This window comes from Tenrec ecaudatus, chromosome 2, assembly GCF_050624435.1.
Source record: "Tenrec ecaudatus isolate mTenEca1 chromosome 2, mTenEca1.hap1, whole genome shotgun sequence".
NCBI classification, from domain to species: Eukaryota; Metazoa; Chordata; class Mammalia; order Afrosoricida; family Tenrecidae; genus Tenrec; species Tenrec ecaudatus.
This window is the reverse complement of record NC_134531.1, coordinates 26556798-26628886: the sequence shown is the minus strand read 5'-3', so window position 1 is coordinate 26628886 and position 72089 is coordinate 26556798. Positions and strand designations below refer to the sequence as shown.

The window sequence follows — 72089 nt, the reverse complement described above, 5'->3', positions numbered from 1 at the left end:
AGCCCATTCAATGGTATCTAATAATAATATAAATATATTATATTTAATGATATTTCATTATAATTCAAATTTTTCATGTCATGTTTATGAACAAATGTTTGTTGTTAAACACACTACCCATATGTATATTTGATATTTTTATGTTATTTTATTGACAGAATAGCAATCTTTATTTACAATAACATTATATAATCTTATATTCTACTATATAAATGGGATAGAAAGAAAACATTGTTTAAACACCAAGCTCTTCAAGAAAAGTGATAGTAGCATGGTTAGTATCTCTACATAATCTCTATACTAATAAACTAAAGAAGTGTGGTAAAAAAAGGTCAATATGTTTCCCAACACCTATTTGTTTAAAACGTAACACCACCTCAGTGGAAAGTGCATGCAAATGATTCCATTAAGATTAATCTAGATTGAAAAGAGAGTATGCTTAAGAAGCTAATGAAAATTGAAGTGTTTCTTTAATTGTATACATAATTTACTTAGCCATTGGTTTAAAAATGATGCACTAATGTTTTCATTAAGATTCAAGTTTATAAGCAATTCAACACCACCAGATTTGTCTTAAAATCTAAGTGAAAATTATCACCATGAGAAAATTCGGTCGGATCATTCTATAGAGAGCCCCAGTAGCATACTGATCTGCACCTCAGGTTGCCAACCAACGTGCCTGCAGTTCCAGTGCACCAGCCTCACTGCTGGAGAAACACGAGGCTTTCTGTTCCTGTGGCGAGTCTGGGAAGCACACAGGGCCAGTTCTACCCTGTTCCCTGAGGTCATTATGAGTCAGAATTTATTCAATAGCAATTAATGATATATAAGTGATATTTCAATTTTGATAATGAATTAAAAATGATCACATATTGAATAAAATGGGGATTTAATTTTACTGGAATATATTTTCCTAAAGTGTAATAATGAGGAAATATTAAGTGATAGCTTACTAACTAAAAGTTTGGCATTTGGACCTACCAGTAATCCCACAGGAGAGGAGACACTCTTTTTCTTTAAAACTTTACCCCCAAAATGACAGTCTTTTCGAGATGCTATGGTGGGTGGAAATCCACTTTGTCCTATCAGGTCTCTATGGATCACAATCAACTTTATTGGCAGCAGTTGTTATCATACACCATCTGATGAAAGCTTTGTAAGTGCAAACAACTAATTTGAAATATACCTAAGGTGCTATGGGACCAAAGTGAGGGTGGGTAACTCCAAGGGTGGTAGCAGAGTTTATTCGCAAACTTGCGTAAGAGCCAAGTGCCAGTGAAGGAGGCCCCTGATCAGTTTAAACCTTCCTACAACCAAATGGAGGCAGGGTTTATTTGTTTTTTTAGGGATTTGGCGAACGGAACCCTGGTGGCATAGTGCTTATGTACGGGGCTGCACACCACAATGTCAGCAGTTTGAAACCACCAGCCACTCTATGAGAATATGACGTTTTCTACTCCCTTAAAGAGTTATAGTCTTAGAACTCAAAGGGGGCATTCTACACTGCCTATAAGATCACGAGGAGTTATAATTGGCATGCTGGCATTGTGTTTAGTTTTTGAGCTAGTGAATATGTGGTCCCATGCCAGACCTCACAATGGGAAGGCCGCCTCATCCATATTTAAATAACGATGCTTTAGCAAGCAGGAGTATGTTACCAAAAAGCAAGACTATCCATAACATAGTTTCCATACCTATTTGTTCTAGCGGCTTTAAAAAAATAAATAAACAGTTATTCAATGACCCCCCAGGCAACTAAAAAGTTTTGTCCTTTGGCCCATACCCAAGATAAAGTATAGCTCTCTGCTTACACAGCCCTACTGAATTATCTTAGTAAGTAGAGGAGGCAGTAGCTCCCACTTGGGAAAACACTGAATGAAGCTTTGCACTGCCTGTTTCCTTCAGTCCATCCCTTGTGGGGCAGGACCTTATATTTTTCTCTTCTCCTGTTCTGCCATAAATTTCTGAGAGAACAGAAACCCTGGAAAACCCTTTGCGTGGTCCACTTGCCTTTTGAGGAAGAACTGCCTTCTCAAAGTAGAGTCAAGTGTAATGACAATGCAGTGTTAAGGGCTTCTGGAGTGGTCTTCTCATGCGGAGTTTACTCCAGCTTCAAGCGGCACAGCTACAAACATCAAATAGAAATTGGAACTTGCAATACACAAACAAAGCTCTGGGAAATGACAGACTAACAAATTAGATTTTTCAAGAACCTGTGAAACAACGATAGTATTCGCTCATCTATGCCAAGAGAATTATAGGATATCTACCTGGCCGTCTGATTGAAAAAAATCCTATTTGTACTCATTCCAGTGAACTATTACCAAGCTAATGTGGAAAATATAAAACAGTATCCTTAAAATCACATGTTATTGAAATTTGCTGAGGATTAATTCAATAATGTGTAGCAATGTGTTGAAAGGGCACTATCAGAAATTCAAGCCTTGTTCAGGAGAAGATGTGAACATAAGGCATATTATTATACTTTTCAGGTTGATCTTGGCTGAAAATAAAATATTCCCTAAAGATATTTACTTTTGCTTTATTCGCTACACAAAGGAACTCAATATGTGGATTATAGAAAATTACTTAAAGTATGTTCAAAACTGGGGGCCAGAACACTTCATTGTGCTCATATGAAGCCTGTAAATGGAGCAAGGGATGGCCATGTGAGCATAACAAGGGAACACTGGTTGGTTTCGCATTAGGACTGGTGTATGTTTGGGTTGCATCTTTCCACCACACTTATTCGATCTTTACGTTGAACAAACACTCAGAGAAGTTAGACTAAATGAAAAAGGACAGAGCTTGAGGTTTCAAAGAGGCAACACCCAGATGCAGACTATACAGTGAGCGAATGATTAAATGTGATTCTCTAGCCAAACTCTCTTACTCCTACCAAAGGGTTTTTCCCAGCCTTAGTCTGGGAAAAAAGTAAGGAGGATACTGATAGGATTCATCTGTGAGTAATTTTTAACAGGATTTCCTGAAGTGTTATCCTGCTGTGTATAAAATGGGACCTCTGAGAGGTAGAAGGATCTCATTATTAACAAGAGCCAAGAGAGGAGTGTGTGCTCTGGGCGAGAGGTAATTGTGCAGTGAGCATCCTGGATTCATAAGACAGCTAGCTATACAGTAGAAAGAACAGCAGGGGAAACAGGAGCACTCAGGGCGCAGGACAGAGTGATGGAGTCACAAATTATGGAGTAAGTACAGATGAGAACTTTTGTGCAGAAGGCTGGCTTTCAGAGTAGGGTGCCTTTGGGCACTACTAGGGGAAGATGAACTCGCTGATCCGAGGAAGTGGAGCTGAGTACCTCCAGGCTAAGGTTTACTGGAGTTGGGTGCCTCTGAGCACTTAATCAGTAAATTGGGTTTGAAGACCGTGTTAGTCTGGGTAGACTAGAGAAACAAATCCAGGGAGACTTACATGTGTATAAGAAAGAGCTTTAGATACAAGAGCAATTGAATATTGAGATACATCTCAACCCAGTCCAGATCAAGTCCCTAAGTCTGATATTAGCCCATACATCCGATACCTATCTATAAAGTTCTTTTCAGATTCACACACACATGCAATGACACCAAATGCAGGAAGATCACAGGCCAGAAGGTGGAAGGTCTTGAGAATCCAGCAGCTGTATAAGCATGTCAGCACTGGCGGGGGGTCTCCACATGGCTTCTCCATCTCCCAGAGTTATGGTTGCATCAGAATATGTCCATGTGGTTTATCCTCAGGGATGCCTCTCAGGGAGAGTCGATAGAGAGTGTGTCTCCAGACTCCAAGGAGGAATACCAGAGTTTCCAGAATCCTCAGGAGAAGGCCATGCCCACACAGAGGCCACATTGGCTATAACCTGATTGACAGGCTAGACTCTACCTCTTCGCTCTTAATCCTCTCAAATTGACAACAGTTTATGTAACTACCACAAAGATTTACTCATGATGGTGAATGTCCCAGGTTGAGGTTTATAACAAAATGTATGCCTTTTGGGTATCTATTAGCAGATGACTGAACTTTGTAACCTGTCCAGATAAACAACTGACTCTTGAGCATTTCTCTCTAGCATTAAAAGTTGCTAAATTCCCTGATACAAATCAAAAGCTACCCACTGCTATTGAGTCAATACTGACTTATATTGACCCTGTAGGGCAGGGTAGAACTGTCCCTGTGAGTGTCTGAGATTGTAATTGTTAATGGGAGAAAAAAAGCCCCATGTTTCTCCATCGAATTAGCTGGTGAGGTCAGACAGCTGACCTTGCAGATCACATCCAACTAGTAACCGCTAGGCCACCAGGGCTCCTAACTACCTTACCAAACTCTATTAATCATGGATTTTGTCTGTGAATTCCGTGTGGCCACTGCAATGGATATTAGAACATGGAGACAAAGCCTAGGACACGGATTGAGTCAGCCCACGGATATCAAGGTTTCCTGTTGAAGGAAAGGAGAACATGAAACACTCGCTGATAAAACAAGACTGTGGCCTTCAGTGCGGATTGTAGCGCAATGTAATGAAACCAAAAATGCTCACAACTGGGCCAGTAGACAACATCATGACGAATGCAGAAAGGTCTATAGTTGTCAAGGATTTCATTTTGCTTGAAATCAAAATCAATATTTATGCATGCGTATCGTCTCAATCTGTAAACTGAGCAAATAAGTAGAGAAGCTGGATTATAAGAAGAAGAATGTGACATTCCTATGGGAAGAAAGCTGATACGCAACCTGAGATATGAAATAACACAACCTTGCTTGCTGAAAGTGAGAAGACTTGAAGCATTTGCAGATAAAGATTAAGGATTGTCACTTTCAGTACAAATTTCAGTACTCAAATTAAAGCAGATCAAAAGCTTCACAACTAGGCCAGTAGGTAACAGCATGATAAATAGAGGGGGTGGGGGTGGGATTAAGCTGTCAAGGGCTCTGCCTTGCTTGAGTCCACAGGAAATTCTCATGGAAGCAGCAGTCCAGGGATATAAAAGTGTGTTGCATTAGATAACCCTGCTGTACAGACCTATAGAGTATGGCAAAGCAGGGATATTCTATTAGGATTAAAGTGTATCCGAACCCAAGCCATGTATGTTCAGTTGCCTCATATCCATGTGAACGTTGAACATTGTATAAAGAAGACCAAAGAAGAACCAGTGCTTTGAATTGTGGTGCTGGAGAAGAATATTGAAAGTACCATGGACGCTGAAAGAGAACCATCGATCTTGGAAGAAGTGCAGCCAGAGCGCACCTTAGAGTCCAGAAGAGGGAGACTTTGTCTTACCAACTTTGAATATGTTGCAGGAAGAGATCAGTCCCTGGAGAAGGACATCATGTTGGGTACAGTAGAGGGGCAGTAAAAAAGAAGGCCTACTGACATAGTGGTTGAAACTTGGTTCAGGCAGAGGAAAGCTTGTAAGGACGGTGCAGTGTTTCATTCTGTTGTGCCTAAGGTGGTTAGGGGTTGGAGCTCATAATATAGCACCTAATAACAACACATATGCCTCGTTATCTCCTAATAACAACAATATGTGACTGTGAATTTGTATACTCTATAAGGAAGATCAACAAGCTCCATTAAGTGTAGTGGACTACAAATAGAGTAACTCGGTTGCTACCCACAATGTCAGGAGTTTCAACCCACCAGTTGCTCTGTAGGAGAGAAGCGAGGCTTTCTATTTCTATTAAATATTAAAATCAAAAAAACCCATCTACTCCTTCCTATGGTGATGCTATTAGCGAAAATTTTGTTTTAATGAAAAGCTTTCGCTTTTGGTGCTGTTTGCTTTGTTTGAGTTTGGTTTGGTTTTGCTTTGGATAAGGGAACTCAAAGGAGATTTAATACAATTGAATTGTGTTTTTGATGAAAAGTATTTGGAGTATGGATTATGATAAGGGTTGTTTGAGCCCCAATAAAATGATTTTTGACAAAAGAAGAAAAGTAATTGAAAGCATCATGGACTGAGAAGAAGAAACGCATCTATAGTGACAAAAAATACAGCGAGAATGATCCCTAGAATAAAGAATGAGAAGACTTCATCTTTCATACTTTATATGTTAAGAGAAGAGGCCAGTCCCTGGGGAAGGACATCATGTTTGTTAAAGCAGAGGGTTCAGGATAAAGAGGAAGACCATCAAGGTGAATGGTGGGCACTGTGGGTGCCGCCATGGTTTCATTTTAACAGCAGATGCGAGGGTGGTGCGGCCTCTCAGTATGTTGCTCTGCGGTCTACACAGGGTTTCTGCTAGCAGAAATTGACCCCGGGGCACTAACAACACTCATCACGTAGCTGCTGACTCAAAATTGTGATGCTAACAGAACTATTTTATTATTGAAATTTGCACCTTAACTTGGAATTCACCAATTTTTGTGATTCACTCACCAATATATGTTCTAATATGGTAAATAGTTATATACTGTAGATATACATATGTTGCATGTAATATGTAATTTTTAGAAACAGTAACAGAAATTCACACATTTATTTTTCCAATCCATAACTTACAAGTGTTGCATACAATATCTTATGTGATTTCTGAAGTAATTTGATAGAGCTATTATAATATTTCCTCTTTAGGTGTGTAAAATAATATTGAAATAGCCAATTAACTTGTGTGGCAAGTTATTGTATGACCAGCAAGTCCTGGTGAACATATAATACTATTTCATAATGAAATTTTTTTGCTGATTTAAAATAAATGTAACACTGAAGGAATTGGGTTTTGCTTCTGATTTTATTTAGCTGACTTAAAAAATTATTTTATTATTAGTGTTTTACTGAGGGATAATCATATTAAGTACATTATTGGCTTAGCAGGCACTATGTTTTTGCCTTCAGTTAGTTATGTCTTATTAACAGTATTAGTAAAGATACAATAACATATTCATATTTACTTATTATAGCATATAAATTATGTTCAAGACTTGTATTACTTACAGTTAAGCTAGCTCTATTTGATGGTTTCTTTCAGCATAACAGAACAGAATATTTCCCGGTCCCTCTTCTTGCTAGCATAAGTATCTTTGAATATTTTTGCAGATGTTGTATCAATGAATGTCATTGATTGGTTCTCATATTTTGTTGACTCTATGTTTTAAAAATAGATCATGATCTTTGCTTATGATTTCACATTCCTGAAGATGTGCTCAAAATAAACATCTTACCTAACATCCTATCAAGGAATATTCTGGTTTTATTTCTTATGACTGTTTGGTTGTTGTTATTTTGCTTTGTTTTGTTTTGGTAAAGCAGAGAGTCAATGAAAAAGAGAAAAATCCTTGACAAGGTGGATTGACTCAGTGGCTGCAACAGTGGCTTAAACTATGAAACCAATTGTGAAAACAGTGCAGAACCAGGCAGTGCTTCATTGTGTTGACCATCGTGTCCTTATAAGTTGAAGGCTGTGCAAAACCACCTACCAACAACAGCAACGATCTCACATTGTAGCTTTATAATAAGAAGTTTCCTTGGTAATTCATTTTACTTTAATACTAAAAATTTAATTCACAAATATATCAGAATCACTAAAAAATAAACATAAAAGACTAACATACAATGGCTACCACACAGAGTAAATGCATAAATAGTTGACATTATCCCAGGAAAGCCTTAAAACAAGCATAGTCAATAAAATACAAAAACCAAAACCAAACTCACTGCGCTGGAATTCATGATTCATAGCAGCCCCACAGCATAGAGTAGCATGGCTCCTGTGCGTTTCCAAGACTGTAACTCTTTATTAAGTAGAAAGCCTCATATTTCTCCCAAAAATCAGCTGGGTGGTTTCAAGCTGCTGACTTTGCAGTAAGTGGCCTAATACGTAGCCATTTTGCCAGCAGGGCTCCCAATAGAATACAGTTTATTTTCCAATAAATTTAGATATTTGAATGAAGTGTTTGGATACACATAAATGTCTTGTTTTTGGTAGGCTCCATTCATCTATTTTGTCCTATAATGTGTGCATCTCCTTTGTTATATTTAATAGTATGTTGGTGACCTACAATTATCTCTTATGTGTGTGCCTGTTTTCCCAAATATGATTCCTATAGCTCTGAGATTTACATTTAGGTCTTTGCCCCATCTTGAATTGTGTTTGTCTATGGACAGTAGCACAATCTACAAAGAATAAATCTGTAAAATCTATTGAACTCTACAAGACCTCAATGAGAAAGATGAATGATCTAATTTAAAAATCGACAAAGGACATGCACAGAGCATTAACCAAAGATGGCATTCAAATGGCCATCAAGCATTTGAAGAAAGGCTCACTACCATTAGCCATCCAAGAGACACAAATGGTGAGCTACTACCTTACACTACCACCAACAGTCAGATTCAATAAATCAGAAAACAGCAATGCTGGAAAGCATATGAAGAGACTGGGACCCATGTGTGTTGCTGGTAGGAGTGTAAATACATGCAACCCCTGTGGAAAGTGATAGAGTGCCACTTCAAACAACTCGGGATAGAAATTCCATTAGGATCTAACACTCCTTCTGCTGAGTATCTACCCTAAAGAAGTAAGAGGTATAGCATGAACAAACAAAGGCCCACCCATGTTCATTGAAGCACTGCTCATAATAGCAGGAAGAAAACAAGCTGAACTACCCGTGAGCATGATAACAGATAAGGAAGCTTTGGTACATACACACAATGCAATGCTATCCAGCAATAAAAACAATGATGAAATCATGAAGAACCGCATAGCATTCATGGACCTGGAGAACATTACACTGTGTAAAATTAGTCAATCCTTAAAGGACAAATATTGTTTAAGACTACTGGCATAAAGGGTAAAAAATTAAATATTTTCATGCCAAAGGAACAAACGTTGTAGGTTCCCAAAGAGAGAAGTCAGAAGAGGGAGATGAAACTGGATCTCTCCCAGACAGTTGGGCATCTAACTGTCTTCCAAATTCCCTGGGATGGATGAGTAAGTGGCTCTACCCAGTGCTTCTTCTGCTTCTTGAAATATGTCCATTTGTTGGTGTTCTGTGAATTCCAGGAGGTTTGTTTTTAGCTAATGCTTTCAGTGCAGCTTGAACGTCTGCCTTTAGCACCTTTGGTTCATGTTCCTATACTGTCTCCTAAAATGGTTGGTGTTGACTAGTTCTTTTTGCTACAGTGACTGTATTCTTCTCATCCTTTTCGATGCTTCCTGCATCGTCAAGAGTTTGCCCATCGAATCGTTCAATATTTCAATTCAAAGCTTGAATTTTCCGTCAGTTCTTTCAGGTTGTTTTGCCGAGTGTGTTCTTCCGTTTTGGTTTTCTAATCTAGGTCTTTGACTTTTTAACTGCCCTTTGACATTTTCTTTTCACGTCTTTGATTTTGTTATTTCTTTTATTCAATTAACTACTCTACCTTTGAGAGCAAGTTTCAGAGTCTCTTCTGATATCCACTTTGATCTTCCCTGTAATTTTAATGCCTTTTTCTTTCTCCTTCAATAAGGAAAGCAAATCCGGGTTTCTGTCAGGGTTCAATGCATCATACCTATTCTTGAGATGTTCTAGAAATTCAGATGGGATATATTCAAAGTCATATTTGGGCTCGCATAGACTTTTTTTTATTTTCTTCAGCTTTATTCTGTACTTACATATGAGCAATTATTGTTCTGTTCTACAGTCAGCCACGGCCTGGCTTTAGCTGTTGATATTGAGCCTCTCCGTCTTCTCTTCACACAAATATAATCAGTTTGATTTCTGTGTATTTCATCTAGATTTTAAAAGGTCAAACATCTACTTCAGAGCTTTGGCTCTTGGGGAAGTCTTTCTCTCTCTCTCTGTCTTGCTTTCAGTAGGTTCTCTACACTGAGACAATAAATCCAAAAGATGTGCTCTGCTCCTGATTTATTTTTCATGGAGGGAGTAGACTTCTTTTGCTCTCTGCTAGCTGCTCTCTTTCTCTTATAAGATACAGTGAGATGAAAACCACATGCCAGGGATATCAAACCAAATTCACTGCCATGTGCTCAATGCTGACTCATGGGGACCCCGCTGTGGCTTTCTGAGGCTGTAACGAACTGTTTATGGGTGTAGAAAGCCCCATCTTTCTCCACTGGAGCTGCAGGTTGGTTTGAACTGCTGCCAGTGCAGATCACAGCTGAAGGTGTAACCACTTCACCACCGTGGCTCCTTTAAAATAAACTAAAACAATTTGATAATTTCATTAATTATTTAAAACATTTTGAGCACATTAATGAAACTGTGAGGAATTATTATACTATAGTTCTAAACATTACAGAAGTCATTTTGATTTATTGTCATGTCATATTAAAAGAATTTACAGAAAGAAAATAGACCATAAAATCCAGTCATTCCAGGGACATGTCCCTTATATGATATCAGGGTGTGATCTGAATAAGGAAGCTGTATCAACTGTACTCTCATGTATAGTATTAGGAGTGACCACAAATTAAAAATGTGGTCTGAGTGCATCATTACATAACTGGCTAATCCCTGGCAAATGCAGTCAAGTTGACACATATTTTGAAGGGGCATGATTTAATCCTTGGCAATACCAAATTCGGCTTCATTCCACTTCTATTTCTATCAACTAGAGTTTTCTAATGAACCATTAACTTTAATAATAATCTGTAATAACTTTTTCACTCTTTAGTGTTACTAAAATGTGTATTTTTAAAATGGTGGGCATACCTCTCTGCAGAAATCCCCCTATCCCATTTAATAGAAAATATGTGTTGCTGGCTAAGTACAGGTGGAACCAGTTTCTATGTTCCTTTACTGTTGATGCTAATTAATCCTCACAAGTCCACATGAAGAGCGGCAAAGCAATTATCATATAATAGACAAGGGAACTGAGATTTTAGAAAGTACATAACTAGGCTCTGGTCACTAAATTTAAGCTGCAATATTCTCATGCTAAAGCCTTCTCTGAACCACTGTGGTCTACTCATTCAAATGGCCCCAAACAAAGTCACAATCAATGCATATATGAGCGCTTGTTCACTCTCATACATTGCTCATTCAGCTTAATTTTGCTTCACAGCTGTGCTTTTTGAAATTGTATCTTCAATCTTTAATGCAATCCCAGAATTTCTAAAACTCCTAGTTCAGTAAACTTTTATTTTTATAGCTATGACTTTAATGTATTTCAGCAAAGTTCATACATATTGGCAAAGATGCAAGTGAAACCCACGTTCTCTGGTACAATGTCACGACTTTGTTTATCATCTGCATTATTTCCTACTGTATAATGGGACATACTATATTATCTTTAGTCAATTCATTTTTATTTTGTTGTGGTGAAGTAATAATGAAAAAATAATATAAAAGTCAGTGGGAGCTTAATGTCATACAATTTTGTAATATTTTGTAGAGTATACATGCATTTCACAAATGCACATTGAATTTAGAGTGTATTAAGCTGCATGAGCATAGAAATATACTCTCTCCCTATAGAGTTTACAAAATGGTTGTAAGAAGAAAGGAGAAAGGAAATAAAAATTCATATAATTAATGTTACTATATGTTGGACAATCATACATGATACAGAGAAGAGGAAATGAGAACAAATATGGAGCAAAATAAGTGAAATTTAAAGTTATCAGTAGTGAAACTGAGAGTTAAAATTTATATAAAATTTTGAAAGATTTTGTAGCATTAATTGCCTGGAGGAAAGTGTTTCAACCAAAGAAAATGACTAAGGTAAAAATATAAGAAAATACTATTACTGGTATATTCAAGGATCTATAAGGAGATTAAAATTTTTGGAATTGATTAAGTAAAATGAAGAACAATGGAGGGTACTGCGAGACAAGTTATCAAGTGACAGGATTATGTCCTTTTTTCTGTCCATATTTAAGTGAGTGTGTGTGTGTGAATTTCATATATATATATACACGCACAGAGACAGAGAGAAAAATATAATCTAATTTATATATTTTAAACACCATTACAGTCCTGGTATGTTGAGAGTAGACTTCAGAACATAAACATAGACTCAAAAAGAACTCTGAGCAAGTTACATATATATATAATAGGAAGGTAGTTAGTAGTGTCAAATACTGCTAACAGGATATGTAAAAAACACTAGGTTGACATGAGAAAATTCAAGAATGGTTTCATGTCATTTGTAAGACAGAAATTTTGTTCCATAATCCTCTTTCCTCCCTATCATGTAAAGTTCTGGCTTAGTCTAAATAGTGTCTGCTCATGTTTGTTTTTTTTTTCAGGAGTTGTTCTTTTAGAATATTACTAGCTGTAAATATACTAGATGAGAAGAATAAGTTAATATCAATTTGAATTTTTAAAATATCTGATATAAAAAATGCTATGAAGCTTTTTAGTATTCATGTAACCAGTAACAATATTTCCCTTCATTATTTAGATTCTTTCAAAACATTTTATTTGATTTGATCTAAAATAAATAACAAATTTTTAGTTACCATATAAACTCAAAGATAAGCTGACATAAAAATTTCAAATAAAAATTTTATTTTGAAAGTTTGAAATTTTATTTATTTTGAAATGTTTGGTATGAAAATTTGTGGTAGACTTATGCTCGATTATATGTAATATATTAAAAAACAACCTAGGTTTAGTAAATGAAAGTAGTAACAGAAATATTTACAAATTTAGGGAAGCAATTAATAGAATGAAAATCTGATACGTATTGGTTTTATTCATAATAGAAGGAAGTGATTGAAAGAATTCATATTGGTTTTTCTGTAGAATAGCATTACTGTATTTGAAAATAGAAAAGTACTAGATTAATTGGAACAGAATGTGAAATTAAGAAGCTAAATTACATTTTTTAGATATATTAGGTAGATAGTTTAGGGACAGGGGTTTGTCCCTACCATGCCTGCAAAGGCCACCATAGAAGATGTTGGAATGGAAGGAGGCAACAATTAGACACCTATGAAGACCCCAAACTGAGCATGCTCATACTCAAGCCCCCAGCAAGCCAGGTTAAAGGTACACCTGGGTGGGCCAAACTGGACCCAGGCTCATGACATCACCAAGGTGGCCAACCAATGGGGTAAACCAATACCATCAACCATGCCTACCCCAGCCAGAGGGTGGGCTAGAAAAAGGCAGTGACCATGCTCTAGATACTCTCTTACCTTGCTCCTGGTCAGAGGCAGGTAGAGGAGGAGGGTATTCCTACGGGCCAATCAGGGCCCAGAGCCTCTGGCCCCACATGTTCTTAGACTCTAGGGTTCTTGGGTTTCTGGACTCCAGGGATACCCCCCAGTTCCACATGTGTGGTTGCTCTTTTCCACATGATTGTTTGTGCCCAGTTGTGAAGCCTTTTGAGACTATAAAACCTGTAACTTGTCCTGTCCTTCATAAAAACCCACTTGGATTACAAAACAGGCTTCAGCACTAATTATTTCATCATACAAAGTAAAGAACTGAGGTATTGCCTACTCTAGAAGCCAATAGATACTTATCAGAAAGTAGGGCATTTAAACATAAACAAAATGAGAAAATATATGATTGAAAATTTTTCTGTTTTGCCATGAATTAAATAATTGGGATTGATTTAGAAGTATTTAGTCTTAAAACTTTTAAGAAAAAAAATTCATTTAAAATATTTTCATATTAATATATCCTAGAATAAATTGTTTTCTCCTGAAGTTTAAGTCCTGAAGTAATTCCAATTTAAGTACTAGAAAAAAAAACTACAGAATATTTTAAAAGGTGACAAAGGAATCATTATTTATATGAAAAGCATAAAATACAGTTAAAAGAAAAGAAAATGCAAATCATGGAAGAAAAAGTTTAACCAATTTTTAAGGTTGAAATATGTGTACCCTCAGCATTTGGAAGGTACAAAATGAAATATATGAACGCTGTTAATATATAATAATTCATGAATAAAAGAAGTTATGAAAGTAAGATAGAAGAAACGGGCTCTATGTTTTTCCTTTCATTCAGATTAAAAATAAATCCTTCCTCCACATGGTTACAAAAACTATTTTTTTTAGGGAAGAGCGCGAACGCAGTCCCTCACTACCACAAATTATGCAGTCGAGTTTCCCACATTTGGGGAAATCGCGGGGGTCAGCACATCCGGAGTGCAATGGGTCAGCCTCGCCCTGGAAAAATCACCTTTATGATCATGGTATCTCCCCTGCCAGGTAAGTATACAAAAACTATTTTTTACAAAGCAGTTAAAATAGAAATATCAACATCGCCCATGTAGAAGCCATGTAAAAGGGACAGTATTCTTTTTATTTTTTAATCATTTTATTGGGGGCTCATACAACTCATCACAATCCATACATCAATTGAATCAGGCATGTTTGTACATATGTTGCCCTTATTCTCTTCTAGACATTTACTTTCTATTGAGTCCTCAGTACCAGCTCTTGTTTTATTCCAACCCCCTCCCCCCTCCCCAGCTTCATAACCCTCCAATAGATTGTACATATGTAAAAAAATTAATCCTCAAAAGTAGAGGTATTGGCCCATGTACATATATTTATACAGCAATACACTGAGGTAGGGGATGGACTTTGGGCCTCTGCTCATACCCTCCCTCAATACAAGAACACTTTGTTCTAAGCAATGGGCAATCTGAGGTGTTCACCCTCCCAACACAATTGCTGAAGACAAAACGGGTGCATGAGCAAATATGGTGTAGAAGGTGGGTGGTGCCAAACTATTAAAAAATAAAGCATCTGGGTTATTAAAGGCTGGAAGTTAAATAAGCAGCCATTCAGCAGTAAAGCAACAAGTCACATAGAAGAAGCACACCACCAGTACGATCATGGGGAGTCACAGGGGCCGAGTAACAGGCATCGGCAGACGTATAACACACAACACTTATTGAGAACTTAGGGGCTGGAGTGGAGATCCAAAGCCCATCTGTAGACAGTGGAACAATCTCCTCACAGAGGGGCCACAGGGAAGAGATGAGATGAGCAAAGCATTGATGAGACACACTATATTCTTCCGGTTCCTTGGGGCTTCCTCACCCACACTATCATGACCCCAGTCCTGCTTCCCAGTCCAGACTAGATCTGAACATGGATACAGGTACAAAAAGGGATGGGAGCTCACAACACACAGAATCCAGGAGTGGGAATGTGATGCCGGAAAGGTAGGGGGAAGAGTGGGAGAGGAAAGAAGAAAGGGGGAACCGATCACAATGATCAACACATAACCATACACCCCTCTACAGTGGGAAGAACAGCAGAAAACGTGGGGGAAGGGAGACAGCAGTTGGTGTGAGAGGTACAGTATTCTTGGAAGTATCTTAGTTGACAAAATGAAAATAATCCATATTTGAGATAGTTTTAAACCCTTAATTTTGGTTTTAAGAGTTTATCCTCATTTCAGCATCACTTTGCAAATAATGAATCCTAAGTAATTATTATTAAGGAAATTAACTTATTCACATGTTTTAACAGAAAATTTTTAATAATATATGTATGTACTGTTTCTTGAAAGCAACCCCCCCATCCCAGTCCCACCCCTATTCCCGCTGTGTTGGTTTCTTAATGTCCTACTGCAACCCAGAGCTGTCAGCAGACTACTAAAGGAGTATTCACTCAGTGAACCTTGGATACATTTATCTCTGCATCTACCAACCTATATGCACCCTTGCACCCTCACTCCCTCACCCGTCTTCATCCTGCTCACAGCTGCTCTCGTCAGAAGAAGCCTGACTTGAACTTCACTGGACTTACCTACCTCTACAGCTCTGTAAGCAATTTCCCCCTATTACTCTCGTTTGTGGTGTGTGTGTGTGAGATAGAGGCCTTTCATTTTTATAAAAGGCTGCAAAGCAGGAAAAATGTAGCCTTTCCTGGTTTATACAACAGAACTAATACTGCTAACGGCCTGATAATAAAATTTGCCCACTGCTTTCCACAGTAAAGTGTCATATTCATAGATGTTCTAAGATAACTCTTAAGTTCCATGGAGAATATATAAAAACTTACAAACTCCCAAATTCATACTGAATAGCAATTTAATTTAAGACATTTCTCTCTATAGAGAAATGGGAAATTCATATCTGCCTTGTGTATTGCCAGGAAAATAGACATGACGTTGATGGAGAATGGTAGTGATGTCTGATCGTCAAGATGAGCCTGAAGGCTGCAGGGTGAGCATGATCACACTTTGCCTTTCTGTTACTCTCCGGGTGGAGAGTGAGAGGAACTGACCGAGGAATGCTACACACAGTTCCCCGTGTAACAGTGCGTGGTCCTTGTTCCAGAGTCAAAGACACGAGTCTCTAATGAAACCAGAATCGGTGTGCTGCTCGTCTGCCGCGGCACGGATGTTGCCACGAACCTTTGAAGGAGATTTCACAGAATCAGGTTGCAAATGGCAGTTCTTGCCATCGGGATGTTTGGGAAAGAGCCAAGGATGTGAACTTTCTCATCAGCCAGGACAATCAGTGTGGGGGTCACGTTCTCCATGGTGAATTGGGTTTTCCCTCCTTGGCCAGAGATCCATCAGATTGTTCTCCAGAGGTGCTCTCTTAACACCTGTAACTTCAAAGGACTCCAGGAAGAGGTCCACAGGCCTGAAATCCCAGAATACAGGCTTTCACAAAGTCAGCGGCTTTTACTAGGGCACCAAGCGTCCATGGTTTCTTTACAAGTCCTGATTGCCACGTACCTGATTTCAAGTGAACCTGTAACTGAAGTCCCAAATGCCCAACAACACAAGTGAATTTCTTCATCCAGCTCTCGTTCAATGGTGTGTATCTGTTGGCTGGGGCTTGGATGTTCCTTATTACTTCTTTTCTACCCAGGAGCCATCCCCTGAGAGGGCTGGGAAGACCAACCTTTCCCCAGGCCAGGCCAGGCCAGGCCAGGCTTCCTCTATGTCCAGATTGCCCTCCCCAGTCACTCATAGTTGCTCAGCCTCCATTTCTCCGCCCGTGGCCTTCCTTGCAGGCGGCTGGAGGGAAAAGGTCTTTGGCCCTGGTGCTCTGTGCCTCCATCTCGCCTTCCATCCTTGTTGGTTTCCAGTATGGCTGGTGCTTCCGCCTGTAACAGGTGAAACTCATTCTATATACAAGTACAATTCAACCCAAAGCCACTCTGTAGGCAACTGGACCTCCCCTTATGTCAGGGTAGCAGGGAGGAGACCAGCCAGTCCAGGTGCTGTGTAGCGAGGATGAAACACACAACTTTCCTCTAGTTCTTTAATGCTTCTTTCCCCCCACCTCCACGTCCACCCCCACTATCATGATCCCAATCCTACCTTACAAATCTGGCTGGACCAGAGGATGGGCACTGGTACAGATAGGAACTGGAAACACAGGGTATCCAGGGTGGATGATCCCTTTAAGAACAGTGGTGAGAGTGGCCATACCAGGAGGGAGAGTGAGGGTGGGTTGGAAAGGGGAAACCGATTACAAGGATCTACATGTGACCTCCTCCCTGGGGGATGGACAACAGAAAAGTGGGTGATGGGAAACATCGGACAGGGCAAGATATGACAAAATAATTTATAAATTATCAAGGGTTCATCATGAAAGAGGGTAGAGAGGGGAAGGAGGGGCAAAATGAGGAGCTGATGCCAAGGGCTTAAGTGGAGAGCAAATGTTTTGAAAATGATGAGGGCAATGACTGTACAAATATGCTTTACACAGTTGATGTATGTATGGGTTGTTATAAGAGTTTTATGAGCCCCAAATTAAATGATTAAAACACACACACACGTACAGCTTGATGGAATCTCAGGGCTCAGTGTCTCCGTCTTCGGATGATATATGCCCATCCCAAGTTTTAGAGTCCCATTTCTTCCATATCAGTGCTGTCATTTTAATATCAGTCACTTTTGTAGGTTGAGAATTAAGTTGGTGCTGCAATGCAGCTGTTACGTTCCTGGATTGGGGTTACCTTGGGTCTTTGTTTCATGGCACTGACAGGATTCATGTAGCAGAAGCGTTTTGTAATACAAGTGAGTTTTTATGCAAGAAAGGGAACATTTCAGGTATTTCTGTCTCATTTGGGTACACACTATTTCTAGAAAGTGTGCCAGGCTGTGTGGAAGCCCCGCTGGGGTTACAACTGGGCAAGAACAACCACGTGCACAGAATACAGTAATGGGGAGCATGAAACCACCTTGTGTTGAATTGGGAATCTCCAGAGGTTAAGAAGGGGTGTGGGTGGAGCATGCCCATATGCGAGGGACTCCCAGCCTTAGCTTACAGCATGCACCAGAGGAAAATAGGATGGCAGCTGGCCAAGAGCATGTTGGCCAGGCGTAGGTCTGCAGAGGGCCCTGATGGGGTCACGCAGATGTGTGTCCATGCACAGGTGGGAGAAATTTCACCCCTACCCCACCCCTGGCAGCTGAACAGGAGCAGAATAAATGAGGCCCATTGTGAGCCAAGAAGGCTGCCAGGACTGCACGCCTGGCTCTTATTCTCTCTGAGGACATTGGTCATTGTTACTGACTGCGTTAAAGCACACCAGTGTGATGTCATGGGCCTCAGTTGTGGCTAGGTTTGGTTTCAGATGCGCTTAGTGAATCCTAGTCTGCGCATGCTCGGTTCTGGATTTTCCCATAGGTGTCCAATTAGTGTGCCCGATCTCCCTGGAACCCCTCTATTATGGCCCTGTGCAGGCATTGGGGAGCCAACCCCCTTTGTCCCTAATCGAGTGACCTAATGCAGCTACTTGTATGAAAATACTCTGGACTTGGTTTTCAGCAATGCCAGCTCTCTTACTAGAAGAGATGAGGCTTTCTTTCATGGCACATGTTGAAGCTTTGTAGTCACTTATTATGCAGTTTATTGTGACTTTTGAAGACCTTGTAAGGCAATGGTTTCACATGGGGCTGTGATCCACAAGGTCAGCAGTTCAAAGCCACCAGCACTCTGCAAGAGAAAGAAGGTGCTCACATAGTGAGTTACAATTTCTGAAACTCAAAGGAAAGTTTCTACCCTGTGCTGACCAGGTTGCTCTGAGTCAGTATCGGCTCAATGGCAGTGAATTTCTCTGTTTTTCAGTCTGTAGCTCTGAGATTTTCTGTTTTTGTCACTCATTTATCTTAAGATTCACCAACCTACCAGTTTCCCTAAGTGAGGGAGACTTGAAAATTCTCTGGTGAAGATCAAATATTACAACCTTCAGTATGATTTACAACTCAGTGTAAAGAAAACAAAACTCTTCACAACTGACCCAAAATTACTGCATCACAAAATAGAGGAGGAAAGTTGGAAATTGCTAAGGATTTTGCTTTCCTTGGATCCATAATCGGTGCTATGGAAGCTACAGTCAAGAATTCAAGCCATCCAGACTCCGGATAGGGCAAGATATGACAAAACAACGATGTATAAATTACCAAGGGCATATGAGGGAGGGGGGAATGGGGAGGGAGGGGGGAAAAAAAGAGGACCTGATGCAAGGGGCTTAAGTGGAGAGCAAATGCCTTGAGAATGATTGGGGCAGGGAATGTATGGATGTGCTTTATACAATTGATGTATGTATATGTATGGATTATGGTAAGAGTTATATGAGTCCCTAATAAAATGTAAAAGAAGAAAAGAGAAAAAATGGTTAGGGCAAAGACTGTACAGATGTGCTTTATACAATTGATGTATGTATATGTATGAACTGTGAAAAGAATTGTATGCGCCCCAATAAATTGTTAAAATAAAAAAAAATAAATAAAAAGAAACATAAAATAAAAAGAATTCAAGCCATCCATTGAATTGGGTAAACCTAGTGCACAAGACCCCCTTTGAAGCGTTGAAAAGCAAGGATGTTACTCCTAGGCCTAAGGTGGACCTGATCCAAGCTGTGATATTTTCAATTGCCTCATGACACATGAAAACTGGACACAGAATAAGGAAGACTTGATGTATTTGAATGATGATGTTTGTGAAAAGTATTGAAAGCATCATGATTGCCAAAAAACAAACAAATTCGTCTTTTAAGAAATACAGGCAGAATGATCCGTAGAGAAGAAGACTTCATCTCCTGCACGTTATACACATGGTCAGGAGAGGCCTGTCCCTGGAGAAGCAAATCACGCTTGCTGATGTATGGAAACAGTGACAATAAAGAAGGCACTTGGAAAACAGTGGCTGCAACAATGGCCTTAAACATAAGAACAATTGTGTGGCTGCCTAAGAACTGGGCAGTGGGTTGTTGTGTTGCTCATAGGAGAGCTACGAGTCAAAGGCGCTGCTCATTAGCATCTAGGAACAACACCACCACACTGATAAAGGCAACAATTGGGCTGAATCTCAAAACAGATATGTTGCGCAAAAGAAACCCATCAAAAATGTTTGAAAGATCAAGATTACTTTTAATCTCCAGAATATAAATGCTGATGACTAGAGTAAATTTTTGAACAATTCTCTGGGGGAAAATGTCCCTACATTGGATTACGGAGGAGATGGAAGAAAGATTACACGGGTACTGGGGAGCTTTTGAGGGTGATTAATACGTTTACTTCGAGATAGACAGATCTGCTACAAGGAGGAAGGGAAGCAATGGAAGGAATTCTTATCACAATGAGTGGGGAAGACATTTTTCTATCAATGACTTCTTAGCATAAAAAGAGGTGGAGGGTAGAAAGTATACATTTCCTTGTCAATAGCTCCTGGCACACAGGGAGGTGGAGAGCAAAGACAGGGAGGGCTTGGGTGGGCACGGGCCCCACACCTACTCATGACTGACTTAAACCTTGCGCAGCAGGAAAACGTCAGCCACATGTACTTTAGGTATGAGCTCAACATTTGTAGGGGGGTATGAAACAAACAACCAATCTATACAAGAAAGTCCTCGATCAATTTATGAAAACCACAACTTCCCAGATTTGGTCATGCTCTTGCACTAATTGAGGTGCCCATCGACACAATCATATGAGAAATAGTCCTTTAATAAACTCACTCATTTCATTTAAACCTTTTCTCTATCTCTCCTCTGAAGACACTATTAGGAACATGACAAGGAAAGAGAGAGGAGAGGCCTTAGCAACCAATAACATCCCCATCTTGATTGTTATGATGATTTAGGGGTATATATGTTTTGAAGCTTCTCAAATTATAAAGTTTAAATATGTTGTTTCATTTTCTGTTAATGATTCATCTATCAAGTTGTTAGAATATGTATGCATTTTAAATATTTTTTAGATAAATGATCACCTCTAATTTTCATCCATCATATTAAAATTACCTCGCAAGTTTTTAAAAAAATATGAGAATAAATGAAGAAAGAATTATTACAAATCATTGAAACTTGTATTAAACAAATATATTAAAGTGTGACCATTTTGTTTCTCAAAATATCCTACATTGCTCTGACCTTTTCCTCTGGAACTGGTCCCTCTTTGAAGCAAACATTTCAAAACAGAAGTTTTGGCATCCTCCAGGGACTCAAATCATGTTCCTCTTGAGTGTTCTTTGCTCTGATGGAATTAAAGAAGTCTGAAGGTGTAAGAGAGGGGAAAGATGGGGTAGTCCGTGAATGAAATAAGGTTTCCCAATAACCTTTGCTGCCTTTTAAGAATTAGGAGGTGTTCTGTGTGTGGGTGGGGATGGGGGAATTCTCAGTGCACGTTTTCTGGCCTTCTCGTGAACTCAATGATACAGTCTTATAATTTCTTCTTTTTAATAAAAAAAATCATATTATCGTGAATGAGGTGAGTGCATGATGGGGACCCAATGCCTATCTGTAGACAACTGGGCATCCCTTGCAGAGGGGTAGTGGGGAGGAAATGAGCAACTCAGCGTTCAGTGTAGCAACAATGAAACTCATAACCTTCCTCTAGTTCTTAAGTGCTTCCTGCCCCCAACTATCATTGTCCTAATTATACCTTGCAAACCTGGTTAGACCAGAGGATGCACAGCGGTACAGTTGGGATCTGGAAACACAGGGAATCTAGGACAGATGAACCAACGGTGACAGTGACAATACCAGGAGGGAAGAGGAGGTAGAATGGGGAACCGATTTCGGGGATCTACATATAACCTCCTCTCTGGGGGATGGGCAACAGGAAAGTGGGTGAAGGGAGACGCCATGCAGTGTAAGATAAGATAAAATAATAATTTATAAATTATTAAGATTTCATGAGGGAGAGGGGAGCGGGGAGGGAGGAGGCGGGGATAAGGAAAGTGAGCTGATTCCAGGAACCCAAGAAGAAGGCAAATTTTGAGAATGATGAGGGCAATGAATGTATAAGGGTGCTTTACTCAATTGATGTATGTATGGATTGTGATAAGAGTTGTATGAGCCCCAATAAAATGATTTAAAACAAAAAATAGACATGTCAATAATAAATATACATAAAACAAAATAAATGTTCATGATTGCAAAAATAAATAAATAAACCCCTTCAAAATTTTCATAATCATCCTCTGTCCTTTGAACACAGTTAGCAAGATTACCTGCTTTTTGAAACCCCCCAGATACATGCTGTCATAAATGTCTAGGCTGACCGCTCTGCTTTGAATTAACTGGCCAAGTCACTTCCCTCAGAAGCCACTGTTCTGATTAGCCAATGGTTAAGACACCCTATAGAGACTGTTATTCATAAGGATTCTGGTGGCTCATTCTTTAGAAGTGGACAACCTAGTCCTTCTTCCTTGTATCTTCCGTATGGATGGCATTTAATTCAAATGAAAATGAAACCCATCACAGCTGAACCAATAGACAAAATTCAAACCAAATCGAGCTACCAAGGCTCTTTTAACTTGAAGCATTCTATAGGGCAGAGGAGGCTGCCTCTTGATTCCTGAGGTTGTAAATCTTTACAGAAGCAGAAATTCCCCCTTTCTCCCATAGAGCAGCTAATGGTTTCAGCTGGTGAACTTGAGGTTAGCAGCCCCACTCATAATCTACTATATGCACCAGAACTCCTGGAGAAAAGATTGAGATGGTCAAGTGTGGGGCACCAGCCTCTACAACCAAATAGGTTCTAAGGGGCGGCTGTGTAATTGCACTTCAGACGAGTCATGCAAGTGCTCACTGCTTCCGTGGAAACTGGGGCCCGAGAGGGGGCGGATGCAGTCCCTCACAGCTGTATAGAATCTCGGGTATGCAAGCCACATCATACACATATATAACTGGAAGGGGATATGTTAAAGGCAGACGATTTACACGAAGGGGCATGCTAGGACTATACATGCTATAGAAAGAGATGTGCTACGGAGGCATACATGCGACAGGAAGGAACATACATAACAAGATGGGCAGGCTCTAGAGTTAAAATGGTGACCTAATCTGGGCTGTCCCTGAGCTGACGTGACCTTAGGTAACCCTAAACTCTATCCCAGGGGGCAATCTATGATCCTTATCATAAGGGAGTGGGCTGTACTTAGGGTGTGGTGGTCTGATAGCAGTTAAACAGCTAATTCAAGCACCTTAAAATTGGCATTATTACAGGGGACATAGTTGGGAACAACTTTTTTGTTAGGGAAAGTGACTGGGATTCAACTCCAACTCACAAACATGAAGGCCTCCCTGCAGAAGAGTCTGGGCCTCCCAAACTCCATAGAGTATCTGCATACACTCTCTTCCTGATGCTTAGTTTCCCACAGTTAGGGATTTCATTTTAATTGGCTCTACAATCAACAAGAATAGAAGCAACAGTCAAGATTCAAACTAACTATGGCGCTGAGCGAATCTGATGACAAGGACTGTTTAAAGTGTTGAAGAGCAAGCTGTCATTTTGAGATCTGGGTAGCACCAGAGCAAGCCATGATATTTTCCATTCCCTTGTATGTGTGGGTGTGGTAGTCACCTAATCTGGGGTCAATTTCAGGATTAAAAGTGTATGGGTGGAATCTAGCCTGTCAATCTGGTGATAGCCAATTAGATTTCTGTGTGGGCATGGCCTTCCCCTGAGAATTCTGGGAAACCTGGGACTTCCTCCTTAGAGGCGGAAGACACCTCTCTTGCTCTGCTACTCCCTGAGAGACATTGAAGAAGACAAGCCACATGGACACAACCAGACCTCGGAAGCCGGAGAAGTCACAGAGAGATCCCTGCCAGCATTGAGATATTTACAATGCCATTGGACCCAAAGACTTTCTACCCACTGCCCTGTGATCATCCTGCTTTTGGCTTCATTACATGTGTTTCGTGAGTCAGAAGAGGACTCTACAGATTGGTATCAGTCATATGGGCAAATAGCAGACTTATGGCCTTGGACTGGTCTGTGTTGGGATGTTTTTCAATGTTCCATTCCTCTTGTATATAAACCTCTCCCTTATATACATGTGAGTGTCTATGAATTTGTTTCTCTAGTCTACCCAGCTAACACAGTGGGAAAGTTAGGCGATGATTTGATGCATTTGAATTATGGTTTACACAAAGAATTATGATAGTACTAAGAGTAAGCTAATCTGTCTTGGAGTTAAGTGCAAACGCTGTGTTCTTTAGAAGCAAGGATGCTGAGCACTACTATCAGGTACTTTGGACATGTTATAATTTGAGCTCAATCCCTGAAGACGATCATGAGCAGAAAAGAGGAAGAAACTGAATCAGACAAACTGACATGATGACTGCAACAATGGGCTCAATTGGAACAATGTTGAGGATGGTGCTAGACAGGGCAGTGTTTCGTTCTGGTACACATAGGGTTGCTACAAGTGAGAACCTACTAGAGGGCACTAATCAGCAATAACTAATGAGATTAAGTGAATCACACAGATAACTGATCTACGGAAAACCACGGATGGTAAAGATATGTTTAAACACTTATTGGACATGTACAAACTGGAACCCAGTAGCAATACTTTTGGACTTAATTCGTCACACAGAATGCTAACTTTAGTTACACACTGTGTCATCTAAAAACGTAAATGAAAGTCTAGTTTCCTCCTTTGCAAATAATAGCTACATACCACTGCTCTGTTTAAGGTGGACTCAAATTGGCAACATGTTAGAATATTTTGTGCGTAGTAAGCAAAGCGGAAATACTGCTGTGAAATAGCCACCTAACAACACCTGATATTAACAATCACTCCTTTCATAAATCTGAAAAACATAACTTTCTTGGTTTCCTCATTTTTGAAATATGCAAAATAACTACCAAAAATTGCTTTTGAAGCAGCTGCCACAGGGTAGTGTTTGTGCCTTATTCCTCAATGAGAATTCTCTGTCTTTTGCCCATTCTTTTACCGAGTTCTTCTTTTTTAGGATACACCTTAATTCTTATTCACTATTAAGTGCTTAATGTTGATGAATACTGATTTAATTTAATTTCCTCAAAAGGGCCTAATTATATCTACCTCTTTTATGTTTTCTAAGCAAGGTACAGGAACATATTTGGAAAGCATCATATAAATCATTGATTAATAAGGCCCTTAGATTTTAAAATGTCATTAGGAAAAAAAAGAAGCAAAGTGATGAGAGCAATCCATTTTTAGTTTGCAATGTATGGAAAGCATTTCAGTTTATTCAATAGTAATCAACCGCCTCTGCACTGTTATTTACTGATTGCTATTACATGTTCCTAAGGGGCCTGAGTAGAGATTAAGTACTTCATGGAAAAGTTACACAGACTATGCCTGACGGCTCTTCAAAATGAAGGTAAAATTAAAAAGACAGTGCTTTCAATACTGTAGTAATCACATTTTTCAAATATAGATGAATAGCATAGTTATTTTTTTTAATTTTCTTTCTTCCAAATTTGGGTACACTGAGCACCTCTGTAGATACTATAGGAGGAACATGTCAGTATGGTTAGTTTTTGCAAAATAAACCCAAATATTTCTTCTGATTTTCTGACAGAAATATTTTTAATTTAGTACTGTACTGGAAATTATAAAAATTGTAACACCTTCTCTTATTAATGTATGTTCTTCGGTAAATCTTGGGTTGACATTCTTCCTTAACAAAGATAAAGAGAAGACAATGAATGTTATCAGGAGAAATAAATTCGAACTAAACACAAACTCTCTTCTTTGTGAACTGCAATTCCTTTTTTAGGACAATGCAACTGAATATCATTTAAAATCAAGTGGAAAAATGTCAGGAAATACACAACTTAAAATTGGAGTTTTGTATAGTTCTAAAATTTTAAAGAGTCATAGATCAAAGTGAGAAACAAATAACCTTAATGAAGATATATCACATGGGCATAGCAGTGAAGAAAAGAGCTCCCACATGTCCAAGCAAGGAAAATTTAAACAAATAATAAAATAATATAGTATGTAATTATTTTCCAAAGTATAATAAATAGCCATGAGTCATTATTGATATTAATACAATATTGAAGAGATAAGTAAAGGCCCATAGCCACATCAGCCATGCATATAAATTCCAAATTAATTTTGTGGATACTATGCCTTTATGGGGTGGGACATAATGCCCCATTATTTTTAAGAATGGATGGTGAATAAGGACTCCTTCCAAAGAATCTAATTTGAAATGAGTAGTCTAAAAAAGTAATATGAAAGTAGATGCATTTGACACACTCAACCCTAGACTAGTAAGTAATGGTAATTCCAACTTTGGTATGTAATGTGGATTAAACTAATTAAATGATGTGAAGAGAATTGTACTTAAACTCTGGGTCTTCTTCCCTATAATCCATTCATTGAGTCTAATAATGAGATAAACATCATAGATGTCTCTGAGGAAAAAAATGCACCATGTACTGGACCATGCTTTTCAAAACTGTAAAGATAATGTGACAGTTAGGTTTAGTGTAAACTTGGTTGTGTCAGGCCTCTCAGAAATGGGGCGGCTAAAGGGCAGCAACTCTTCACAATGTGATTTAATACAGCACTCTCAGCTCCGTGATGGGATTTGCTTTGAGCAGACATTGGGTTGTAAGAAAAGTGGGTTAGAATCCAATTCCCTTACTCAAGTCACAATGCTGATGACGTGTCCTTGGGGAGGTGGGGTGGCCCCAAGATCATTGGATTTACAGCTTTGGATTCGTTGGATCCTACAGCCACAGCATGAGCTGCTCCTATTGGACATTCACCTATGCATTCTCCAGCCTATATAATTACACACACACACACACACACACACACACACACATATATATCTATACACACACATATATATATATACACACACACATACATGCAAACAGGCATACATACATATGCACTGCCAGGAAATTGACACAATTCATTAGGACCCTATGGGACAAAAACACAACTAACCTGTGGGAGTAGAAATTCTCAACTTTCTCTCACTGAGTGCTTGATGGCTTCAAATTGTTGACCTCTGATTGGCAGTCGTTTCATTCCTAATTTCAATGGAAAATTTGAAACCCACTTGGGGGCAGGGGGAGGCAGTTAAAGGAGGGTACAGAGATTTCAAATGCCTATATTCACATTGAAAACTTTAGGGAAATAGAAATATAGTGTTTCACAGGTAATCACTCTTTTGCGATTTATAGATACTTGGCCATTTCGTTCTTAGAAACATTTTCTAAAGCTTGTAGAACAATATCATCTCATTTATTCACATGAGAAAAGGGAGACTAAGATTAATATAATAGCTTGTCCAAGGTCACATTATTTTAAAATTAGATAACTTTTCAAATTCAGCTACCTATCTCAAGTTTGTTCCTAAACATTGCAGGTTTACACTACTTTATTCGTTGTTTGAAAAGACGAAGAAAGCTTGAATTATGGATAGCACAAATTGATTATTTCTACAATGGTACACATAAAATTGAAAAACAATTATCAATCTAATGCTTCAGAAAGTCATTAACTTTGAAGAAGGGAAAGGAGATTGTGTAAATGTAGGCGGTTATCATTTTAAAGAGGGGAAAATAATTCCTACTTATTTTTCTGAGTTGCTTTCTTACTAATAGCCTAGAACTTTACTAACTCAGATAATGATCTATTACAAAATTATTAATGAGCATATATTCAATTTTGAAGGGACACTAAATATTTTGAAATAATAGCAAAAATATTCTATATAAAACTGAATTCACATGGGAAAAAATAACACTTTTGACAGGAGCAGATGTTTCCATCTAATTCTTAATTCTCTTACATGAATTCAAATGCTCCTGACTCCCTGAAATTCCAAAAATAATTAGTGAAAATATGTCTGGAATGGCACCCAACTTTGTTATTATCACAATTTTCCTCTTCATAAGATTCTTACTAAGACTGGATCTGAACAACTGGCAATCAGTCACACATTCTGAATTTCCATACTTAAAACGATGTCAACTCTGTTTCTAAATCTTAAATTCTAAATTAAAAAAAGTAATTAGAAGAGGCATCCATTTCATATATGCTATACGTTTCTATAAGACTTGAATTAAAAGTCCAAAATGAAGTACTAAAATTCAGACCTTAAGTTTTTGAGTCCTTCCTTTTATATATAGTTGATATTATTTCATCTTTTATCACATTCTTTTAATTTAAATCAACTGGCAGACAGTATCTTAATTAATGTACATTCTTAGTGACGAACTCTACTGTGTTTATCTCCAAGTATTGCTATGACATAATAGTTAAGTGGATGTGTAATTTAAAATTTTCATATAAAATAATTCACTTGAATGAGAAAATGTGACATATTAATTTATTAAAAGTAATCTTGTGTCATGAAACCTAAATTTTGTAATGAAAACATACTGGTTTCTAAATCAAAACGCTTTCTCAATGTGCTTGTATATGTGTCTCTCTCTCTGTTTTATTTTAAGAAATATTTCAAAGTGTCACTCATAGTTTCTATTCTTTTTCTACACCCTTGTTTAAGTTCCCTCTAAGAAATAATTGCAAGCTGTAAACAGCATAACTTTATTCCTACATGTATTAGCTTGTATTTGGGGAATAACAAACAAAAATACAGTCATCAATTTGATTCTGAATAATAAGGATCTTAAAGAAAAAAGTGCAGAACTGACCCTTTGAGCTTCTGAGACTGCCAATCCTCATGGAAGTGCAGAGCATTGCCTTTCTTCCCTGAAGCAACTGGTGAGTGCTACTGATAAAGTTTATTGTGCAACCTAAACACTTGTGGGGTTAATTGAAGGGCGGAGGAATAAATGGCTCCATGAACCTCGCCTTTCAAGTTCTCAGGTCTCTTGCTTTCTGATGGTCAGATCAGGGAACAGCTGCCTTAGCCAGTTCCCTGATTCAGCTGGCAAGGCTCACTTCCTACAAGACATCCCTGAGGAGAAGCCACATGGACCTACCGCGATGCAGCCCTGGGTGCTGGAGCACCCATGTGAGACCCCTGCCAGCGCTGAGATGCTCACACATTTACTGATTCAGCTTTCTTCCTGCAGTCTGTGTCATAGAGTGTGTTTTGTGAGATGGAGGAGGACTTTGTGGATTGGTGTTGGACATATGGGTTAATGTTGGGCTTGGGGCAGCACTGGGTTGGGATATTTTCTTGCTGTGCACTTAACCTTTATATAAAACTCTCTCTTATACATGGGTGTCTCTGGATTTATTTCTCTAAAGTACCCAGACTCACTCAGCTCCCTGGCAAACTTGAGGTTAGCAGTCCATGATGTAAACCAATACACCCTTGGGACTACATTCCTGGATAACATACTATATAATCACACTGTAATTGCTGAACATGAAATATAGCTATGGGTAATATTATTATCTAATATAAAGTATTTCTTCACCTATCTATCAGTTTGTCTTACTGAGAAAATGGTTTGCTGTGAAGTTATGTTGTGCATATTTCAAATATCAGCCGGGTCACTCATGATGAATAGGTTTCAGAAGCGCTTCCAGACCAAGAACACACTAGGAAGCAAGAAGAAGCAGCTCACTCTGAAACATAAGCCACTGAAAATCTTATGAATCACTGCAGAACATTGTTTAATATTGTGCATGAAAATGAATGCTTCCTGTCAGAAGACACTGACAATATTCCTAGGAGAGAGCTGTTATCTGAGAGTTGAGTATACTTTAATGATTTATATAGAGAAAAACTTTCTGGACCTTCATTTGCTAGTGGAAAATGAGTCAAAATTAGAAGAAAAATGTGCAGTGCCTTGACCGAAAACTGACATAAATTCAGTGCAGATTCAGAAGAGGACATGGAACAAGAGATATCATTGCTGAACTCAGATGGATCTTGAGGAAAAGAAGATCTATTACCAGAAAGATTTTCACTTGTTATTTATTCCCTATTAAATATATTCTGTGTGAGGTTCATAGAAAAATTATGATTACATTTAAGAGAATTAGAATTCCAGAACAAAATATTGTGTGTGTGTGTGTGTGTGTGTGTGTTTGTGTGAACCAGCACCTAGGCCAAGAAAATATCTCGGATTAGAAGTAACTTAGAATTCAAAAAGTAGATTGAACAAAATAAGTGAGTCCTGAGTGGTTTGAAATCTGAGAAGGTGTGTACCTTGTTGTATCTTTCCACATTACTGTATTAATGTGCCTTTTGAACAAATAATCAGAGACACAGACTATATAAAAAATAACATATCATGCTTGGAGAAAACCTCACTTACTTGCAATATGCAGTAATTGTCTTGCAGATGGCATCGTCTTGCTAGTTTAAAGGGTGTAGGACTTGAAGCACATATTAATGAAGATCAAGGACTTCAACTTTCAAGAAGGGCCTAAAAAAGTAAATATATGGTCACCCTAGGTCACCATTCATTCAGAATCCAAAATCAAATTTAACTGCTATCAAGTTGATTCTGATTCAAGGAGACCGTATAAGACTGGGTAGAAGTACCCTTGTGGGTTTCTGAGACTTTCACACTTGACTGAAGTAAAAAGTTTTATCAGTCTTCCTCAGAGCTGCTGGTGGTTTTGAACTGCAGGCCTTGCAGCTCACAGTCCAACACATAATCACTGCCACCAGACCTCCTATAACCCACTGTTGAGCTCCCTCAAAGCAAGATATCTTAACCCAAGTACAACTACTACCAATTCCATCAACTTAGAAAACACTCATCTGGTTCTTCTCACACTAGGGTGCTTCAGCCTTAAGTCCAAGGGAGTAAAACTCACTTCCATCAAGTAGATGTTCATTCATAGTGACCCGGTAGGGCAGAGTAGAACTGCCCCTGTGAGTTTCCAAGAATAAAAGTCTTTAGAAAGTAGAAAGTCTTGTCTTTCTCCCATGAAGAGGCTGGTGGTTTCAAACAGCTGACCGAGTGAATTGCAGCCCAATGCATCACCACTGTGCCAGGGAGCCTCAAGGGAGTATACTAGTTCCAAAAATCTGCTATAAGTGAAGAATCCTGAATACTTGATAGATTAACAACCCTGAATAGATTATTACTCTTTACAAAAACATGCCAATACACTTAGGTAATTTCCCAATTTCATCTATTAGGGAATACATCTTAGAGCACAAATTGCTTTTGCTTATTTGACATATTAAGAAACAATTAACATTTACTAATTGCCTACATTTTCAATGAAAAAAAAATTCTATCATTTATAGCACTAATGTTCCATGAGACAGTAATTGATATAGTAGGTATTATAAAAAGAAAACAAACACCTTCTTTATACAAAATGTACCATCAATCTATGAGTAGATAGGCATATGTGTATGTGGTAATTAGATAACTGCATGTCAACTTGAAGATGTATAAAAATGTAGGGAAGTTATCCAGCCTCAGGTCACAGCCTGATGGTGCCTCTTTGAGGGTGTGGCCTTTCATAAGAAGGACCCAGGGAACCTCCCCTCTGTCTGTCACTCCACCTTCCTGCATCCGGGACTCTGACACTGATCTCCAATCTGTCAGAGCCTTGCCATGTTTTCCCAACCTTGAACCCACGAGACTCTGTACTCACTGGCCTGTGACATTGCTCCAGTCTGTGTCATTGCCTGCCCATGAGGTTGATGAGGGACTTATGGACTCGTATCAGAATTATGGACTTGAGTTGGACTGAAATGGAATATTTTTTTGATATCTAATTATTTCTTGATATAAAAGCTCTTTCTTTATACATATATGACTGGCACTGGATTTGTTTCTCTAATCAATCTGGCCTAACACAGTGTACATTCAAACAAACTCAAATACATATACAAAGAGCCCAGAACTTAGAATAAGAATTCTGTATTAACTCGGTTCTACTGTAAGTAAGATCCATCTTAAAAAAAAAGTCAGTTATCATCTTTATTACTTCAATCTTTATTTTGTCTTTAGGGATTGTAAACTTGGCACACATTTGCATATATATTTGAACGCATATATATAAAATCATAAAAATTTACTGTACCAGTGTCTAATCAGAAAATTAATAAAAATTATCTTTATAATTGATTTACTTTGTAACATATCTTTTCATAGTAATATATTACTATTTCCTTTATATGCCTCTCAATTTTAGCAATACAATATATGGGTACATGTTTCAAGCCTATGATCTAGTTTAGAAAATTAAGTCAATGCAAACACATTTTAAGGAGTAAACAAAATACTGAATATCTGTGAGTAAATGGAGGAGAATACAAAACACCCACAAATTATATACTGCAACATTGCATGCAGTGTTGCTGAGTGGTCCCATCAAGTCACTCTTCAGCTATAGCAATGACTACACAAAACTAAACACAAGCCAGTACTCTGCCATCCTCACTACCACTCCTATGTCTAAGGCCAGTGTTAAAGAATGTGTCTATCTTGATAATAAGTCTGAAAATACATTGCATGAAGTTTACCCATTCCCTTTTCTAGGGAGTATTCTAGCTGTAATTCTTTCAAGACACATTAGTTTGATCTCGTGGCAGTCCGTGGTATATTTTCCTTCAGCGACAACATAAGTTAAAGTATTCTTTTATTTTCACATTTCATTATCTAACTTTTGCATGCGTGTCAGGCTATTGAAAATATTATGGGTTCAAATAGGAGTTCCTTTCTCTTCCAAGTGACATCTTTGATTTTGAATATTTTAAAATTGACTTTTTGCAGCAGGTTTGCCCAAATGGGAGGCATGTCTTCACTGTTGTTTCCAGGAGTGCTGATTGTAGATATAAGTAGAATTAAATCCCTGACCATTTCAATATTGTATCTATTTATCATGATGTTATTTCTTGCTGCCATTTTTAACTCATCGAACCCCAAAACACAATGAAACAAAACACCATGTGGCCCTGTACCACCTTCCCCTTTGTTGCGCTGGTTGAGCCACAGTGACAGCCGCTGTGGGGTCTGTTTTTTCCACTGACCTTCGAATTTAGCAAGGAAGATGTCTAATTCTTCCTGACAACACGCCAAAACTATATGAACAAAAGCCTAGCCATTCTATTTTTTTAAAAAAAACATTGTGACTGAACTTTTTCCAACACAGATTTATTTGTTCTTTTGGCAGTCTAAGTCTTTCAATGTTCTTTGCCAAGAACATAATTCAAACATCAACAAATTATATGCTGCCACATACTCCAGTTATTCTTTAGGCTTCCTTATTAATTCTTACATTTTCACATGTATATGAGGAAATTAAAAATAAGATGGCTTAGGTCAGGTATTCGTACCTTAGGTGATAGTTAAGGTTTATTGTGCCAACCTGGTCGATAAACACATGTGGGATTAATTGAAGAGTGGAGAGATAAATGGCTCGGTGAGCCTTGCCTTTCTTGTTCTCTAGTCTCTTGTGCTCAGATTGTCAGACCAGTGTATGGCTACCTTAGCTAGTTCTCTGCCTCAACTGACAAGGCTTATTTCCTGTGAGATATCCCTGAGGAGAAGCCACATAGACCTACCCTGATGCAGCCCTGGGTGCTGGAGAAGCTGTGTGGAGACCCCTGTCAGTGCTGAGATGCCTACAGGCTCACTGATTTGGCTTTCCTCCTGCATTCAGCATCATTGCATGTGTTTTGAGAGTTTGAGGAGGACTTTGTATATTGGTGTTGGACATATGAGCTAACATTGGACTTGTGGGCTTGGACTAGACTGGGTTGGGATGCTTTCTTAATAAAAATACACTTAACTTTTATATAAAATGCTCTCATATACATATGAGTTTCTGTCGATATGTTTCTCTAGTCTACCCAGACTAACACACCTTAGCTATGTAGGTATATAGAGATACAGATAAATAGATACATAGATAACTGTGTGTATATATATATATATATACCTGATTACATAGATATGTAATCCAAACTTCATCAATAATGGATTCTTCTTCACATGCATATAGTGCAGCTTGTCAGTGTGCACATTGAATAAGTTTGTTGAAAGAGCGCGACAATGACACTCATCCTGCCTCTTGGTCTATGTACATGTTCCACAGACGCATAATGAAATATTCCAGAATGTCCATGTTTTGCGATGTTATCCACAATATGTTATGATCCACAAAGACAAAGGCTTTTACATGGTTACTAAAATAAAAGTCAACATATTTATGGTATTCTTTGTTTTCAGCCAAGGTCCTGCTCACATTAGTAATGACATACATCATTCCATGTCATCATACAAATCAAGTTAGAAGTTCCAGCAGTTACTAATGATAAAATATACCAAAAAGAAAAGACAAGGAAAAAAAGGATGAGAGTGGATGTGCATCATCTGGTGAACATTTCACAAATTTAATTTGGTGATTTCTTGTATAGATTTGCCACATACACATATCACAAATAATATTTATTCATTTTGAAAAAGTTGGCTTCATATTAATTTTTAAAGCTAAGTAATATCTCCATGTAACATGTAAGATGAATATGTCTTAGATATAAACATTTAACAAAACCACTTAAGATTATAACTGGGTGTTTTTGTTTTTATCCCAGATTTCTTTTTTGAAAGCCTAATATTAACTCATTGGGCAGCATTTTAATCGTCAATTTTATAGATTAATTGTTCTAGGTTAAATAGGATCTCTCACTTGGGTTTCCTTAAGGGAATCAATTTTAGAATGCCTTTGTAACTACTGGGGAAGATGAGAATATAGAAGAAAACTATCCTAGAAAGCTTCTGAATTTTAAAAAACCAAAATGCAGCTCAGTTAACTTTGCCACCAATCCCTTGAGAAATACTCTACCCAAGCAAGAGTAGTTGCGTCATCTCTTTTCACTTTAATAACAGTAATCCTTTCCCTTAAGTGTAATACATTGATTATTTCACTTATGCAATACATATAATTGAATTGAGTTGACTTTTAAAGTTAGAAATACATCAGCATGTATTGTATATTGCATGCTAGTGAAAGGATATCCCTTATGTTTTGAGAACAAAAATAATATTCTAATTTAAGACAAGAATATTATCATTATTGATAAATAAGACACATCTAGTGCATATCAGACTGCAAAGTGCATGGTCAGCAGCTCAAAACAAGCAGGCATTCCCATGGGGGAAACAGGAAGTTTCAGATCCTGTGAAGAGTTATAGTCTCAGAAACTCAAAAGGAAAGTTCTGTCCTATAAGGTTGCTATGAGTCAGAATTGACCCTACGGCAGTGAGTTTAATTATTATTATTATTACTTATTTATATGTTCTTGATTTGAGAAGAATGCATATGCATGTTATAGAGCAGGGGATTTAGCGTTGGGTTGTTAACGGCAAGGTCAATCCTTCAACACCACCAAAAGCATTACGGAGAAAAAATGAGTGTTGCCTTCCATAAAGATTTACAGTCTTGGAAACTCTATGGAGAATTTATCCTTTGTCCTATAATAGGGTCACTATGAATGAGAACTAGCTAGATAGGAGTAGCAAGGGCATATATTTGCTCTTACTACAAGCAATAAAACTTTCAATTTTCCAAAGAAATACTATAGAGACAGCATATAAATTTCAAACTTCCTCTTTCCTTGTATCAAAACTTAATTTCCTTTAGTCTATTTTCTGTCATTGTAAATGGGGGAATCAAATAGGGACTTGTAAGAATGCTGATTCCTGGGATTCTCTCTCAGTATTGCTCCTTTGGTTGTTCTGAGTTCCTGGAAACTATTTGTAGCAAGCATGATGGGTTGGTCTAATCAATGCTTAAGCATAGTTTGCAAACAACTGGTCTAGTGTCCTTGATAATAAAGGACTTTATTTTCAGTCCTAGTTTAGCTTTAACAGTTGCACTTGTATTTTCTGTGCTCTTCCCCAGTGTTGACTCCATTCTGGATCACTAGTCTCTTCATTAGGGCTCACAAATAAGACTTCACAATGAAATCCTGTTCCTGCCAAATGGTTATATTACAGTCGTGAATGCATAAGGGATAGAAATGACTGCCATATGAGTTGGTCCAACTCATGGGAACCATATACAACAAAACCATCTTTCCACACAATCTTTATGACCACTGTCATAGTTGAGGTCATCCTGTGGCTTTTCTGTAGTGTTGTTCAACTTAAGAAATTTCAGCCTAAGAGATTTCGCTTTCAGCACTAGATCAGGCATTATTTTCTTGTGATCAATAGTTTTTATATTATTTAAATTTTGAAAATAGAGCACCAGCCACCTCTTCCAAGAGTTTCTTTAACTCTGTTAAAAACTGTTCACCATCGGTAATCTTCGGGAATTTAAAATACTGGTGACATAGCTTATAGAATTACACCAAAAAAAAAAATTACAGGTATGCAGTTAGAATAGAATGTACTTGAACTCTCATCTTTACTTCTATGTAATATTAATGATATTGCTTGATAATTTCCACATTCTAGGGTTAACTCTCAGTAATAGATGCAAATATGGATCCAGTGGTTTGTTTTGGTAGCTCTGCTAGTTACATAATTTGATGTCAATTTGAGAGGATTATGAGTGAAGGGATGGAGTCTAGTCTGTCAATCGGATCATAGCCAATGAGGCCTTTGTGTGGGCATGGCCTTCTCCTGAGAATTCTGGGAAATCTAGTATTCCTTCTTGGAGGTAGGAGACACTATCTCTCTCTCTTTTCACTCCTTGAGATGACGCTCTACTAACAAGACCTGGCAAGGCACATGGTACTATGCTGATAGACCCCAAGCCATGGGAAATGGAGGAGCCATATGGGGACCGCTGCCAGCACTGCGATGCTTACAAAGCCACTGGCTCCAAAGACTTTCTACCCATTGACCTGTGATCATCCTGCATTTGGCATCATTACCTGTGTTTCATGAGTCTGAATATCAGACTTATGGTCTTGGACTGGCCTGGGCTGGTATGTTTTCTCAATATTCAACTGCTCTTGTATATAAATCCTTTTCTTATATACATATATGTGTCCATGAATTTGTTTCTCTAGTCTGCTGGGAATAACACAGTAGCTTTTTTCATTATATCTTGACATAGATGAAACAGTGCTTCTAAATCACATCTCAAAAGAAAATAGATATACATTTTCACATCATTCTTTTTTCTGCCCAAAATATTAGAATGTTCATATTATGCCTTCATAATAAGGTACATCAGCTTCTTGAAACATTTCAATTGGTAATATGTCAATTCTGAGAGTCTTGTTTTGGCTAATGCCTTAAATTCAACCTGACCTTTGTGCTTCTGCATCACTCGTTCTAGTTCATATGCTACCTCTTGAAATGATTGTAAGTTGACACTTCTTTTTAGTACAGTAATTTTGTGTATTCCTTTAATCGTCTAATATTGCCTGCATTGTTCATTATTTTGGAATTCTACAATATTGCTGTATGAGACAAATTTTTTCTTCAATTCTTGCAGTTTGACATATGCTGAGTGTGTCCTTCTGGTTCAGTTTTCTAATTCCTCTTCTTTGCATAATTCTTTATAATAGTATATTTTGTCTTTTCAGAATTTTCTGTTCAGCTATTTGACTTTGTAATTATTGGATTTTGTGTGGTTACTCTATATAAAAGAGCAAGTCTCACAATAGCTTCTGATAGCCACAGGAGTCTAGGTGGCACAGCGGTTTTAAGTTGTGTTGCTAACTGCAACGTCAGCAGTTCGGAAGCACCACTTAGTTCTGCAGGAGAAGGATGAGGCTTTGCAGTTCCCTAACGATGAACCGTCTCAGAAACCCACAAGGCCAGTTCTACAACGTCCTGTAAGGTCTCTGAGTGTAGGCATCAGCTAAATGGCATTGGAGTGTTACTCTTTTTAGTTTCCTTCCTGATACTCATGTTGGGCTTTTCTTTTAAAATGGTCTTTTAGATGAACTTCTGATTTCTTCATGTATGATGTTCTTGATGTCATTCCACAGCAAGTGGAAGTCATTATCAAGCCTTCTGTCATTAGTTTTCAATGTGTGAATTCTATTCTTGAGCTGTTTTCTAAATTTAGGTGGAATATTTAAACTCAAGGTCATATTAGATTTAATGGACTTGGAATTTTTTAACTTTCAACCTAAAATTGCATATGAGCAATTGATGGTCTATCCCATAGTCAGCCTCTGACTTATTTTGATTGATAGAACTTCTCCATCATTTCTTTGCACAGATAGTCTTTTGATTCCTGTGTATTCCATCTGGTGAAGTCTCCTTGTATATCACCACTTAGGTTGTTAAAATAATGGTATTTTCAATAAAGGAGGCATTTTTTTCTTGCACAATTCTGTTAGTCAATCTTCAGCTATGGTTCTACCATCCAGGCCATTTTTTTTTTCAAATTGCTATTCCGTCCTTTTCTGCACAGCTATTACATGCTTATCACACACGATTATACTGGCATATTGAGTTCATGTTTGATCAGTTTCAGGTTATAGAAGTTGGTCTTTTTTCTTCAGTTTCTTCATCAGTAATTAGCTTTAGAGGTTGGTGGGACCATCTGAGTCATCTTTGTATTCACTGATTTTCCTTGCAGGGGTATATAGAGACCTTATCACAGACACAAAACTCTAGTGTATTTCAGTAGAGAGCTTTAAGGGTTCTTTTTAATCAATGAGTGAAGCGCCATGCTCTTGAATGTGCCATTCTAGCGTTCATCTATTTGTACTAGTGCTGTGGCGTTCATGCTCCCGTGATGCTAAAGCTATGCCAACAACCTTCCAACAGCAGCACGGTCACCAACTTGGACAGGTTTCTTGGGGGCTTTCTAGGTAAGAACAGAGAACAAGGAAGGAATAAACTGCTCCCTTTTGAGGCATCAGCTACTGAAAGTCTTATGTATATTAGTAGAAGGTTATCAGATACCATGCCAGAAGATAGGCCCCTCATATTGGAAAACACTCAGTATAAAGTCTGAGGCAGAGCTGCCGGATCAAAATAGTGTGTACATTAATGATGTGGATGAACTTTAACTTTAGGGACCTGCATTAGCTGATGGGGCATAAATCATAATGAGACAAAAAATATGAAAATGCCCATTAATAGTCAGAATTAGGAATCTAGGAAAATTGGAAATCATCAACAATGAAATGGAAAATATTAATTTGAAGCTTAGTTAATAGGAATTAAACTATTGGTATTTAGGCTTAATTTTAGTGCTCCAATTAAAAAAATTTAATAATAGCTATTTTTTAAATGAAAGCAAAATAGTTATACCTTTTCCCCAAAGCATCACTGCATGGACATATTTTAATGTCAAATATAATTTTAAATCTTAGAATCAAGTACATTTCCAATATCTAAAGTGAAAGATTCTTTTTCTCCACTGCTAGGGTTCTCCAAAAATACATCCAAAACTGATTTCCAGAAATTATGTTCTCAACTCATAGTATGATTTTTGAAATTGCTACAAAGGTAACTTTTCCATCTTTAGAAGGCTAAGGCATTAATGTCTACAATTTCAGGGCAAACAGGTTTCTAAAAACATATATTTCTAAGAACATGGATAAAAAGTAGAGGCCGACATTTTTGAGGAGATACAGCCACTTGTTGTGATTAAGAAAATAGGTGCATTATTTTTCCTGAAAATTGCACAAGTTACAGTCTATTGTTTTCATGGACTCAACCACGCCAATGACTTAGGAAGCAGGGCTCATATTGCATGTAGCTGCCTGGTTTCCAGAGCCAGTAGTTATCATTTTCTGAGAATCCAGGGGAGGAAAGAAGAAGAAGAATTCTAAGAGACATGCAATGGTCACACTGCATTTCTTATCTGCAATAATCTTTAGTGCATACATACATTCTGTAAAACCAATATGGTTTTAGTTAAAATTAATAGAATACCAAAATCTACATTCTTCCTATTATTCTAGACACTCTCTCTCAACTAGTGGGAATGTAATGGATATGAATTCCCTGGCCCTGCTATAGTCTGTTCTGTCTCTGGCGCTTATCTCAGGGCTATATTTCTTCAAAACCATCCTTAGGCCATTGGAATCTCTTAATCAATCTGATTTCATTAGATAATGCTCGATTACATTATTATCTCTGTATTTCCTCATATCCCAGTCTTGCCATTAAGGACTAACTCTTGTGGGCAAACTCCCCATCACCTCAGTCTGTCTGAGCACCCCTTATACTGCTTCTCTGTTCTCCTGAAAACTCATTTACGTCTTGCGTGGAACAGCTTTACTGAGTGATATCAGACAGGTACTGTTTACTTTGCCCATACATCTAGGACTTTCAGAGCAGGAGGAAGCCTTAGTGAGGTCCTTGCTCCATGTTTATATAAATTAATCTTTTTCTTTTTTCTACCTACATCTTAAGAAACGTCTTTGTTGAGGTTTCAGCCTTAGAGATGAGTATGGCATGTGCTGATTTTTCTTTCAGCCGTCCTTTGCTACCATCCGCAACAGACAACAGGCAGATGATACCTTTCTGTTTATTACTGTTTGCAATGATGATGATGATAATAAGTAACCAAAAAACAAAACTCACAGCCATTGAGTGGATTATAACTCATAGCGACCCTATAGGTCAAAGTAACACTGTCCCTATGGGTTTCTGAGAATGCAACTCCTTACGGGAGCAGAAGCCTCATCTCTGTCCTGAGGAGCAGCAGAGATTCAAATTGCTCACCTTGTCGTCAGAATCCCAATGGATAGCCCACTTACCCTACCATAACTCCTGCAGACAAATGAGAAGCGATGAAAAGACATAAGTAAAAAGCATACGGATAAAAGAAGTGAGGGGGAGATCATTGGCATTTGATTTGATTTTTATCCACTTCATGGTTAGGCTCCTGCTGATTACAGCAGACCTGAAAACCCTTGATTTTCACTTTCCTATTTGTGTTTCTAACTAGGTAAACACTAAAGTCTTAACTTGGATTTTCTCACCTGTCTTGCTTTCTTCTTGAAAATTACTCAGTCATCACATTCTTTGTGTATCAACTAAAATTCGTCAATTTTTTTTCATTCAAGTTATTCCACTTCAACTATTTTTCACACTTGTTCAAACTTCTTTGCTTTCACTAAATCCATTGATTTTCTTAATATCCTTCATTCTTAAGCTCAGATTTCTTGGTTCATCACTTCAAAAATAGCTTTCCATTAATTCCGAATTCCTTTGCCAACTTGTCATTTTGTTTCATAAGTTAAACAAATCTTGAATCCTGGATGAACTACAAATTCTATTCAACCTGTTTCTGAAGCAGAACAGCACAGCATGCTAGAAAAGTTATATCATGGGGAATAATGGGCAAGTAGACTCATTATAAATTATAAATTAATATAAATTAAGAAATCCAAGATCAACAATTATAGTGATTTTATCTATTTTACATATTTTTCATTACTGCTAGGTACCAAATAGAAGTAATCTGAGTGAAATTTACTCTTTTATAAAGTATGCAAAGTCATTTCTTTCTCCCCTATGAGACAAAGATATGCCAACTTCTATTCATGTATCTTCCCAAGAATTTTAGATTCTATTCTCCATATATGTTCATTCATCATTTCCTTTTATTTAAAATCCAATTATCTTGATATGATCAGGCTTCCTCATTTTACTGATAAGCTTTCTGTCCTCATGACATATTTTCTTCCCCCTTTCTACATTCACTATTATTCTTTAAGTAAAGCAGGGAGGCACACACATAGGCACTGACTAAAATGTTAAGGTCTCTGAATGATTTCAACCACGTAAACCTTTGAGGGATAAGTACAGAGATATTCAGTCTGTTTTTCAAGTATGGGATTATCTAGGATTACTTTGCTCAATATTATTTTAATCTACAAGGTGATGCAACTGAAATTAACAGTAGCAATCACAACTCATTTTTGTTGTTGTTTTTAGGTGTCAGCAAGCACCTTCCAACTCACAGCCACCTGCTGGACAACCTGAGCCCATTGTTGAAGCCATTGTGCCAATCCATCTCCTGGGAACTTCCTCTTATTTTCTACCTTCTACTTTACCAAATATGATGTCCTTCTCCAGGGACGGGTCTCTCCTGACAACATGTCTGAAGTATGTAAGGCAAAGTCTCACCCATCTTGCCTCTAAGGAACACTCCAGACATACATCTTGCTGTAAGCATATAGTTTGTAGACCATCTCAAAGATATATCATTATAAATATAATATAAACAGAAAATGAAAGCTAATCGTAGGAAAACATTATGCAATCTTATTTCTTGCTAATAGCTAGAAGTGGCCCGATGGCCATGAGTAGTATTTCTTGCTCATTGCTCTGTCAACTGTTTTTCATGTGCTAATCTCATCTCATCCTTACAATGAATGGTTTTATCAAAACAAATTTAAGAATAATCTTTAGTGGAAAGTGGTGAGAGGAAACACAGATAATGCATAACAATATTGGATTACTAGAAAAGATTGGGAACTGAAAATAATATAGAGGTGATGAGATGTATATTTTGGGGAGATTAGGAAGATTCATTTATATGTTGTTTATTAACTTTCTCAAACAAACATAGCAGCAAAATCTATACTTTTCTTCACTGAAAGCAAACAAATTAATGTTAGCTGATTTTATGATGCTGGTTAGGTCTGATAATTGCATTAGCATGATCATGATTATTATTAGTATGCTTTACTGTTTTTTCAAGAATGGCAAATTTTTATGAAATAACAATATACTTAAAAAATGTTCTTATAGCTACCACAGTGAAATCTATACTATTTGAGTTAGAAGTATTTAACGTTTGTTCTTTTAAGAAAATATATAAACTATCCTTACTTGAGTCCCCCCACCAGGGGACAAATCATGAAAATTAAAGGACAGCATTTGAAAAGCTGCATTTTTCTTTATCTTAAAGATTATCAATATACATCATCATAGTTTTAAGTACCTAAACTTTCCAGAACCCATTTAGACTCTTTCGTAATATGCATACTGAGTAAGTACAATGTGCAATGAGTGTTCCATGAATTAGAAATCAGCGCTGCAAAAACTGTGCTCAAGAAATAAGCAGTCATAGAAACAGCTGGAAAACAATTATGCTTATCCAGCCTTATGAAATGTAGTTTAAAATGAAAGAAATGAGGAAAACACTATTCATAATTTCTTTCAGACACAAAAGAATCATAAATAAAGCTTCCTAGAGGACTAGTGTACTCAATTCCTCCTATTGCTGAAGAATACTTTCAGAAAGTGTCTGTAAGAATATAATAACATGACTTGTCAATTCTGGACTGTTTTTAGTTCTTATAATTTAGAAAAAATAAAACACTTGTTCCTAAATGCAGAACAAAATTAGTTATAATTATACAAAAGACTACACAGTGCCAGCTGCAAAATCTCTTATATTATTCACCAACTTTAATTCCCAGAATTAATCCTGATCTTATTGAATGCCATATTAGCTGCTGTAAATAGCAAAGTATGTGTTTAGGGGAGGAAGTTTGAGGCATCTGACAAATAGGATGACAAATGGCATTATGATAATATATTCTCTACATTCTGAACACTATTTTGAATTCCCCAGCCTATGAAAAAGTATGGCAAGTACATTGATAATATCAAAACCTTACAACTTTCATAATTAAATCAGAAACATATATATACATATATGGGTTACATGGCAGGGGTAGGAGCATTTGTTTTCCTAATATTTAAGAAATACAATGGATTAATATAATTTTTATCTTGTAATATACATTTTATCTAGTAATTCAATCCTTATTTTTTCTGTGTTAAACCAGCTTTTGTTTGCCCTTCGTTCTACAATGTTGTTTTCAATCATAAATTGTGAATTTTCAGCAAATCATATATATTCATGTACACTTTGCTATTTTAGTATCCTAAATTCTAAAATATAATTCATTTGATTGCTTATTAATTCTGCTTTGGATCTGAAATAACACTGTATTGCATCTTTGTCTCATAAATATTTCAGAAACATTCTTAACATGCATTTCATCTTGTCTCCTTGAGATAAAGTAATATAGCCTGGATAACTGACTAGACCTGAAAGAGTTATCCATAGCTAACTATTATAATTCATGCAATTACTGGTGGATATTATGAGAAGTCAACCTAATCTGTATGGACATTGTATTCTGTATTATGTGTGTAAAATTTTATTGCTCATTTATCTATATTTTCCATTCTTAATATTATATTAATTTCTAAAATAAATTTTTAAACCTAAATGATATTTGAAAAAAATAAAAGTTAAATTATGAATTCAGTTAATAAAGAAATATTAACTATAAATATAAATAAAGTCCCACATTTGTAACATTCATTACTCTGTTCACCACTGTAACCTGTCTGCAATCTTAAAAGTTTAATATTAATTCCAAAATGGGGGAAGGAGTGAGTAAAAGATCCAGGATGAAAGGGGACTTGTACAATATTGGAAAAGGAAACTAAAGAAAGTCATGGAAAAGTGCTGAAAATTCCTATTTTTCTTGAGTTTTCCAGGTCAGTCCTTCAGCATATATATATATATATATATATATATATATATATATATATATATATATATATATATATATATATATATATATATATATATATATATATATATGGAAGATACGGTAACTCTGCAAAAAGTGAGAATAAAATCTCCTCTAAAATTATTGTATTCCTCAAGGAAATTACGAACTAGAAACCACAACCAAGAGAATAAACATGGAATAGAGTCACACATCCTCTATGTGAATCCATTGAATCAAGGACCTTCCTCTTGTTCCGTGTCGCTCTCCTTTATTACACATGATGGCCTTTTCCAGTGGCGGTCTTCCTGACAATACATCTCAAGTACGTAATATGGAATCTTGCCACCCTTGCCTCTGAAGATCACTCTAGCCTTACTTCTTCGACAACAGATTCATTTGTCCTTTGGGCGGCATGTGGTACTTTCAAGATTCTTCCCCAGCACCACAATTCGAATGCACCGATTCTTCCACGGTCTCCTTTATTCACTCTCCAACATCCTCATACATATGAGGCGATCGAAAGTACCATGGCCTAGGTCAGACTCAACTTAGAATCTTTCTATAGGGCTACTTGAGGTTTGATTTTTTTTTTCTCTTTGCATGTGTGTGATGAATCACTTTGCTTTAATTATATTCAATTGGTAATAATGAAAATACATCCAGTATATCAGATCTTTACATTATGATTCATAACAGTAGCAAAATTACAGTTATATTAGCAATGAAAATCATTTTATGGTGGGGGGGGTCACCACAACATGAGGAACTATATTTAAGGGTTGCAGCATTAGAAAGATCGAGAACCACTGCTTTAGAAAGAGGACTTCCTTTGCTTCCTCCCCTGACTTTCCGCATCATGAGCCAGTTTCCAAATGGTGTTCTTGTTGGAAAAATTGCATATGCCTTTAAAAAAGAAAAAAAAAACTTTTATTGGGGGCTCTTACATCTCTTATCACAATCCATACATTCATCTAGAGTGTCAAGCACATTTGCACATATGCTGCCATCATCATTTTCAAAGCATTCTATTCTCACTTGGGCCCCTGATATCAGCTCCCCATTTCTTCTGCCTCCCTCCCCCGCCCACCCTCCTTCACAAACTCTAGGGCTGTGTACGAACATTTCATTATAATGGATTACTTTGTCTTCGTGAGCTGCACGTTGCAATTTTCTGTTTAGCTCTTTTACTTCATAATTTCTTCCAGTTGCCTTAACTACTCTATCTTCAAGTGCAAGGTTTGGAGTCTCTTCTGACATGCATTTTGATCTTTTTTCTTTCTTGTCTCTTAAGCAATATTTTGCTTTCTTCATGAATGATGGTGAGGTCATCCAATAGCTCATCAGCTATTCTTTCATTGGTGTTAAACGCATCAAATCTCTTCTGGAGATGTTCTTAAAATTCAGGTTTGAGAGATGCAAGTCTCTCATGGATTTGTTTCCACTTCCTTCAGCTTTATCCTGAGCTTTCATAAGAACTACAGATGATCTGTTCCACACTCAGACCCTGACTTAATGGTAGCTGTTAATATTGAACTTCTCCATCATCTCTTCACGCTGGTATCCATTTGATTTATGTGAGTTCCATCTGGAATAGCCCATGTGTATTGTCACCATTTGTTTTCAAAAGATATTTGATATGGAATATTTGGATTAAAATTTCAACTAATAAGTTGATACAGTTCTTCAGTTTCTTCCTCACTCGCTTTTTTGGTTGATGCACAAGTTTGAGTCGTACTATATGGCTTAGATATCATTGAAGACAGATTGATATAACCCATCACCATAGCCTTGTACTTCCAAAGATATCTTGAAATGTCCCTTTTGATCATGAATGCAAAGTCATTCCTTTGACTTTATTAATCCTCGCCGAGTAAACCATAGGTTTTTCTATTTCAAAATGACTGACACCTGTCTACTTCAGTTCCCTATTGTCTAAGATATGAGAAATCCTGGTGGTGTAGTGGTTACCCATTGGGCTTCTATCTTGCATGGTCTGCAGTTCGAAACCACTAGCAGCGCCTCTGCAGAAAGACTAGCCTTCATATCTCATAAACAGTTGAATATACAACAACCCACAGGAGAGTTTCTATGACTCGATTGTCTAGAATGTCTAGAATATTGCTCTTCATGCATTCCATTTCATTTAGACAAATTCAAATTTTCCTAGATTCATACTTCATAGTCCAAGTTCTGATTATTAGTAGATGGTTGCAGCTGTTTTCCTCAACAACAAATGAAAATTTCAAAGTCTCCTCTCTCACAGGCTTTACATTGTTCACATCACCATGGTTGCCTCTGCTTTAAGAAAAGAGCACCTCCATAGTCACATTTAGCGTGCTTTCCAACAGAGGTGGAAACACCAGTGACAAAGATTTAGCATCACAGTAACACACAGCCACCACTGTCAGACAGACTGACAGGATAGCGGGGGGTTCAATTCTGTAGGGTAGGAATGAAACTTAAAATCTCAAAGTAGAATATACCAGTTCATATATTTCTATATTTTGGCTGGGGGAAAAGATTCAATGTCAGGCTTTTACTTTTAGGTCTTTTAAAGCATTTCTAATTGCTTATTGTCTTGCACATTTCTTAGTGTAATTAAATTATTCCCAACAGAAGCTTTTTAGTTAATGAATTTAAACCCATGTAATTATTCCTATAATAAAAATTGTATTATTTAATTAGATTTAGATCTCAAAATATAAGTGTTCATGAGAAACAGATACAAAGAATTCTGAATTTGTGGTGTGGTACATATGAAGTCTATTTAAACATGGTATAAGACATAAGACTGCTACTGACATAAGCTTAATTGTGAACACGATTTTAAGCAACAAAAAAAAATGTCTTTCACAGATACAAAATGTAGTAGTCTTTGAATGTCAGAGACTAATGATTTTAATTTTTGAAAGAAATTTTGTTTGGAGATAGATATTAAAAGTGTATGGAAAAAAATAATTATCCATAGGATTAAAAATAACAAACAGTTTCATTATTATAAGTTCTCATTCAATTTTAAACAAATACTTATTTATTATATTTTATTCTATTTGAAAATCTTTTGATTGTAAGGTGGGTGCAGGTTTGCAGAACAAATCAGTTTTCTGTATAGCAAGTCATACACATTTTGTTTCATCCCACTGATTGCAATCCCCAGAAAATAAAATTACATAAACCGCTTCCCTCTTTCTTTTTTTTCCCTCATTACTCTTCCTTTCCTAAACTTTCCAGACTTTGTCCTTGGGTGAATATGCACTTTTGATAGAAATTATTGATTGTTTTTATGGTGTGTCAACCTCAGTGGTGTTATCATCCCCCCTAATCACAGAGTTGATTCCGAATCATTTTTATCCTTTAAGACAAAATAGAATTTTCCTGGTTTCCAAGGCTATAAATCTTTAGAGGAACAGAAAAGCCTATTTTTTTTCCTTCAGAGTAGCTCATGAGTTCTAACTGTTGACCTCGTTACCATTCCAAGGAATTACCCACCACCCCCACAAACTTGTCCTTTCTTTAGATGAATATTGAGGCATGGGAGTAACGCCCTTTCTACATGTAAAGGGGGGGATAAGCACCACAATTTTAAGTGTATCGCCAGTCTATATATAATCAGTAAACCTGGTCTATTTTTTAATTTTGTTCCATAATTTTCTCCTACTTTTATTCAGGTTCTTCTAATGCAATGTGATCCCTTCCATAGGAGTTGTTAGTGGTCATCAGGCAATATACGGTCCTTGGTTCAGGATGATTTGGGTTTTGTTGTTGCTGAGTGACCTTGAGTTAGTTATGACCCATATCCACCCCCTGTACAACAGAACCAACCACTTCTTAGAACAAACCACTTCTGTTCATCCTCACAATTGTTCTGAGAGTTTGAGACCATTGTTGCAAGCACAGTGGTAATCTATTTGCTGAGGGGCCTCCTTTCTTATGCTGCTCCGCCGCTTTTCCAAGCATAATATCATTCGCTAAGCTTGGGTCTCTCCTGACAACATGCCCAAATTACATGAAACAGTACTTCACCAATCTTGCCTCTAAGGCAAATTCTGGCTGTACTTCTTCCAAGATAGATTTGTTTGTTCTTTTTACAGTTCAGACTTCACTCAAAATTCTTTGCCAACATCATAGTTTAAGAATGCATTGATTCTTCTTCAGTATTCTTAAATCAATGTCCATCTTTTTCATACAAATGAGGTGATTGGGTCAGTCACACCCCTGTCCTCAAAGTAGCCTTGCCTTTCAGCATTTTAAAGAGGTCTTGTGCTTCCGATCTAACTGCTGCTTCAATGAGCATTGATTGCTGATCCAAGCAAGGCAAAATCCTTGACAACTTCAATCTTTCCTCCATTGATCATGATACTACCTGTCGATCCAGTTGTGAGGACTCTGGTTTTCTTTACACTGAGTTGTCATCCACAACAAAGGCTGCAATCCTTGATCTTCATCATCAAGTGCTTCAGGTCCTCCTCACTATCAGCTAGCAAATTTGTGTCATCTGCAGATCTCAGGTTTTTAATAAACTTTCCCCAAACCTGACACCACATTCTTCTTTATATAAGCAGAGAGACTTACATTTCAGTATTATAAATATTCATGTATAAAAATCTCTGTCAAACTTATAGAGATTTGTGGGTATTGTGTTAGTCTGGGATGACTAGGGAAACAAATCTAGTGACACTCATACATGTGTAAAGAGCTTTGTCTAAAGGAGTAATTGTATATTAAGAAAACATCCCAGTACAGATCAAATCCAGAAGTCTGATTTTAGCCCATCTGTCCAATACCAGTCTATGACTTCCCCTTCAGACTCATGCAAAACATGCAATAACGCCACATGCAGGAAGATCACAGGCCAGTGGGTAGAAAGTCTACTGGATTCAATGGCAGTGGAAGCATCTCAGTGATGGCAGGGTCTCCACATGGTTCCCCAGCTCCAGGGCTCTGGTTCCATCAGTGTTGCTCCATGTGCCTTGTCAGCTGGGAGACAAAACAGAGAGTGAGTGTGTATCCTGCCTCCAGGGAGGAAGACCAGAATTCCCAGAATCCTGAAGAGAAGACCCTCCCTACACACTAGTCATGGCCTGATTAACAGGCTAGACTCCACCCCTTCTCAAGTTGACAAGTGATTGTGTGACTGCCACATTTATATTCCCAGTCTCCCTCCTATACATGTTCAGCCTGTATGTCTACCCAGGCATCTACTTGTCGTCACCATTATTGCATTTCATTCATAGTAGTAAAGGACATTTTAAGATCTATTTTGAAATACAATGCTATAATAGAATTTTATCTATTCACATTTAAGGAATGTGAATACCTTATTCCAATACCACTGTTATTCAAATCAAGTAATGCCAAAATTGAAGAGTAAAATTGCCATCAGTCTAAAATTGATCAAACATGTGCTCAAGAGGCATTGTTCATTATTGGCCATTGAAATGCAAAAGTTAGAATCGAACAGAAAAGAACAATAGTTGGAAAATATGGTTGAAAATTGTCTTAATATTTTTTTCTATTTCAACTCTCTCCTTGATCTCAAGGCTTTAATTTCTATTACAATAGAAACACAGAATGCACACATACACAATTCATGATTAAAAGTTTTATTAAGGAAGTTAAGATGTTTGATGCCAATGAGAAATGCTTAGGTTTGAATTGTTTACCTGGGCATGTTACAGAGTTCTGTCAAGTCTGGTAACATCCTACAATATGTGAACGACACAATTTTGCTCCCTGAAAGTGGATAACTTGAAGCACTTGCTGCCAACAAAAGCCCAAAATCATGCCGTTCTGCTATTGACCTCAACCCTGAAGAATTTAGCTTAGGTTCGGTGGGCCAGCAAACACAGAACCCTGAATTAAGTGCCCAGAAGAAACCCACAACTTGTCCAACTTCCCCGATGCTCAGAGCACCCACTCAGTAAGCCAGAGAACTGAATACCAGTCCTAAGTATTACTACTTGCTCTCTACCACACAACTTCTCACTGAGTCTGGGGTTTCAACCAACGGCAAACTCCATCTTTAAGGGATTCACTGGCTTCCCAGGGGACCCTTCAGGTCCAGAAGATAATGACAACATGTTTGTCACACCAACGTAGAGGCTGCTTAAAGATTTATGTGGCTTTGTCTTTACCGTTAAAAACAATGATATACCAGTGAGTAAGTAGCTGGGGCTGAATGTTAAGCAGTATTTTAACAAATACTATTGTGCAACCTCTGTATAACAACCTGCTTGTGAAAGTTGGACATTGAATAAGGAAGACTGAAGAAGAATTCCTGGTTTTGAATAATAGTGCTGATGAAGATTATGAACAGTATCAAGTACTGCCAAAATGACAAAAAATGTCTTAGAATAAATTCAACTTGAATACTCCTTAGAGGCAAGCATGGTAAGACTATATAACAATCACATTGGACATGTTGCCAGAAGAGACCAGTCCTTGAAGAAAGGCATTATGCTTGGTAAGGTAGAGGGCTGTGGTAGTTAACACAATTTCATGTCAACTTGATAAAAGAAAGAAGGGGTGGAGTCTAGGCTGCCAGGAAGGTCACAGCCTGAAGATGTCTCCTTGTGGGCGTGGCCCAATCATAAGGGTTTTGGGAACTCTCTGTCTCGATTCTACCATCAGAAGAGGTGAGCCACTCTCACTCTCTCTGCTGCACCTTCATGTAGCAACCACGTGGCACTTTCTGATGGTAGCCAGAATCCTGCAGATGCATTTTTGCCATTATGAAATTCACTCAGTAATTCATAACACACTCTAATTTGGAAACTCATATTTTAAAGAGTTTTCTAGGAAAAATGTTTCAACAAATGACTAATATCTCCTAAAATAAATGGCATGCAATGTTGTCTTATGTCCAGATAAGACTACACAAATAAGTTTTCTAGTCTAACAAATAGTTCCAAATATGCGTATCAAGATTTGGGAGATTACCAATCCTTGCAAAAAACAAATTGAAGCCCACAATCTCATGCTCACCGAGTTATATCATTCTGTAAATTCTGCACTCTCAGTAGTTTGCCTACATCGTGAAAGCGGTAGAAATTGGTTAAGGAGTGGATGTGATGAGGGATTGGGTGTCATATTTAGTTATATAGAGGCACCTCTTTGTTCTTTGCAGGATGACGTTAGTATGATGCTTTCTTTGCCTTAAAGCTGGGATGCTGTTCATGTGAGGAGAAATTACTAAAATTATGGGGCAAGTTTGATACTATCATAGATCGTATATGTATAGGATTGATCATCTGGTAAAGCTATAAGATTGTGTGTGAAACCTTAACACAAAAGTAACTTAGAGCATGTATGGATGTGTGCGTAAAAGAATGACAAAAGTCATTAAAAGTAACACACAATTAAAAAGACCTATATAAATTCTTATACAGAAACTAGACATGAGCTAAAACTGAAGAAATTTATTAAAATCCAACCTGTTAACCTGACACTAACAGTCAGATGGATGTTAGTATTCACTGTAGAGCCTTTCATATTTTCCAAATAACAGAATAGCTTTAGGTGTCCATCAAGAGGTGAATGAGTCAAAAAAAAAGTAGTATATGCATACAGTGGAGTCTTACTCAGACATAAAATTAAATGAAATCCTGATACTTACTACCCTATCAAGGAACCTTAAAAATATGTCCAGTGAAGCAATTCGATCACAGATGGAGACATATTGTCTATTCCTACTTATATAAAATAGCTAGAGTTTAATACTGAATATTTCATGAACTTCTAGAAGACTAAAGAGCAGTTTTGGGAAAAGCCCAATAGTAAAGATCCATAGAAGCCAGGATGGTGCCGAATGTTCTTGTGCACTTTGGAAATATCATCAGGAATGACTAATCTTTAGACAAGGCAATACTTTTTTGAAGGTGGAGACGCCACAAAGATAAGAGAAACCCTCAAAGATAGGGCTGAATAAAATAGCCTCAACAATAGGTTCAAATATTCCAGAGGTCACAGAGTTGGTGCAGGACCCAGCAAAGGGACCACGAGTAGAAAGACTCCCATCAACCCAATCAAAAGTCCACAGCTGATTAGCAGTTAATGAGGGGAGAGGGCGGTACAACATGAGAACCATTTTTTTTAGAAAACATTGAATCTCTGATTATTAGGATGGAAATTTAGCAATGGTTATTGGTGATGGTTACACAACATGTTTCTTGTCAATGTCACCAAATTGTGTAAATGAAAAATATTAACTTATCAAATGGTGCATTATATATTTTACAACAATAATTTTTTCAAAAATTAGCTTTATACATTTCCTAAACCTAAAAAGGGACATATATGGGAAGAGAGGTTTATGAGAAATATCATGTAGCTTGTGTCTGTGAATAGAAGTAATGTTCACTGTTCTTACACATCTTACATCAGAGACAAAATGATATGCTAAAATTAAAAGTATAGAAGTTTTGAATTACATATATTTTTCCATCTACAAAAGCACAGTATTTCATTTGTTATTGGTTTAAATAAAATGGCCTCCAGGAAAACTAGCTTTCAGGATAAACCTCTAGAAGTTAAAATATCTAATTCATGAGAAAAGTGGTATCCAAAGAAACTGATATTTAAAATCCAGACCCTGGGCAGTTTTGTTTTGAAACCCAAAAGTCAAATGTAACATTTTTCTGGATTATGAAGACTCTAGTCAGCTTCCAGGAAAGCTTAACAATATAAAGGAGAAATCAAGAGTGTCAGCCAACACATTTAAAGAAGAAGAAATGAATATTCCTGAACAAAGACCAGCTATAGGTTAAAGCTACATTAGCCTTCATGCTAAAATTACATAGCTCATCTAGATTAATCACTTCCCAAGAGGAAAGCTATGTATCATTTCATTTTAAAGCCGTGATTGCAAAGGTGCTGAAGGAGCCCTACTGGCATAGGACTCAAGTGCTCGCAGGCTAACCAGCATACGGACAGTGCCAACTCACCAGCTGCCACGTGGGAGCACGTGGCAGCATGCCTTTCTAAAGATTTACAGCCTTGAAAACGATGTGGAACAATCAACTCCATGCCATAGGGTCACTGCAAGTCAAAGTCTACTTCATGACAATGAATTTTCTCATCTGACAAGAGGGTTCTAAGAAATGGGTTAGCTTCACTCATATCATGCACTTATATTTATGGAACGTGAATCATTTACCAAGTTATTTTGCATATATTTTATTTTTCAGTGAGAATATAATTGTGCTTTGTTAAAATTTGTTCTAAGATGTCAACATAGAATGCAAATACACATCCAGGAACAATTCCCAAACAGTTAATAGTTTAAGGTATTTGGTTAGTTCTGGAATAATAAATTTGCTAAAGATTCCTGGGAGAATATTAGTAACAATGATCAAAAGCAATTTCTAAAGTGTAATAATAATGCATGAAATATCACTTACAATAATGTTCCCCATTTCATTTCAACCATCCTCTCTTGTATCCCCCATAAGCCATTACTTCATTATTGCCTCTTCACATCTGCCCCTTAAGTGCTTCATGAGCGAGGAAACATACAAGAAAAAATGTTTTTATATTATGTATGTATATATAATATATATAAATAAGAAAAGACCACTGGCAAGCTTAAAATAAACCAGAGTAAAAACCTCTGAAAGAAAAAAATCAAGAAATGTCTAAAATGAGAATAAATATAGAATGGGTCAAGAAGGACATCAAATGACCAGCTATCACATCATACCATAGTTCCATCTGTCATAATCCCATTTCCAATAGACTGTATGATAGCAAAGGTTATTTGTATCCCTTGAAGATGCTTCAAGGGATACACCAGAAGCTAGATCCTCATACCTACCTTACAGATGGATTTTGGGTACCAATTGTCAGTCATAGCCTTCTGAAAATTGGGTGTGCACAATTTAAGCTCTTATACCTTTCTTTCATATTTGCTATTTATAATCTTTAAATCACACAGGCTGATGTATTTATGCCATGTAATCTTAGTTAAATATTACTTAGTTGAAGCCTCGCTTAGAAGGCTACTAGTTCGAAAACCAGGATTTAAGAACCCAGGTGCTATTCATTTTGATAGCTGGGCACCACCTGCTTTCTTCACCACACTTTGCTATAGCAATCACTTCTTCAGTAATCTGTGTCTTCATGAGGGTGAGCTTAGAGCAGAGCACATCATAAAAATGAAATGGTCTTGGATTGGAGCTAAAATTAAGTGGGATTGCAGAATCCTTTTATTGTGCATGAGTTATACATGCCACTGGCTTACTTTAGAGGACTCATCGTTTTTGACAAAGGATATTATCAATCATTCCCCTGGTTCATGAAGCAATTCCATTGATAGTGTTGTTAACTTATCCAATGGCATAGAATTCAACAAATTGTTGAGAGAAGGAATTTATGCAAATATATCTCAGGTCTGAACTTTAATCCAGAGGTTGTTGATCTGTAGAGATTGAGCTCCTGTTTATATTAATCATCGGGGCTGCTGCTAGGGGAAGATTTCGAGGAACATCCACTTCCAAGGGCAGGAACTTGTGCATCATATCAATGCATGTCATATTAAAGCAAGATAATATTAAAATATTTAATATTTGGTGGTTCTGGGCCTCCTTTCTTTGGATGCCTGCAAAGCCAGGCATCCTGACCAAGGTCCAATGACCACCAATTCTACAGCTTTGCAGTGGCTTTCCTCTGTTTCTTCTCACGCCAAGAAATTTCAGTGTTAAATTCAAGGGATACAGGTAATTTTTAGGTTAATCCCAGTCAGGAACTGTGGTGTCCAGGCTGCATTCTTTAGTGTAACCTATGAGGAATGTCATGTTTCCCAGAAGGACAGTGTCTAAGGTCCTTGTAGTTTGTAGCACATTGTTATAGAATATTGTTCACCAAGGACTGGATAGCAACTAAGTCAAAAGTGTCTAACCAGGAACACAGTCTGGTTTAGTCTCCCCTTCACTTCTATGTTATTGTTCAGCATCCCTTCTAGATGTGAATTACACCTGTCCATGAGCTCACCAATAGAAGCGAGAATGCCTTCCCTGAACCTGGGATGCTCCTCTGCTCCAATCTTGATTTGACTTTCCACTTCTCACTCCCGTCTCAATATTGCATGGCATCAAATGGATGCCTACCCCTTTTTTTCTCCTCTAGATGGGGTGACTCCAGTGGAGGTGAGATCTACTGTCTCAAATTCTAAACATGTGTGAATAAGGAGGGTGATGTGTGGTTCATGGTCAGAAGACAGAAGGTCTACTCCTTTGTTTGGAGATTGGTGCCAATGTTTAGTTGTTTGGTATTTTTCTTATGGTAGTGAGAGCATACACTATTTGTCCTGCTGTGACTGACCAGCTGCACTCAGCCTAATGATGCCCAGGCCTTCATGTCATGCGGTGTTTCATGTTTTCATCACTCTTTTGAGCTAGGCACTGTGTTCAATTGTGTGTATGTATCATAGTTTCTTTATCCATTCTTCTATCGCTGGCCATTTGGGTTGCTTCCAGTTTCTTGTTATTGTGAACTGTGCTGAAATTAATATGAAGAACATACATCCATTCATTTTTTTGTCTTATTTCTTTGGGGGTATATCTCCAGTAGCAGTATTGCTCGATCGGATGGGATTTAGATTCTCAGTTGTTTTAGGTAGCATCATATAACTTTCTTTTGTGGTTTTATGTATTTCAAGTCTGACAAGATTGTGTAGGAGTTCCAGTCTCTCCATATCCTCTCCAGCATTTGTTGTTTACTGTTTCTTGTCTTTTATTTGGACTATCAATATTGGTGTAAGGTGGTATTTCATTGTAGTTTTCACTTCCATCTCCTGGATGGCTACTGATTGTGTGCATTTTTACGTGTTTATGAGACATTTGAGTGTCATTTATCAATACATATGGATTATATGTTTGATAAGACATTGATACAGCGATTAAGAATTTATAATCACTGTCTTCAATAGTTGGTGAGTAAATTTGAATAATAGTTTTATTAACTAGACTTCTTTGTAGGTATATTGATAATACCCTATCACGGGTAGCATTGTACTTCAAGACAGATCTTGAATGATCTTTTTGAAGATAAATAATAAGCCATTTCTTTTGAATTTATCAATGGTAATGTAGTAAATCCTATGATGATCCAACTTACCATGCTCAGTAGCATTCCATTTTAGGTCACAAATGCCCAGGCTATCCATCTTTACTCATTCCATTTCATTTTTGACAACTTCTTGCTTTCCTAGATTCATTCACTGTACATCTCACACTCTGATAAGTAATCAATATTTGTAGCTGTTTTCCTAATTTTGTTCTGTGTTCTATTAGTAAGCAAAGGTCCTAAAATCTTTACTCCATCTACACCATTTTGTGGAGGCTTCTCTAGTCCAGTTATATTTTTGAATGCTTTCCACTCTGTGACTATTTATTTTAGGTGTTCATTTGGCTGAGCCAGGATTCTCAGTGATTTCGCAATTAACATCTATCAATCCCCCATCACCTGAGCTCTCACAGTGTCATCACACTCAATCAGTTATAAGCATCCATTAAAGAATAATATTAGGCTGGGATGCAACATCTTACTGATGTCACAGTTCTGACACAATTAATTTTCTTCGAGTGTGGTCTATGTCCAATATAAGTGGATACTATGGAAATACTTGTTCGCTTTTCCTTATATCTGGATTCTGAACCAGGCTAACTTCTAGTGATTTAGTGTTCAGCCCATGCCCTGCCATATTGTCTAAATGAAGCCGGGAGTCATCAGCAACTTTTCATTTGACCTGTTTACCCCTGTAGTTAAAAGCCTGTGTTCTTCCTGCCTATCACCACCCTACAGCTCCTCTAGCCAGAATACAATCAGCCAAACAATAGCACACTGTCTACCACCCTGGACTACGACTTGCCCACTTCCACCACTCTGAGCTATTGTCTTGATTTAAATTTTAGCCCAATGGTATAGCAGTTTACCCACCGGTGGCTGCTAACCACAAGGTTAGCAGGCATCCATTCTATGTGTGAAAGGTGAGGCTTTCTACTCCCATAAAGAGTTACAGTCTCAGAAACCCACAGGGACAGTTCTACCCTCTTCTATATGGTTACTATGGGCTATAATCCACTCAAGGAAAGTGTTTGGTTTTCCATTTTACATATGTAAAAATAAACAAGTTTCCCTGATTTTGCTTCTCTAGAGAACCCAGCCTAAGACATGACATGAAGGAATCATCTTCCAGCACCACCTAGGACTGCAATCCAATGCTTCTTGTAAGGGTTTGCAATGGAGAATAGCTCCGAAGTGGCCAACTGGTGCCTTAGTCTGTACTTAGTCTTGAGGCCCCTCTGATATGAGTTCACCATGGGTGGTCCTGATGGCATTTGAAATACTGATGGCATAGATTTCAGCATCACAGCAATATGCAAGCCACCACAGTAGGCCAGAGTGACAGAAGAGTGATAAAAGTAGAAGCAATGCATTAATAATAGAAGCTAATTAAATCTAGTCTGTAATGCTGGAAGAACTAGACATTGAATAAATAGCTTGAAAAAGATATGCAACGAAGAAAATTAAGAACACAAATGGGTAAAACAAATAACAATTCTACATATGTTGAAGTAAATAACTGTATTCTTGATAACATGATAATAGCAATTGCTACTAATTAATATTAATGAAAACAGAGAAGACTAAACCATAGTATCAATTTTGAAATTCCCTTTTTATTGTTAGAATAATTATTTTGATTGATATTCTTCATTTTGTTGCCAAATGAAGTGAACAATTTATATTAATAATAATGTGTAAAAATCAGACTTTCTTGGGAGTTAAGATTTACTCAACTGACTGTTGGTATTGTCACTGTTGTAAGGTGCCATTGAATCTCTTTCAGCTCATAGCGACACTTTGAACAATACATTGCCCAGTCTTGTGCCATCTTCACAATCGGTCCTTCGTCTGAACCGATGGTATAGTCATTGTTTCAATCCATCTATTACACCATACAGCAATCAAGAAGTAAGCCGTATTTTCATGAGCACATAGAATTACTTCAAACACATGAAGTGGGTCCTCTTGAGTTGAGAAGACCTCTTAAGCAGATACAATAGGTTTTGCTCTGGGAGCAAAGCGGGTCTCTCTTTAAGAGTTGAGAAGGGACCAGGGGAATGATTCAATGACACTTTCAAATGGGAGGGGCTTTCTGCTGTGCAGATGGTCAAGTAGCTTTCTAATCAATTCCTCGGTTCATCATTAATTCACATGCATAGCTTCAGTTTTATCTGGGCAGCTGCTGTGGGTCAGCATGTCGCAGAGTGTGTTCCAGGACTATCTCAGATTACCTCGCTGAACCAATATGACTCAGATAGTTTCGAGATGATCTCTGAGAACTGTCTTGTGTCAGGATTTTCACTAGGTTCCGGCTTCAAGGCTAAGGTGTTTAACAAACCCGTTCTCATAGTCCCTTTTTCATCCCTTTAGCAGGCACGGCAGAGGTCCCTGTTCAGTCCCTGCCCATTTCACGCTTTAGAAACTCCCCATATGCCAATATCTTAAACACTACTTCAGATATGATTACTTTTTCCATTTATGTGGTTTTGATGGAAATACAAAAGTCAAGGCATTATGAAATGATCAAAGCTTCATATTATATTAGTTATTGAAAGAGAAAACATATTAGTCAAATAAATATTTTAAAATATGGAATTATTTGTATAGAAATTTAATTAAGGTGTTATATGTTTTGCTGACAGCAACATCAAATTGCATGTAATGTAAGTAACTGTGCAAGTAGCACACTACCAATAGCATCATTTGAAATAAAGTGCCCCCATTCCTTTTAAGTTTTATCCAAGCTCTACAAACTTATTGCCACCGGATCATAGAGACCCCCTCTGGGGTTTAGTAGGAAGCTCCTTCGTTTCCTCCGAGTTGCTGGTGGATTCAAACTGCCCGCCGTGAGCATCCCAACCCAACGCACAACCACTCCACCGCCAGGAATTTAAAAGATTTTGTTATTTAACACTAGAAATACTATTTTATAAGTCAACCATAAAAACAAAATACTTTCTAAGTCTACAGAAAGCATGACGTTTATTTGTTAGCCCTTTAATTTGAGACAAATGTGTGATATTTTAAACAGGAAATCACTGGGTCATTTTCTCGTGTATAAAACACTAAGCAGATGTTATAACTTCTGTCCAGGCTTCAAATAATGCTCATTGCTATAACCCTATGACTAGAATGACTGAAATATTTTAGCTTAATATTTTAATTCATTGTATAAGAAAAATATTAAATAAATCAGGACCATCGACTTAATTGCAGTGAGTTTGGTTTTAGTTTATTACAATTCATAGGTTTAATATACACATGAGTGAGAAAAATTTTAAATCATAGAAATATTATTAATCAAAAATACCATGCTCTACAACTTGGTCTGTTTGCTTCTGCCGGTGATGTTTCCATCTTCTTAACTGGCCTTACTGGCCTTCCAGTATTCAAGCTCCTCCCTTTACACCTGGGTAAAGCTCCTCCCTTTACGCTTGGGTAAAGCTGCTGCGGTTCGGGCATATCCCAGAAACTCCAATCACTTAAATGGTATTCGAATTTAGGAAACAAAAAGAAATATCAATGGGTAAAAGTAAGATTGCGAGATGAACAGTGAACGATTTGCCAATAAAATTCTCATAGAAGAGCTAAGAAAATGAGCAGGTACATTATATAAGGGAAGAAATTCCTCCCCCAAATATTCCTGGTATTTTTTCACCATTGCATTTTTCAGCTTCCTTAAACGTCTTCATACCGATTTCCTGTGATCACACTGTTTTTTTAAAAAACATTTATCAAAATAATTCTTGTGAAGTTCTAACACAAAAGTCATGACTTCTATAAAAATAGTTTTATTGATATACATACTTCGAGTTTAATCGTATTAAAAATGGCTGCACAGTCAGGATTTAAACCAGTTCAAGAGTATTTTCTTCTTTGTTGTACTTGTTATTATTAATGACCTACTTTCCCTCAACGTTCCCTGCCATACCCGCCAATACACTCGCAATCCAGTCATTCTCAGATTACCAATCCCAGATCTCATATACAGTTAGACATACTATCACCAACCCCCCTAAAAAATAAAATAGCTATTTCTCCACCTTGAGTGTAGCTAGGCCAGCAGATACCCCCACAAGCCACTGTTGAGGTTTACTCCCCACTTTTTTTGAAGGTACTAGAATGAAACTCAGTCAACGGTATTACTGAGAGAGCCTGTTTGTAGCACACCAGCGATTGCAGAGCTGTGTTCAAACACAGTCTGAATAAACCTGCATAGGTAAGAACAGTATGTATGCTTCCAAACATACCCACTTTTGCTTAATTTTAAAAAATAAATGATAATGTTGTTCGTAACAGTCAATAGTTAATACCATATAACACAAGAATATTTCTCCTTACTCCTAGTAAAAATGATTGTAATTACCTTTGTTCGTGAACTGTCATCATTAAAAACATTCATCTGTTTCTATAGTTAATTTGCTGTGGTAATTTCTTCTTGTTGCTGTTGTTCCCATTATCATCACTGTTAATTTTGCTCTGAATTGTGCTTTCACCACATGCTACAGTACATTTTATGTGTTTCTTCAGATTGAACATAAACTGGGAACAAAGAATTCAAACTTATGGTGCCTTTTGGTGTAAAGCATAAAAGTGTCGAAAGAGGAATTCACCTGAATTATAGCATCCAGAAGATTTCATAATTAGTGAGCCAGCAAACCAAAATCACTGCTACGCAGAAGTTTACAACTCAGAGTAACCCTAATAACTATAGAACTAAAAAGACAATTTTCCCTTTCTCCTTGCCAAAAGGAATGCGATAGTTCTTACATGTAGGCACATGCTTAAGGTTTACAAAACAAACAAAAACACCATTGCAACTTGTAATTGTTGCTTTTGAAAAATTAAAATAAAATCAATGTATTAATCAATATAGTAAGAATGAACTTTCAACAGTCACCGATTGCATCATAGAAAACATGAAAATTGTATAAATAAAAAGTTTAAACAATAGATACTGGGAAAAGTCATATCATGAATCATACAAAATGAAATAAATTCAAATGTATAAGGAATGTGTAATAACTTAGTAAAATTTTCCTACATATTGGAGAAATTCAAAGAGGAGAAAATATCCCTAGTAGTCCAGGTATTGCCGAATTAGGAAACAATGAGCAATAACTACATAATCTTGAGAGTAAACAAAACATATTTGAAGGCTAGAAAATTATACTGCTAGTAGAAATGGAGATGAAATTGAGAAGGGTAATCTCATAAATCAGTGGTATAATTGTAAATTGTTTCAGCTTTCTTAGCCTACAATCTGAAAAATATCTGAGACATGTTATATTAATGTATATTGACTCTTCTCTATACATCTGTGTGCTCAATTGGTTTATAGTATAAATAATATTTCAGATTAATGTGAGAATCATTAGATATCATAGACACTATGTAGAAACAAGTGGAGAACATAGTAGTTTATTTATCATGTATTACATAATATAGACAATTTTACTACAGAAAATCACAATAGGAAAAGTGCAGAACCAAGGGGGGTAACTGAAGGTGGAGGAAGAAAGAGGACAACCGACCACAATGATCTAAATATAACCCCTTACCTAGGGGACCGACAACAGAAAAATTAGTGAAGAGAGACATTGGTCAGACATGAAAAAATAATAGTAATTTATAAATTATCAAGGGTTCAGAAGGGAGAGGAGGGAGGGGGAAAATAAGGAGCTGATACCAAGGGCTCAAGTAGAAAGAAAATATTTTGAAAATGATGATGGCAACAAATGAACAAATGTGCTTAACACATGGATATATGTATGGATTATGGTACAAGCTGTGTGAGCCTCCAATAAAATTATATTAAAAAAAGAAGAAAAGTGGAAAAATTTCTCTATCGTGGGTGATTATATTTCAGTTGATATGTTTTTGTATGTGTGAGAAATTTTGAAGTTACAACAAAATTTGCTTGTAAATAGGATGTTTGGAGGCTAGAAGGAAATAAGATAGCAAGAGGGGTGACATTAAAAATATCTATCCTGAGAGAAAACATGTCTGTCATAGGATTATATCTATATACAAAACAATGAAATCAAATCAATACAATTATTAGACATATGTCAACACTAACCACTAAAGCTAATAATGAAGAAATTAAAGAACAATTTTTCAGTCTGAAATTGATCAAACACACAATTCAGATAAATGGATAATTACTGGCTATTGGAATGCAAAAGTTGGAAGCAGTAGTTGAAAAATAATACTTTGGTGATTGACATGAAGCTGACATCACATTGGTCATTCAAAATTATATCATGTGCTCTCCAACTTTATGTCTATCATCAAGACTCATGTTCATAGTCACCCCTTTTTACATTACAAATGGCAATTATACATATGGATGGCCGGAGATGAAATGTACCAAAATCAAATTGACTACATGTGTGATGTGAGAAGACAAGACGCAGAAGCTTAATATCAGCAGCTAACACCCTGCCAGGGACTGACTGTGGAAGAAACCATCAGCTGTTCATCATGTCAGTTCAGGTTGAGGCTGAAGTAAACTAGAACAAATTCACAATTGCCAAAATGCAACCTTGAACCTACCCCACCTGAAGTTAGAGAACATTTGATGCATTGAACACTAGCGACAGAAGAACTGATGAGCTGCCGAGGATATCAAGAACATCAGCCATAAAGAAACAAAAGGTCATACAAAGATAGGAAGGGGCAAAGAAAGGACCAAAGTGGGTACCGCAGGCGACTCTGAACCATGCTCTCACTAGTAGTGCACTGGGGGGAAGGTGAGCGATCCTGACATCAAAGAGCTGAAGAGACTTTTCAAACGGCAGCCCCAAAAGACAAAGTGTCATATTCTAAGAACTCTGCGAAGATCTCAAATTGGAAAACTAACAGGAAGAACATGCTTAGCAAATCTTAAACTGAAGAATTAAAGAAAAAATGAAAGAGTCAATGGGCAAAGTACTGAAGGATTCAGGAAGCACCAAAAGAAACTGGACAGAATGTATATAATCATTGTACCAAAAAGAACTAGTCAACATTCAAGCTTTTCATAGGGTGCTCTATGAGAAGAATCAGTGATATCGAGAAGAAATACAAAGTATACTGAAAGCATGCACCCAAAACAAGGCTCCAGGAGTGCCTACAGATTGAAATGTCTTAACACACTGATGAAGTACTGAAAGCCCTCACTTGTCTATGTGCAGGAATGTGGAAGACAGCTACTTGATCAACTGACTGGAGGCGATCCAAACAGGTGCCCATTTCAGTGACAGGTGACCCAACAGTATGTTCAAATTATAGAATCATATCATTACAATCATATACAAGTAAAATTTTGTTGAAGATGTCTGACAATGGTTGCAGCAGTACATTGACAGTTTTTTTCATAGCGAATATTTCTCTATATTTTTTATTCTATGTATTTGATTTGGAGAACACCATGTAGACAGCTCCCATCCCACCCCCTCTTTATGTTGTTGAAAAACATATTTTCTCTGAAGAAGTAATTGGTCTTGCAAAATTTTATCATGTGATCTCTAGCTTTATTTCTAAACTAAAGCCATAGTTTCCTAGAGTTCCTTCCTCATTGTTTTTTACATTTGCATACCAATCTCCGATAATTATCAATATATCTTCATTATATGTTTAATCAATGACAGACTGAACACCTTAATAAAATTATTCAATTTCTTCAACTTTAGCTTTAATGATTGGTGCATAAATTTAAATGATAGTTGTATTGACTGAATTTTCTTGTATGTAGACAGATATTATCCTTTGACTAACGGCACTGAACTTCAAAATACATCTTGGATTTTCCTTTTTGATGATGAATGTGATACCATTGCTGTTGAATCCATCACTTGTTTTACAGTCAATCCATGAGGTTTTTATTCAAGTTGTCCAATATAAATCCACTTTAGCTCACTAATACTTGTGTTATTTATCTTCCTGCATTTCATTTCATATTTATTGACTTCCAATTTTTGATAATTAATCCATGTTTACAACTGTTTTCTGTCTTTTTGATTCATGGCTTTTCAGCAAATGAAAACCTTCAAGGCTTTCCTCCACTGAAGGCGTTATGGTTGACTCTGCTATAAGAAGGCAACTCTTCCTCAGTCAAATTTCAAGTGTCTTCTGACCTGAAGGGGTCATCTTCTCTCACTGTATTTGACAATGTCCTATCAAAGCTTCATCTACTCTAATTAAAGTTGTTTGAATATCTTTATTACTTCTGAATTTGTGTCTCTCCTTAATGTCAAGGCTCAAGATAACAAGAGAAAGTGAGAACCTTGAAAAATGTTAAATCGTGTGACATGATTTTCAACTGGTATTGTAAGGTCTCTCTCTCCTGGGCTAAATTTCAGCCTCGGTCCTTGGCTCCACACAAGAAAGAATTCACGCTGGAGCCAGGCTCGTGATCCAAGTGAATTTTTTTAAAACAATGTATTAGGGGCTCATACAACTCTTATCACAGTCCATACATATACATACATCAATTGTATAAAGCACTTCTGTACATTCTTTGCCCTAATCATTTTCTTTTTTTTTCTCCTCTTTTCTTTTTTTACATTTTATTAGGGACTCATACAACTCTTATCACAATCCATACATATACATACATCAATTGTATAAAGCACATCCATACATTCCCTGCCCCAATCATTCTCAAAGCATTTGCTCTCTACTTAAGCCCTTTGCATCAGGTCCTCTTTTTTCCCCCTCCCTCCCCGCGCCCCCGTTCCTCATGTGCCCTTGATAATTTATACATCGTTATTTTGTCATATCTTGTCCTATCCGGAGTCTTCCTTCCCCCCATTCTGGGTTTAGGAGAGGAGATGGGTTAATTAGGGTGTGAGGTAGTACCGATGAAGAACACAACTTTCCCCCAGACCCTGGATGCTTCCTCCCCCCAACTACCATGATCCGAATTCTGCCTTGCAGGACTGGATAGAGCAGAGGTTGTACACTGGTACATATGAGGGCTGGAGGCACAGGGAATCCAGGGTGGATGATACCTTCAGGACCAAGGGTATGAGGGGCGATGCTGGGAGAGTGGACGGTGAGTGGGTTGGAAGGGGGGAACTGATTACAAGGATCCACATGATCCAAGTGAATTTAATGAGAGTTAAAAGAAGGTTCAGGTTTTACGTGACACCCATAGGATTTCTTTGACCATGCGGGCTGGCAGGGACTGCTCAGGGTCACACAAGGATCTCTCTCCCAAGTTTTCCTCCAAAAGGACCAGACCAGACAAACCCCTCTCCCCCTCGATGGGGGAGGCATGATGAACGGTCCAAGGTCAATTTTATTGGGTGAATTGCAATCACCTGGCCCAGGTGGGCTACTCCAGGTTTAACGCCCATTCGTGCAAACCGGCAGGAAAATCCAGTTTTGTCCTATGCTGGCTCTCCTGGGCATCTGTCAATGGAATTCCCAATCCCTAGGCTAAGCTGCCTAACAGTATTTTAGAGGACTCTGAATAAAAGCTGAGGGCTAGTTCCATCCTCCTTCTTATCAAACCATTATCTCTAATGTATCCCACTTAATCCACTGTTATCCCTGCAGTTTCTTAGACACTATAAAATAGCTTTCACTGTTGACTTTTACAGCTGCTGTTCCTATATTTAGAAACTTGATCTCCTATACATATGCATCCATATGGATCAACACTCAGCTCCAGCATGCATCTGCTCAAATGGGGCTACACAGAGACATGTCAAATTTCTGCACTGCCTTTTCCTTTTAAATATCACAAAGAAAACATTATATAATTTATTTGCCTAAATGCTATACATACTATAACATTGTAACTTTAAAAAGTGACTAAAAGTGTGATGTCGCATATTTTATTCACTACTATTTCCACAGGTATATATAATAATGTTTGTCAAATAGTATTTATTGAAAGTTAAATTGACTATACTCATCTAGTGAAATTTATTTTAGAAAACAGATAAAAATTCCTAAGCAGATATAATATTTTAAGTACAGCAAATTGTTTGAAATATTCCAAGCAACATTATCAATAAAATGTGCACATATAAGAAAAATATGAGTGATTAAAAATTCACAATAAGTAACTCTTAAATGAAGCAAGCTAGGTATGTTTTTAGCTATATATTTTCAATGGAGCATTTGAAGGTAGTTAGTAGTGCAAGAAGGATTTCTTTTAATAAAATAAACAAAACTCATCCCAAGAAAATGAAGGTTAACTATGTACTAAATGTCTCACTTTGCAAAAAGGCTACAGAGTAAGTTTATCCCTAGTATCAATCCCTACTCCTCCTCATGCATGTTAGCATGTCCTAGGTTACCACAATTCACTGCAATGGTCATAGAGAAGTCATAGCATGAAGAAAAATGACTCATGTAGTTGTGGTTGCTGAAAAGTCCCAAAGTGTTTGAACTGGGCTTGGAAAAAGCAATACATTTTCCCATCAGAAGCCTAAGAGTTTCCCTAAAGCTTGGACAAAATGTAGACATTAAATAAACTGGGCTAAAGAGATACAATCTTTAAAGAGATACAATTCCTGGGCTGGCAATTGAAAACTACTATCATACTATGTTGTGAAAGACTTAGCTCCTGAAATGTAAAATCATGTGTATGTGTGAGTGAGTGAGTGTGTGTGTGTGTGTGTGTGTGTGTGTTTGTTATGGGGGTGGGACTTGTTTATTTATTTAGGTGTTGTTTATTGCTATTAGTTAGGAAAATGTATTAATTTCCTTTGGTTATTTCTTATCACTAGCCACCCTCTTTCAGTCTATTCATGGAACATAAAGTCAAACTATTGTTTTAATACCTGTGGTCACATAACATCATTTCACTTCAACTATTTGTTTTTTTAAAAACCAGAATGGAGGCTGGGCATGATAGTTTGACAAGAGGGAAGCATAAGGAAAGAGAGAAGAGGAGTAGGAGGCAAAGGGCATCCATAGAGGCCTACATACAGACATGTACATATGTAAATATATGATTATGGGGGAAATAGATTTAGGTGCATATATTTATAGGTTTAGTACTAAAGTAGCAGGTGGACATTGGGCCTTCTCTCACATATTCCACTAATACTAGAGCACTTTGCACAGCTATATGGTCATTCCATGACACTCACCTTCCCAACATGATTGCTGAAGACAAAGGTGTGCATAAGCAAACGTGGTGAAGGAAGCTGATGGTGCCCGGCGATCAAAATATATAGCATCTAGGATTTTAAAGACTTAAAGGTAAATAAGCGGCCATCTAACTCAGAGGAAACAAAGCCTACATGTAATAGACACCAAAGAACAAAGACCATTATTGTGTGATCACCTTCCCCATATAAACACTGAAGACGAATGTGTGCATAAGTAAGTGTGGTGAAGGAGGCTGATAGTGCCCGGCAATCGAGAGAGATATCATCTGGGGTCATAAAGGCTTGAAAGTAAACAAGCGGCCATGTAGCCCAGAAGCAACAAAGCCCATATGGAAGAAGCACACCAGCATGTGTGATCATGAAGAGTCGAAAAGACCAGGTATCAAGCACCAAAGTGGGGGGTGGGGTGGGAAATATCATCGTGAATGAGGGGAGCGCATGATGGGGACCCAATGCCCATCTGTAGACAACCGGACATCCCTTGCACAGGGCTAGTGGGGAGGAGATGAGTCACTCAGGGTGCAATATAGCATTGATGAAACTCACAACCTTCTAGTTCTTAAATGCTTCCTCCCCCAACTATCATTATCCCAATCCTACCTTGCAAACCTTATTAGACCAGAGGATGCACAGTGGTGCAGATGGGAACTGGAAACACAGGGAATCCAGGACAGATGAACCCCTTAGGACCAGTGGTGATAGTGGCGATACTGGGAGGGAAGTGGAGAGGGAGGGGTAGAAAGGGGAAACCAATTACATATAGGATCTACATATAACCTCTTCCCTGGGGGATGGGCAAAGGAAAATGGATGAAGGGAGACCCCGGGCAGTGTAACATATGATATAATAATAATTTTTAAATTATCAAGTGTTCATGAGGGAAGGGGAGTGGGAAGTGAGGGGTTGGGGGAAGTAATATGAGGAGCTGATTCTAGGAGTCCAAGCAGAAAGCAAGAATTTTGAGAATGATGTGGGCAACTAATGTTTAAGTGTGCTTTACACAATTGATATATGTATCGATTGTGATAAGAGCTGTATGAGCCCCAATAAAATGATTAAAAATACATTTTGTACAAAATAAAAATTACAAATGTTGAAAAGATCCTTAAAAATTCTACATGCTTGATTCTTACTATCACTGATTTTTTCTTCCAATTCTTTCCATCTCTTTGATGCTGTTCACTAATATCGTTCTCATTCTATCAGCTGAGTTTCTCACTCTTCATCCTTCAAACTATGCTCTGTCAATTGTCTCTGTGCTATCTTTTCTCTATAAAACATCTTTACTAGCCTTTTCTAATTAAAAACAAATAAATTTAAGAAAACACAAGTCTTTCTACTATCTAGATCCTATTTTCTCATGAACTAAGTCATACTTTCTTTTTTTAATCATTTTATTGGGGGCTTGTACAACTCTTCTCATACTTTCTTTAGATCTGTATGTTTTGTTTATTTCTTCTTTGGTTAGGCTTTACATAGAGACACACACCTACCTGTTTTCTCTTCTTGTGGTATTTGTAACTAATGTTTTCCCTGCGGTATCATTTGCCAGATGGTATTGAGTTTTATCTGATTTGTGTCAACTCCTTTCATGTGAGAGCAGAAGATGCTGCATAGGGCTTTCATGGCTGTTTTGTTTGGAATTAAAGACAAAGAAATCTGGGTCAATGCCATTCTCTAACCTTTTGTTTAGTAATTCAATGTGTTAATCGTTTTTACCACACATCATGCTCTCTCTGTATATATGATTTCAACCATGAATAGGAACATAAATATAAATATATATGTGTGTATGTGTGTAGGTATTTTCCAGTACAGACCATGGTGCATAAAATAAGCTCAATAAGTACTTTTTACATGAAAGGAAGATTTCATAGCCCGTCATCAGTATCCTTAGATGTTGGTACTTACCCTATTAGGTCTCTCCGTAATTGTCTGTCTCATTATGGCCTGATCTTCATATCTCCTTACTTAATGTCAGGCATAACTACGAGAGGTGAGTAAACACTCTCAAATAAAGAGAACTGAAAAAAACTGAGGGAACAGCTTTGAATAATTAACCACTATTTTTCCTAGTAAGAATTTTGGATGGTATTTAAATAGGAATGTTTGGATCAGTTAAAGTGAGTGTTCATTATTGTATTATGTTTTTTACAAGTATAGAATGTCTATATAAAAGGGAAAAAAGAAGAAACTCATGAACTATAAATATCAATATCAATATGAAGTATAGATATCAATATGATTTTATTTTGGATAATTTTAAACCCGATATTTTGGGGTAGCTGCTCATCAAATATCTAATGCACAACTTTAGTGACAAGTGTAATTTAATAAAAATAATGCTGCATATTATTTTAGTAATTTATTTCTTATTAAATCCTTTCTTAAATAAAAATGCTATGTATCTATCCTGAATTTATTTTTCACTGAAAATTAAAATATACTATATTTTCTGCTATTTTGCTGTTCATTTGCTGATGCTTTAATTAAATGCACAAAGAATTACTGAGCACCTTTGTGTGGCAAACACTGGTTTTAAGAGTTTCCATATGATAGCAGTCATACACATATAAATATCTATTGAATTATAAATAAACATATTATGAACTCTTAAGTACAGATCTGAAAAACTAGAGTACTAATATAATTCTTAACAAAATCCAGTAAAACTTAGATCTATAAATACTCTTCTTATAAATGGAAAATTGAATAGCAGAGGCTACTCATTTATTTACAATTATACAATTTAATTTTAAAAGCTAAAATCAAAGCAGCCTGATCTCAGAATCCCTCTTTAAAACTACTAAAGTCTACTGTCTTGATTGCAAGTTAGCATAATTTTATCCTACAAAGACCTCACAATATTGCAGAAAAGAGGTTTGTTGTTATTTGCATCAATTCCGTTTCTGGTATCATAAAGTCAGCCTCTCCTCACAGTGACCTTGTGCTCAACAGAATGAGACACTGCTGGGTCCTGCAGATTGGATGACTGTGGTGACTAGATTCAACTCTGATGTACCCCTTGCCAGATTTTAACCCTGCACTCTCCTCTTGTTCTCTGTGAACTACCTCCTTTTGGTCTCTGTATGAGAAAGACAGGCATATAAGATGCACACTATTTAACACCATGGTAAAAGGTCTTCATAGGATAAACAGTTCAGTACTGAGGACCATTTTTAGTCTACCACCTTAATAAATGCACAGTTTGTCTTGTGCAGCCACCCAGAAGAGGCCGGGACTTCTTGCCTGGAATTAAGCTTCCCAAAGTGCAAACTCTTGAAATCCCTAATGAGCATTTTCCCTCTGCACACTTGGGGGTGTCATTAATTTGAATTGACAGCCAATTGGCATAAGTTATTGCAACAGTTTATAGAGAGTTTAATAAAAACTTATACTGAAAAGTGATTTTGCTAATTTGTCGTAATGAGTAATGATGGAAAGGATCAATAAAGAATATTGATAGTCTATAGGAATTGAATATTATTTAATTAGGAGTTCTGGGCTGTGAACACATGATTATGATGCAGGATAAGATGTTTGTGAAGTCAATTCAATTTTTATTGGCCTGCATTCCTCTCTCAGCTATAAGAGGACAGTCTTCTACTCTGACTTGTACAAGCCTTTTTGTGGTCTGCATACCCATGACTTTGCTAGCCCTTGAAGAATGGAAGGGAGAGTTCTAACATTCATTAGACGAACTATTTATTCAATAGCCACATTTCTCTCCTTCCTCCTAAATAGAAGTGGTACCTTTCAATTACATACACAGTAAATGGTAATTGGGTGGCTTGCAAATAGCATCACCAGTGATGAGAGCAGGGAACATTGCATTGTCAGTCTGTCGCATTGATAAAAGTGCAGTCATCTTGCTTTATTTTAAATATGCTGTGTGAGAAAATTGAAAAAAAATACGAAGCAATCCAGATTTTCTAGTATGCACCATTGTTCTTTTTATTGCCAGGTTATGCTGTCATGAAAAAAATCACAGATGTTGACCAAAATTAAAGTACTAGTTCACACTCATGAAAAAAACGGTTTACAGATTGCTTAGATAATGGTCCAGTCAGGAACATGAGCATCTGCTTTACGTCCAGCCATTAGTACTGTTACTACTTTTATTTGATTTAAATTTTTATATTACATCATGATCTACTTTTTACTGTTGTTGTTAAAACAATTATGAATTAACACTGCATACTGTTTACCATCTCAAATATTAACCTACACAGATTTATTTAGTCTTAAGGAAAACAAGACTTTGTTGGCATTTCCTAGGGTCATTGCTACTTCTGCCAGTTTTGGTGAAACATTAGTGTAAGTTAAGATAAACATAATTAAAATTTCTCAGCTCTTCATTGTAATTGATAAGAATTAAGAAAAATAAACATCACAATTTATTTTCTCTTTTTCCCCCT

At 37.3% G+C, this 72089-nt stretch overlaps 1 non-coding gene and 1 pseudogene across 1 annotated transcript; both read right to left on the bottom strand.

Annotated features, from left to right (window-relative positions):
* Positions 1-13945: 13945 nt before the first annotated feature.
* Positions 13946-14109, bottom strand: LOC142441695 (U1 spliceosomal RNA). The gene has a single exon (XR_012783048.1). It is a non-coding gene; the product is annotated as a U1 spliceosomal RNA (small nuclear RNA).
* A 2081-nt stretch (positions 14110-16190) lies between these two features.
* Positions 16191-56654, bottom strand: LOC142439924 (RNA-binding protein PNO1 pseudogene; annotated as a pseudogene).
* Between the last annotated feature and the right edge of the window lie 15435 nt (positions 56655-72089).